Source organism: Mytilus trossulus, chromosome 4 (assembly GCF_036588685.1).
Source record: "Mytilus trossulus isolate FHL-02 chromosome 4, PNRI_Mtr1.1.1.hap1, whole genome shotgun sequence".
Classification (NCBI taxonomy): Eukaryota; Metazoa; Mollusca; class Bivalvia; order Mytilida; family Mytilidae; genus Mytilus; species Mytilus trossulus.
Genome location: NC_086376.1, coordinates 29,222,211 through 29,285,098, shown reverse-complemented (window position 1 = coordinate 29,285,098; position 62,888 = coordinate 29,222,211). Strand labels below are relative to the sequence as shown.

General features: G+C 33.3%; 5 protein-coding genes across 5 annotated transcripts; 2 read left to right on the top strand and 3 right to left on the bottom strand.

Annotated features, from left to right (window-relative positions):
• The first annotated feature begins 5,686 nt into the window (after positions 1-5,686).
• On the top strand, positions 5,687-7,936 carry LOC134715048 (E3 SUMO-protein ligase ZBED1-like). The gene has a single exon (XM_063576909.1). It carries the CDS (start codon positions 5,858-5,860, stop codon positions 7,796-7,798), a length of 1,941 nt encoding a protein of 646 aa, XP_063432979.1. The 5' UTR covers positions 5,687-5,857; the 3' UTR covers positions 7,799-7,936.
• A 1,952-nt stretch (positions 7,937-9,888) lies between these two features.
• Positions 9,889-12,801, bottom strand: LOC134715046 (complement C1q-like protein 3). Its single transcript, XM_063576907.1, has 2 exons — positions 11,467-12,801; positions 9,889-10,383 (listed from the first exon to the last, which is right to left on the bottom strand). Exons 1-2 carry the CDS (start codon positions 11,753-11,755, stop codon positions 9,974-9,976), a joined length of 699 nt encoding a protein of 232 aa, XP_063432977.1. The 5' UTR covers positions 11,756-12,801; the 3' UTR covers positions 9,889-9,973.
• Positions 12,802-12,928: 127 nt separating this feature from the next.
• LOC134715047 (complement C1q tumor necrosis factor-related protein 3-like) lies at positions 12,929-33,060 on the bottom strand. The gene is made up of 3 exons (XM_063576908.1): positions 32,918-33,060; positions 31,990-32,058; positions 12,929-13,569 (listed from the first exon to the last, which is right to left on the bottom strand). Exons 1-3 carry the CDS (start codon positions 32,985-32,987, stop codon positions 13,166-13,168), a joined length of 543 nt encoding a protein of 180 aa, XP_063432978.1. The 5' UTR covers positions 32,988-33,060; the 3' UTR covers positions 12,929-13,165.
• LOC134715045 (uncharacterized) lies at positions 23,163-29,614 on the top strand. Its single transcript, XM_063576906.1, has 4 exons — positions 23,163-23,826; positions 24,493-24,691; positions 26,444-26,560; positions 27,271-29,614. The coding sequence occupies exons 1-4, from the start codon at positions 23,170-23,172 to the stop codon at positions 28,062-28,064; spliced, it is 1,767 nt and encodes a 588-aa protein (XP_063432976.1). The 5' UTR covers positions 23,163-23,169; the 3' UTR covers positions 28,065-29,614.
• Positions 33,061-39,221: 6,161 nt separating the features above from the next.
• LOC134715044 (adipose-secreted signaling protein-like) lies at positions 39,222-56,883 on the bottom strand. The gene is made up of 4 exons (XM_063576905.1): positions 56,728-56,883; positions 47,291-47,533; positions 41,273-41,401; positions 39,222-40,045 (listed from the first exon to the last, which is right to left on the bottom strand). The coding sequence occupies exons 1-4, from the start codon at positions 56,753-56,755 to the stop codon at positions 39,945-39,947; spliced, it is 501 nt and encodes a 166-aa protein (XP_063432975.1). The 5' UTR covers positions 56,756-56,883; the 3' UTR covers positions 39,222-39,944.
• Between the last annotated feature and the right edge of the window lie 6,005 nt (positions 56,884-62,888).

The window sequence follows — 62,888 nt, the reverse complement described above, 5'->3', positions numbered from 1 at the left end:
CTCAGATTCTCATTGGGTGCCATTTTAGCCGATTTTCACCTGGGATGCAAAAATGATTGCTTGATAACATTGAATTTTGCTTTTTGTGGCTGTATTTTGATGTTGTCCCTACTTCATTAAGATATTTGAAGCACTATTTCTTATATTTGTACCCATAGCGGGCGGATCCAGGATTTTGGAAAGGAGGGGCCAATTTTTATAAGCCCGTCAAAATTTTGACGGGACGTATAATGGTATACACATGTCCAGTGTCCGTCCATTCGTCTGTCTGTCTGTCTGTCTGTCTGACAGACCACGACGTTTCGCGGAAATAATGGAAATGACGGTAACTGGTCGCATTTAAACGATTTATTTTTACATAGAAGTTTTGTTATAATGGCTGTATTTTGATGTTGTCCCTACTTCATTAAGATATTTGAAGCACTATTTCTTATATTTGTACCCATAGGGGGCGGATCCAGGATTTTGGAAAGGAGGGGCCAATTTTTATAAGCCCGTCAAATTTTGACGGGACGTATTATGGTATACAAATGTCCAGTGTCCGTCCATTCTTCTGTCTGTCTGTCTGTCTGTCTGTCTGTCTGTTCGTCCGTCCGTCCGTCCGTCCGTCCGTCCGTCTGTCTGTCTGTCTGTCTGTGTCTGTCTGTCTGTCTGTCTGTCTGTCTGTCTGTCTGTCTGTCTGTCTGTCTGTCTGTCCGTCTGTCCGTCTGTCCGTCTGTCCGTCCGTCCATCTGTCTGTCTGTCTGTCCGTCTGTCCGGCGTAAACATGTCGCACCATTACTTGAGAACGACTTATCCAAATTTCATAAAACTTTATATAGTTGTTTCTTATGATGGTCAAATGATCTGTATACTTTTTGGTGAAAATTAGATTTAAACTTTTTGATTTACGGCACTTTGTCACAAAACAGTGGTGTGTTTTTTTCACATGTCGCACTGTATCTCAAAAACGATTCTTGATTATGGCTTAAAACTTTAAACACTTCTTAGTTATATTATTCTTAATATCTGTTTACTTTTTGGTGATGATTCAAAACTTCAATTTTTGAGTTATTGAGTATTTTGTAAAAAAGGGGGAGTTTTTTTTTACATGTCGCGCCATATCTCAAAATTGATTTATGATTATTGCTACAAACTTTACACGTGTCTTTGTTATATTAATCTTAAGATCTGTATACTTTTTGATGATGATTCAAAATTTCATTTTTGAGTGATTGAGTATTTTGTAAAAAAGGGGGAGGTTTTTTTTACATGTTGTGTCGTATCTCTATAACAATTTATGATTATTGCTTAAAACTTTACACACTTCTTTGTTATATTGATCTAAAGATCTGTATACTTTTTGGTGATGATTCAAAATTTCATTTTTGAGTTATTGAGTATTTTGTTAAACAGGGGAGTTTTTTTTTACATGTCGCACCGTATCTCAAAAACAATTTATGATTATTGCTTAAAACTTTACACACTTTTTTGTTATATTAATCTAAAGATCTGTATACTTTTTGGTTTTGATTCAAAATTTTATTTTAGTGATATTTAGTTTTTTGTAAAAAAAAACCAGGGTGGGGGTTTCCCGCCATGTCTCAAAAACTATATATGGTTATTGCTTAAAACTTTCTCAGAAACTATTTATGATTATTGCATATAACTTCCACATAAGACGTCGGGCGTATCATGCGCTCATGGCGCAGCTGTTTATTTAAAAATAGCCGAGCGGCTAAAAAAAACATAAAATAAGAACACAATATACACTTTTTAAACGGTTTCTGCCGTGGAGCATGTATATTCTGGAGTTGCTGTAAAGTGTAAGGGTTGGACATTTGCAATTCTGTATTCTCCCTATTTAAGAGTGTCTATCATAAAATCGGATAGTATGGATCCAAAGCTATGTACTAATAATTTGATGTGAGGCTTGACAGTAAAAAATAGACTTGAAAAATTCTCGCCAGGTTGTTGTAAGTTAAGGTATCATAACTCACAGATTTCTTGTTGTAAACAAGATATACGCCGGGCTTTTCGATAAAATTTACTATACAACCGACACGAGTTAAAAAAAAAGACATACAAGCAACGTTTATTCAAATGTTTGGTTGAAATGTTTGCCCCAACAAAACTAAGGGAAGTTAGGGGTTCCAAATCAACCAAAGGCTACCAATGAGTCTGAAATGACAACGAATTTATGAATGACGGTCCACAAATAGAGACATAGAGGCCACACCCAGCAGGCAGGTTGCAGTCTGGTATTGAATAAAAGTATTCAATATATCAGTTCGGCGAAACAGACATTCCGGTCAGACATACAAACACCGGCCACAAAAAAATACGCCCGTTTATTCATCATGTTCTATTTAATAGCAAAAAAAGTGAACATGATTATTGTTTTCAACCCAGATAATGCCAGATTTTTGTTCAAGGCAAAAATCAGTCATTTTTAGCTCACCTGGCCCGAAGGGCCAAGTGAGCTTTTCTCATCACTTGGCGTCCGTCGTCTGTCGTCGTCCGTCGTCGTCCGTCGTCGTCGTCCTGCGTTAACTTTTACAAAAATCTTCTCCTCTGAAACTACTGGGCCAAATTTAACCAAACTTGGCCACAATCATCATTGAGGTATCTAGTTTAAAAATTGTGTCCGGTGACCCTGCCAACCAACCAAGATGGCCGCCATGGCTAAAAATAGAACATAGGGGTAAAATGCAGTTTTTGGCTTATAATTCAAAAACCAAAGCATTTAGAGCAAATCTGACATAGGGTGAAATTGTTTATCAGGTTAAGATCTATCTGCTCTAACATTTTCAGATGAATCTGACATTCCGTTGTTAGGTTGCTGCCCCTGAATCGGTAATTTTAAGGAAATTTTGCTGTTTTTGGTTATTTTCTTGAATATTATTATAGATAGAGAAAAACTGTAAACAGCAATAATGTTCAGCAAAGTAAGATCTACAAATAAGTCAACATGACCAAAATGGTCAGTTGACCACTGTAGGAGTTATTGCCCTTTATAGTCAATTTTTAACCATTTTTCGTAAATCTTAGTTATCTTTTAGAAAAATCTTCTCCTCTGAAACTACTGGGCCAAATTAATTGAAACTTGGCCACAATCATCTTTAGGGTATCTAGTATAAAAATTGTGTCCGGTAACTCGGCCAACCAACCAAATTGGCGGCCATGGCTAAAAATAGAACATGGGGAAAAATGCAGTTTTTGGCTTATAACCCAAAAAACAAAGCATTAAGAGCAAATCTGACAGAGGTAAAATTGTTGATCAGGTCAAGATCTATCTGCCCTAGAATTTTCAGATGAATTGGATCATCGGTTGTTAGGTTGCTGCCCCTAAATTGGTAATTTTGAGGAAATTTTGCTGTTTTTTTTGTTATTATCTTGAATATTATTATAGATAGAGATAAACTGTAAACAGCAATAATGTACAGTAAAGTAAGAACTAAAAATAAGTCAACATGACCAAAATAGTCAAATGACCCCCTGAGGAGTTATTGCCCTTCATAGTCATTTTTTAACAATTTTCACAAAATTTGTAGATTTTTACTAACATTTTCCACAGAAACTACTGTTATAGATAGAGATAATTGTAAGCAGCAAAAATGTTTATTAAAGTAAGATCTTCAAAAACATCACCATCACCAAAACACAATTTTGTCATGAATTCATTTGTGTACAATGTTTAATATTAACATAGACCAAGGTGAGCGACACAGGCTCTTTAGAGCCTCTAGTTTTCCTCTCAAATCAGATGGTTCGTACCTTAGACTTTAAATCTCCCTAGAGCTTACACTGACTGGGATCATTATTCAGCTATGCTATTTTAAAATATGCTTGGTCGTGTTGGTTTAAACATGTTTTCGTAGGTAAATAATATTGCTGTGGAACATTTTTTTCATGAGAGTGTAATAGTCTATAGAATATTACTTTCTGTTTGTTGGAATAGTGAAATAGAATTCAATAGTTCTTGCTCAATCCTGTGTCACTTTGAAGGTGTCATGATTGTCATCCTCAGCCTAAGCAAAGTGTTACTGTAATTTGAATTTCAAAATGACTGAGCGACGTTTTTCGACGCACTGGCCAACTCCACCATAGCGAATCACGTGCAGTCCGTCTAACAATCAGTAAATTCCAGCGAAAAATATCTTTATAAGAGAAGAATTGTTGCATAAAAATTAAATACTAGAGTACAGGGAAGCAATGTTCACAAAGTTTAGTCTGATCAATCATTGCACACAAAAATCCAAGCAAAAAGGGGGCGTACGCCCTCTACGCCCCTCTGGATCTGCCACTTCCATAATATAAGGGGGAGGGGGAAGGAAGTTTTTACGGGACGACGGGATCGGGTCTTTTTAAGCTAGGGATTTCGGGATTGACACATTCGGGATCCGGGAATTCTTTTTTCGAATTTCAGGTATCGGGATTTAAAGTTATTTTAATTCGGGACATCGGGATTTCATGTTTTTAAGCCCGGGATTTTGGAATCAGGACCCCTCCGACCACCCCATCATCCATATAACATTCAGATTGAAAACATTAAAGATATACCTATTATATCCTTTATTCTAATTTCATTCACAACATAACATGATTTGAAACACTAATACGCTTTCTCTTTCGGAATAGAGGTTTTGATTATAAAATATATTAACTTATATTTTGGAATTCCCAAATTTTATTATTTGCAAGCTAGCACTTGTTACTTTTAAGACCCCCTTCATAAAGCAGATACTCAATAAATATTATTCTTGTCTTGACAATGAGTGGCAACAAGGCAAGAACAATCAATTGTACTTATTTCTAGGGAGGAGGATCCAGGTTGCGTAATCCTACATAATATATCCAATAAATCGCTACGGATAACTGGATGCGATTTTTTTCAAAACGATTTTATTCCTAAAAAAATATTCAGTAAAAGATTTTTATCATGCAAATAGGGGGACAAATGCATATGATTTGGCTTCAATAAAAATGAAAGTCTGTAATACTAAAGTATAAGTGTAGTATTATTATATAAATTCGTCTATTTAATGTGTTAATTGTTGGTGTTTTTTTAGGAAATTATACCGTGATTGATCATGATGGTTGTTTCAGACCGAGTATGATAGATCAGTATTATATATTTTGAATCCATGTGCAATTGTCTATACGATGGTTATAACTATTGATGTTCTAACAAAGATATCATCTATCATGACCAAAACCAGAGACATACAAAACTAAAGTTAATATTTGATCATATTTATAATTTTTATAACTTGCGCTCATAAATAAAGCGGATCAATAAACAATGATTGAATCGACAGCTTTCCGATTAGTACTTGATTTTGTTACAGAAAGTTATATTATCACCTTGATATCTTTATATATATATTAGGTATAATACAACGCCAGCCCCTACAGACATTTTGACAGAAGATCATTTGGAAAGTTGGTCCAAGAAATATAACAAAAAAGTCAATACACCTATCATGGACATGTAGTTTAACTTGAGTATTCACGTGCTAATCGATCATTGAAGAAAGACGCGCAGGTGTTTTTTTTACAAAACTTTTATACAACAAAAATAATTTTAAAATGTCAACTTGATTTAGAGCGATTATTATCATTTTGTAATCGGCTTTCTTCATACACACTTGTTGATAACATAAAGGTCATGTACACATGTGATAAATCAATGACACAATAAGCCTCAGGTAATCGTACACATATCGAACTGTGTGATTAAATGCCGATCTACATTCAGTGCAAAGCGTGTTTGTTGTGAGATAAGTCATATAGGCGAATCGATAAGGGTTTGTTTGTGCAGACGTGTATTTCCGATATATCGCCATCTGCGCATGTTCATTGCCATTTTCAAAGAATGATGTCGATGAAACAAGAACAAGAAGTCGATATTCTGACATTAGACCCACAAATATATAAGTTTCCTGGACGATCCAAAAGCTCAGTGTGGAATCATTTTGGATTTCAGAAAGGCAGTGACGGAGAATTAGATAAATCTCGAGCCGTATGTAAAATATGTCGCCAGGGGATCAGATACTCAGGTAATACAACGAACCTTCATTGTCATTTAACCAAACATCGCCGTGAAAATACTGGATTATTTGAAGATTTAGATGAAAGTTGGATACACGCTTCACCGGACTTTAAATTCAAGTATGTGGATTCCGTTGTTCAGTCTACTGTGGAGGATATTAAAGCTGCAGGTAATATTCAAACTACTTCTAGTACTACCGATGATAATAAATCAGGTCAGCGATCAAAACATCAACAACTAAATGATACCATTGTTAACTTTTTCATTGAACATTTATTGCCTCTTTCGGTGGTAGAAAGCACTTCATTTTATTCCATGATAGCAGTAGCAGATCCCATGTATGTGGTCCCAGATAAGGAATATTTATTTGGCAATTTAATTCATCAGTTTTACATTGAAACAAAGAAATCGATCGCCTCGGAAATATCAGGGAATGAAGTGATTACGGTAGCAGAAGTCTGGGAATCGATTACCGGTGAGAAGTTTGTCTCGATATCAGTTCAGCTCATTAACACGCAATGGCAAATGAAAACATTCCTTTTGAAAACAGTCTCATTGAACAGTGTCATTAATGAAGATGTTTTTCTGAGATTATTTAAGGCTACGTGCGAGGAATGGGAGATTAAAAGTTCCACAACATTACTAAATGATGGGTCAAATATAATACAGAAAGCTATTACATCGTTGCGTCTGGTCAACATGCCGAGTTGTACTACTGGACTCCTAACAGCTGGTGAAAATTTAATGAAAAACCAAACCGTGACCAAATCTGTCATCGAACATGTTATCTTAATAATAGGTCAAATTTTACAAGATAAATCTCCCGCTGATTTGTATGGGAAAATGTTCGAGATAATCAAAGATTATAAGGAAATTGAAGCAAAAACCTTCTCTTGGACAGCATTTAACTCCGTTATATCATGCATCCTCGAAAATAAACAATCGTTTAAGACAACAGATATGGACTCAAAATTGAACCTTACAGACGAAAGATGGCAAGAGATTTCTGACATGGAAGCCGTTTTGTCGCCGATACAGAAAGCATACAAGTTACTTAGTGACAATTCGAGCGTTATATCTTCGATGATCTTACCAATACTAAGAAAGTTAGAAATGGCACTTGCTTCAAATAAATTAGATTCAGAGTTCATAAAAGTTTTAAAGAAAGCAACATGGTCATCTGTTTCAACACCTTTTAATTCGACAGCTGTCAGAAAATTCCTCCTTATTAGCTCTTTGTTAGATCCCCGTTATAAGGACTTACAGTTTGTAGAAACAACCGAGAAGACACAGGCAAGAGAGCTACTCGGCACGGTAGCAACAGAAATGTATCGCGAACGAAATCGGACGAATGGTTCTTATGACGGCGAAATCATCGTTGTGGAAGAATCTGGGGATGTGATCCGGATCGAACCGATGGAAAAGAGGCAAAAGCTGGACCATCAGGAAAACCGGAATGGGACAGATGATTGGCTAGCTGATGTCGTCTGCAAAGACAATCCGGTGGATAAAGGCAGCGACAAAGAAGAGAAAGTTTTGGTTGAAATAGACCATTACATATCCACACAACAAGTCTCTACACCTCCCCTACAGTGGTGGTCAAGCAGAGAAAATTTATATCCGACGTTATCCCGCTTAGCCCGACGTTATCTCTGCATGAACAATTTCAGTGTAAGTGAAAACAACACGGTGAAAAATGCCAAATTGTCTCCAGAAACGGTCGATAAACTATTGTTTCTCCATCACAATTATTACGGCCGGTAATCATGTTTAAAGAAACTTCATTGCAGCAGTTGAATTTGACTCTCAGTACGCAATGTTTGGGTTCGGTTTATGAGTTTGAATTGTTATGTTGATTATGCATTTATTATTCACGTTATATAAAAAAAATCTTAAGAATCACACATTGTTGTTGTATTTTCTCCATGTAATGTGTGAAACATATTTATGTATGATGAGACCATTTCATGTCAAGAAAAAACATTTTCCGGTAATATGGGTTGCTCGGTCGAATAACTTTTAAGGACCAGGTGAGCTATTGCCATTATGTGGTGCATGTCTTTCGTCATCGTCCGTCATAAATTCTTTTCTCTAAAATTTCGGGAACCAATGGACTTATTTAAGTTATACTTGAACTGAAAATGGTCAGTCGACTCTTATAGTCATGACAGTAGCCATCGTCACTGAATAAATAAATATACTAATTTCATTGAAAAAACGGAATAATGTAGAAACGCAAAACTGGTAAAAAACGGTAAGCAGCACACAACTCAACATAACGGTAACCAAGATTGTCAAACGGATTCTCAAAGGAATTATTGCCTTTGAATTAGAAGTTTAGAAATATTTTTGTCGATTGGTATTTTTATCAAAACTATAATCATTGATAATAGATCGAGGCATCTACAAACAATCAACATGATTTTTTAAAAACTATAATAGATCGAGGCATCTACAAACAATCAACGCGATTTCTTTAAAAAAAAAACCTACATGTTTAAATAGACCGAGGCATCTACAAACAATCAACATGATTTCTTAAAAACTATAATTGATCGTGGCATCTACAAACAAGCAACATGATTTCTTAAAAAAAAAAAAAAAAATAGCCATCGGATCTAGGCATCTACAAACAATCAACATTATTTCTAAAAAAAAAACCTACATGTATAATAGTTCGAGGCATCTAGTACTACAATGATCTACAAACAACCGACATGTTTCTTACAAACAATAATACCGGTAGGTCTAGTCATCAACAAGCAATCAACATGATAAAAAATGTCAGTCGATTCCTATAGCTTGCAGTAAGTATTGACCTAGACCTTAAATTGTGATTTTACCCGTTTAGTACTAACGTTTCAAGTTCGACAATTTTGACTTATTTATTTGTATAGATCTTATCTTGTCAAATAATTTTGCTGCTTTCAATATCTATTTAAAAAAAAATGCCACGACCTTATAGTTGCCAGAATCGCTAGTACTTGTTACGTGTAAGTTTATACACCACGCAAACAATAATATTGAGATGTGGTATAGTTATCAATGTGAGAACTCTCCACAAGAGACCGAATGACACAGAGATTTACAACGGTAGGTCACCGTAAGGCCTTCAATAATGAGCAAAGCCCATCACGCAGTGATCTGTGAACTGCAATTCACAGTTGTATCCTGAAATTTGTCAAATAGTCCCGCTCAAATCAGTGCTAAGTACGTCTTGGACACACAAATAGGTAAGATGACATGTTTGATATTGTAGGTGCATGTCACTGTGACGTCCAAATTAGAACAGCTCCTGTACATTTTGTTTTTTCCTCCAGGCATTTGTATAGGTACCACTTGCGCTTCTTTAAAACAAACTGTATTGTTATACATCACTGACTTTATTACCAAACTCAGTAAAGACCCGTCTAAACTACATTTACTTGATAAACGAAAACACAGACCGTTTTCTTGCTGTTAAGCTTTAAACAGTCAAGAATTTTCTAATTGTGCCCTGAAAATATACGCAAGGAAACTTAAATTAAATACAGTCAGCAATATTTGTTCTTTGCTTGAGATATATACATGTATTCCAATTATACACAGGAAATTGTATTCAAGAATTCAAAACGATTTTTCTGTCCTTAGAAATATCCAAATCGAGAAAATGATATTATTTCTGTATTATGAAAACATTCTAAGGATACATTTCCGCAGTTTAATTACAAGCACTTGTCTCTGAAACAAAAAATATCCAAAAATTTAAAAAGGTTATTGGACTCACAAAGATAGGGCTGGCATAGATAATTTGCTTTCAGGAGAACTGAATTGTATACAAAAGATAAGAAAAAGTTTATATTTTAATAATTTATTTCTCCACAATAAGTTTACACCCTTTCTTCCATTGTATCGTAACTATACAGGATTAAATTTAGTTAATGTCTTGACTTAGCTTCTTTAGACAATCATGAATCCAGAAAATGCTGATCTACCGAATTCATCACTTTTTATTGCCCCTTGTCCCGGTGAAGTCAGATGAGTTCGAATGAAAACAGCTTCACCTTGGGTAGCAGAGGTGACAACATGTCCAGTAACTGTATTGTAGCCACAGTAAACGTATGTACTGCCAAGAATCCTCGTGTTGATAACTAATTCAGTTGTGTGTGCCTTATGACATGCGACTCTAGTAGACCAGGTAAACGAGTAGAGACCTGAACGAGGAACTGTGAAGATACCAGTAAAATTGTTATACGCATTTCCTACATTAGTCTTTACATTGTCGTATACGAGAAGATGGTGTCCTCCAGGTTCCGGTTCGTCACGTGACATAAACGCATAGAAAGCATACTGTCCATTTGATTGTCCATCTGCAACATATAAAAAAGGTAAATTGATATGAGTCATATGACTAATATTATCAAAGGTTAAAATGTGTTGAACTTTTAACGGAAAGCTAGAATATGAATATGAATTATTTCATGACACACCGAATTTCAAAGTTGCACCTAACCAGAAACCCCAAAGCAAAGAGCTTTCCCTGCTTCATCTTACTATTACTATATTTATTTATTTTCTTTGGAAATTCATAATTTTATTGTAACACATTTGAAGTTTTGCTATGATTTTACAAGATATAAGATAAATTTTTTTGGTATCAATCTATCAGTGGAAAAAAATAGCAAAGAGGGTCATTGATTACGCTGAATCAATAGTATGTTGGATGCATGCTAATTGATATATTAGTCTTAGTTGCATGCTTTACATTTTAGTATATTTTTGCGTTGCGCTAGCTGTCAGTACTCTCAAATCTGCACGTAGTGTTTTTTTCTTTTGGGGATGTATGTTTTTTCTTGTGTTATTCTGTCAAACCAATGTCCCAGGCTAGAGAGAAATATGGCTGGGCACCAGCAAACGTGTTTAACCCCACCATATTTTTTATGTTCCTATCATAAGTCCGAAGTCTGTTATTCAGTAGTTGTTGTTTGTTCCTGGTTATGTATCTAAGTCAGGCAGTTAGTTTTCTCGTTTGAATTATGTTAAGAGGTGTCATTTCGGAGTCTTTTAACGCCGACTTTGCGGTATGTGTTTTGCTCATTGTTGAAGGCTTAGCCTTACAAGTTACGGTAACCCATAGTTGTCAACTTCTTTAACATATGGTCTCTTGTGGAGGGTTGCTTCATTGGCAATCGTTTACCACATATTCCTATTTAAAATATTCACTATGATTTTGACAAAAAAAATGTTTCAAACATTAATTAAAGCGAAATATTGCATAACAAGAGTTTGCATTTGACGTCGTTTATACCCTGTTCTTGTTAAAATAGTAGCGTTTATTTGGTTTATATCGATCTTTATTCACTATTTTGTGGTTTTAGTGTTTCTGTGTGATTACATGTCATAAACTCCTACTTTCTTTTCTCTTATATCACTGACAGAGAATTCGAACTTACCTAACAAGAGTCTTCGTGCATCTTTCACATTTAACTGATTCCTAGCCCTTCTTTTAGTTAACAAGGGTGTGTTTTGGACCGACTGCAATTCACTGTTTTCTTTTTCAAGGTGTCTGACGGTATTTTCTAGGTCTCTAATGATATTTTCCAATGAAGTGGTCTTTTCGTTTTGAGAAGCTGCATATTGTTCTAGTTTCTGCAGCCTAGCCACTATCGTGTCTGAGTAAGTTGTATGTAATACCAGAGTAAGAAGAAGTAAACACTTAAAATAAAAATGTGAAGTGTCCATTTCTATACAATAGGTAGCTTTTGATAAGCAAGACTGTCTTAGTGCATTCAAGATAAAACACGTAATATTTGACAAATCTTATCTTGGACTCGAGAATGGAAAACATCCAAGCGTCATGCAAAATGTGATCGTCATCGACTTTTATTTAGATAGATCAGTCAAGAAAAATATAGAAGGAAACACAGCTACACTTCATTTCAGTACAATACCAAGTCTAGCTCAAGTATGTTTGGATGAAACAACTACAAACGTTACACTGTTGTTCGAAGTGTTGAATGTGGGCTTCCATCCGATTTTAAATTTTCTGGTCGGATGTTTCAGAGTACTAGTATTTGGACACTTAACTGTCATATTTTAAGGATATTTCTATATGCTTTAGGATATCCTATTAAGCGGCTTAATTTATAAACAATCGCTTTACTGAATTTTGATTATAATTATGAAAATAACACTAACTTGTGTTATGCGTCCGGAAGCACCTGTCTGGATCTAACTTCATCAAAAATGCTTGTATAAAACCGACTATGACTATTTGGTCTATTTTGATGATGTTTTCAGCAATATGCTAACTATATATATGTTGTACAGAATGTTTGCAACGCGTATACATAATGTCCGTCTTGCAGGATTCGGCTTGCCTTAATCTCATTTTCATGGTTCTATGTTTTTATGTTCTTTTGTGTAATTCACCAAAAACTTTCAGCAATATTTCAAATATACTAGTATTTGGTGTATGGAACGATTGTGATGTGTACTTGTCAGTCTGACAGGGTTAATCTGACCCAGATCTGATTTTCATGATTTATTAGTATGTAAAGCTTTCACGGTTATGTCTGGTGTTTTTTCTTCAGATACTGTAAGCAATAGGTCAGCTTATTTGGTTATGGAATGATTGCATGGTGTATATGTTGTCTGGAAATTGGCTTCAACTTTATGGTTCATTGATCAATTTTTAATTTTCGTAGTTGGGCATGTTTCTGGGATATCACAAGCAACCGGTATTTGGTGTAAGGTGTACATGTCTGTCAGTCGGGGTCTAAGACTATTAGACCTAGACCTCATTTACAATGATAATTGATAATTCTACTTTTATTTGATAATTATAGTTAAACTTTATATTACAAAATTTCAACATAAATTTAATCATGATAAGTAAATCAGGCGAGACAAATCAACGCATGCATTCGTTTATTTGAAATAATCGCGAGTTGTCAACTGAATAACACGACATGACGTTAATCTATCTAAAAGGGGGTCCATACTTCGAGGGTAAGTGCGTGAAAGACTATTATTTTATAATGACTAAAACAAATACACATTTGAGAAGTCATAAAAAAAAAATGCGTATAATTAATATATAATATGTAGGAAAAAAATATTCCGCTAATCGGCGAAATTTAGGGTAAAAAATTACGCAATCAAAAATCCGGAAAATGCAGACCGGCCTGAGTTATTACTCTTTATCGCCCCTTTACCTGGCGAAGAGTGGGTTCGCACAAACACAGCCTCGCCTTGTGAAGCATAAGTGACGACATGACCAGTCACTGTATTATAGCCACACCAGATGTAAGTACTCCCAAGAACTCTCGTATTGAGAACAAGCTCTGTTGTATGTGCCTTGGAACACTCGACTCGGGTGGACCAGGTAAAAGAGTAGATTCCATTACGAGGGACTGTAAATGTCCCAGTGATGTTGTTATATGCATTTCCAATATTTGTCTTGACAGTGTCGTAAATAAAATGACGATTCCCTCCAGGCTCTGGTAAGTCATGTGACAAATACGCATAAAATGCATAATGAGAACTACTGGCTCCTGAAAATATTCATTGATAATAATTTGTGACATTTGCAATAACAAGAGATTGGATTTAGGAATTCGATATTTTTTGTCATTGTATAGACTGAAAGACATCTTCGCTAGACAAGGGTTAGAGCGAAGATGACTGAAAAATGAAAATTTCAACATACTTAACACTACGGTTATTTTTTTACCTAGTTTTGACTGAATTTACAACTCTAATAAAATCCATTATTTTACTATCCTTGTTGAAGTAAGTCCTCATATCTCAGGAGGAAGAAACTGACTCACTTTTGTTATCATATGAATTACGATCATCGATATTTAGAGAGCTCTCTAAATGAAATATACTACAACTTAACAAAACTAACAATATTATTATATACAAGACAGTACAGATTGTGCTAGTGACCAAATGGGAAGGAGAGTTGTCTCATTGGCACTCACACCACATCTTCCTATATCTAAATCATGGGATATATATATGAGGCCATTAATTGTACATAGGGTTCGGGCGACCTAATACGATATATGATGGGGTCGGGAAATTGCCGATATGGTGTTAGAGCGACTTAATACGAGTTATATAGGTAAGCAATTTTAATACGGGGTTCGAACGATAAAATACGATATATATGGGGTCAGTAAATTGCATTTAGGGTTCGAGTGACCAAAATACGATATAAATGGGGTCAGTAAATTGCATATCTCGGGAGTTCGAGCGACCTAATACGATATAAATGGGGTCAGTAAATTTATAATGGAGTTTGAGCGACCTCATATACGGTATATATGGGGTCAGTAAATTGAATATGGATTCGAGCGACCTAACACGATGTTTATGGGGTCAGTAAATTGCATATGGGGTTCGAGCGACATAACACGATGTATATGGGCCGGGTAACTTTTAATTGAGTTTTGAGCGGCCTTATACAATGATTATGGGTATCAGTATATTCCATATGTTTTGTGAGAGCAAATCGTGACCCCATAAGCAATATTAATATTAACTGACTCCATATTATAGAATCACTGTTATAACAGCGTGGACATCCGCAATAGTTGATCATAGTTGTTGTTAACTTGTTTGTCATCTACTATCGATATTTTCGCTCATTCAGTGTCAGAGGTCTTCCAGGTGGGAGGTTAATAGAATAAAAGAGTAAAGTATATGCAAGTGTACGAGAAGAAAAAAAGAAAGTTTAAGGATTGAACATTTAAATCAACACAAACATTCACCTATAAAGCTGACCCATTCAATTGATAACCGGCGCTAAGAAATTGCCTTGTCCAAGCTGTTGTGTAAATGATTCTATCGTATTAGGTCGCTAGCGCATTGATATGTAACGAATTTACCTTACCGACTATCTTAGCATGTGGCATTAAGACTAGTAACCTATCAAAGTGATCAAGTTTTCAACACAAAAGGACCTACATTCATCTGTCTTTACAAAACGATCACCAGCAATAACAACTTGTAAACTGTAGAGGGTTTTTTTTTGCATTTATATCAATTGTTCAATATCAATTTCTTCATCTGTTGTTCGGACAAAACGTTTCAAATTTTGCTTCAACGCCGTATTGTTTTTATAAAGGGACATACCACCACCACTAACAGCTAGTGTACTAACCGCTCAAACCACCAATACAAGTGCTAGCCCAATTCGGAGGCTGCATGTGTGTTCGATCACTATCTGGTTCAAAACAAAGACTTATTCAAATTGGTATTTTTTTTTTTGATAAGCACACGACATTGAGGAGAATGAGCAAAAAGTCGACTCGGGGTCACAATGAGATGTCCGAACAATGTGACATATTAAATTTGTCTTCCTGTAAACCTTTTGAACTAGCAAATAAATAAATCAATGAGTCGTTATAATACATAAACAGTTTATTATGATACCACATTTGGTATGTTCTCGTCCCGAATGTGCACGCCATTCACCACTAGACTGTAAATAGCCAATTGTGCAACCACCCTACACACTAATCTTAATATTCAATGAATATAAAGCAGTACAGATTAAATTAATATACCGCACAGACGAAGAAATTCACGCTAGGTATAGTGTCTGGCTAGGATCGTGGTTTTTCGAGTGATTTGATAGGGTTTTTTTTCCCGAGTGAATCCACTTTTTTTCCGGCGAGTGAGTATGATCAAAAATGTAAACAGACTTCCTTCTGACAAGACCTGATATAGGAGCTTGAGTTTAATATACAAGGTTATATAAGGTATGTTAGTATTTGAGAACTAGAGGCTCTAAAGAGCCTGTGTCGCTCACCTTGGTCTATGTGAATATTTAACAAAGGACGCAGATTGATTCATGACAAAATTGTGTTTTGGTGATGGTGATGTGTTTGTACATCTTAATTTACTGAACATTCAAGCTGCTTACAATTATCTCTATCTATAATTAACTTGGCCCAGTAGTTTCAGAGGAGAAAATTTTGTAAAACATTACTAAGAATTACGAAAAATGGTTAAAAATTGACTATAAAGGGCAATAACTCCTAAACGGGTCAACTGACCATTTCGGTCATGTTGACTTATTTGTAAATCTTACTTTGCTGAACATTAATGCTGTTTACAGTTTATCTCAATCTATAATAATATTCAAGATAATAACCAAAAACAGTAAAATTTCCTTAAAATTACCGATTGAGGGGCAGCAACCCAACAATGGGTTGTCGGATTCATCTGAATATTTCAGGGCAGATAGATCTTTACCTGATGAACAATTTAACACCTGTCAGATTTGCTCTAAATGCTTTGGTTTTTGAGTTATAAGCCAAAAACTGCATTTTACCCCTATGTTCTATTCTTAGCCATGGCGGCCATCTTGGTTGGTTGTGCGGATCACCGGACACAATTTTTAAACTAGATACCCCAATGATGATTGTGGCCAAGTTTGGTTTAATTTGGCCCAGCAGTTTCAGAGGAGAAGATTTTTGTAAAACATAACTAAGATTTACGAAAAATGGTAAAAAATTGACTATAAAGGGCAATTACTCATAAACGGGTCAAATGACCATTTCGGTCATGTTGACTTATTTGTAAATCCTACTTTGCTGAACATTATTGCTGTTTACAGTTTATCTCTATCTATAATAATATTCAAGATAATAACCAAAAAACAGCAAAATTTCCTTAAAATTACTAATTCAGGGGCAGCAACCCAACAATGGGTTGTCAGATTCATCTGAAAATTTCAGGGCAGATAGATCTAGACCTGAATAACAATTTTACCCGTGTCAGATTTGCTCTAAATGCTTTGGTTTTTGAGTTATAAGACAAAAACTGCATTTTACCCCTATGTTCTATTTTTAGCCATGGCGGCCATCTTGGTTGGTTGGGCGGGTCACCGGACACAATTTTTAAACTAGATACCCCAATAAAGATTGTGGTCAAATTTGGTTTAATTTGGCCCATCAGTTTCAGAGGAGAAGATTTTTGTAAAAGTTAACGACGCCGGACGACGGACGACGACGGACGCCGGACGCCAAGTGATGAGAAATCACCCTGACATTGTTTTTCGTCAAAAAAGTTCAATTTAGCTTTATAATGCTTTCATTCCAAAATACAGAATATTGCTATTTTCATATACATACCAATGTAAATGTCGATGGAAATGCATGCATGGAATCCTAAGGGTATACTTAGATATACAGACACTTTACATAAATCATTACTATTGAAATAAATCCGTTTCTTCATGTCCGGGCTATTTTGAGAGCAGTCCGGGCTTTTTCGAGTGCGTCCTTATTTTATCGAGTGATCATACACATTTCCTATAACTAAAAACGTGATGTGTTGATGTATCAAACTAGAATAAATCATTTTTTAAAGTCAAGAATACCTTTTTTCGTTTTCATTTTTTTTGTAAAAAAAACAGGACAATTTCACAGTTGCTCTCGAAAAAACCCGGACAATAACAATTACTGATTTTTTTGGTTAAATACAAAGGAAATTGTGCATCTTTGTTGATCAAAACATGTATAATATTCAATATATAAGATGGGTAGTAATGTAAAATACTATTATAATTACAAAATAGCAGTTAATTGAAATTATCGCATATTTTATCACTCGAAAGAGCCCAAACTACACTCGAAAAAATGAACCTAATCAGTCGAAAAACCACGATCCTAGCCGGACACTTTACCTAGACCGTGAAATTGATGATGACCGGTTGGAATAAATTCATACGGCCTGAAACTAACACGTTGCTATTGTTCTTTTATATTAATGATATTGAAGTCTTGTTCACTCTGATGGGCATCGCTCTCAACCCATATGCGATTTACTGACCCCATACGAATGATATCCGCCGTATTAGGTCACTAGCACCTATGTAATTAATAACATTTACCATTTTAAAAGTATATGATTAGAATTTGTAAGGTATTGGTATTTAAATATCTTTAAAATGAGACCAATTGTCTCATTTACAAGACGAAAACTTTTTTTTACTGCAATGTTTTTCACTATCGTTTTTGTTATGTCTGTCTGATCGGGACTTTTCGACTGCGCATAATTTCACGCATGAATTACCATGCACACGAAAAATTACAAGTTTGTGTCGTAAAATCACTTCTTTTTATTTTACTATTTGTATTGATTGAAAGTTTTAGATTATCGTATTTATGTCACTAAAAAATTATTATCGTTATTTTTATTTTCGTTTTTTACAGAGTTATCAGTCTTGAACGAGTGTGGCAAAGCTTCCGGTTGCGAAAACGGAGGCAATGGTGAAAATTTTGTCAAAAAGAAAGCTGCTTTTTACAAATACCCGCTAGGGAATCTACTTAATTAAATTGTGTTTCTCTTTTGGGTATACTTTTAAGCTACTTTCTTGTCCGCCAACAGCGCACGTCCAACAAATCCACTGATTTAAGGTAAGTGAATGCAACAATGGTCGAGAAAAAATGTCTTCGTAAAACCACTTTAGCGACTATCCAATTAAAATATCATCGTCTGCTGATAGAAATGGCTTTATTCAAACTTCTGTTCATTCCGCTCTGAGAATGGGGCCATATAAACATGATTTAAGAATTAATAATGGAAAATTTTCTAAAACACACCAGGTTAACAGATATGATAAGCTAAAAAATGCAAGATGTCAAATAAAACTAAAAAACAAACCCGAATTAAAAGATTTAATTCAAGAGCATGCATATGCCAATCCTGGCTGTACAGATAAACCAGCACTTGAGCATGTTGAGACTTTGGTGGCAAATGATCCCAACAATTTTTCCCTTATTTCACTCCCTAATGATTTGGTCAGCCTAAGTCATTGTAGGTTTATTATTGAACTAGATTATTTAGTAGAGCAATTAGAACACTGTGAAACATGTTTAGAAAAGATGCACTTGTCAAACGCATTAGGGGTGAGACCAATGGGTGTTTCTGGAATGATGTACATTCAATGTACGCAGTGTGACACAGTCAACAAATTGAAACTTGGAAAGACACATCGACCCCCTGACAGTAAAAGAACTGGTGTTGGAATATTTAATGTCAACACGAAACTTGCAGCTGGTAAGAATAAAATATTTACATAAAAAAAAATATACATAAAATAAAATTGAGAATGGAAATGGGGAATGTGTCAAAGAGATAACAACACCACCATAGAACAGACAACAGCAGAAGGTCGCCAATAGGTCTTCAATGCAGCAAGAAATTCCCACACCTGGAGGCTTCATTCAGCTGGCCCTTAAATAAATACATATACTAGTTCATTGATAATGAATGCCATATACTAAACTCCAAATTATACATTAGAAATTAAAATTAAAAATAATACAAGACTAATAAATGCCAGCTGAGGCTCCTGACTTGGGACAGGCTAAAAAATGTGGCAGGGTTGAATATATTTATGAGATCTCAACCCTCTCCCTATCATGCCTTTACCTCTAGCCAAAGTACATGCTGTAGAAAAGTAAACACATAACATTACGCACATTAAAATTCAGCATGTTCAGTTGGAGAAAAGTCTTAGTCTGTTGTCAGAAGATGTACAAATGTACATTGTAAGAAAAGAAAATAAACAAAATGACAATTTAATATATAAATAACAACAGACAACTAGCAGTTAATTGACATGCCAGCTCCAGACTTCAATTACACTGAAATAAAAAAATTTGCATGTACTTTTAACAAGATTTATGCATACACACTATGCATATTTTATCACAGGCACTATAACCATGATAACCGTCTAGACATTCTGCTAATATACATGTACATGTAGCAATAAAATAAGGTTAATGTGAAGAGAATAGTGTCCATATATCATGTATATATAAACACATATGGATATTTTTTTTTTCTCCCCCTTATTTTACTTTTATTGACAGAAGTTCCTGTGCCTGTGACTTAATCATTGTTAATAGACAGTTCAGATAAAAAAAAAAAAATATGTTGTACATTTTTATTTGTAAATTGTACATGTTGTACATACATTAATCTTACTTTTGAAAATAAAAAATCTTGATGCGTTAAATTTTTTAAATTATTCTGACAAACACTTATATGTGTATTTGTCAATTGTGTCAGTGTCTTACATGTACACATAAATATGTTCATTCATAATGCATCAGGCCTAGGCTTCACACCTCATGTTTAGAAGTAGAGGGGCATTATGTTTTCTGGTCTGTTCGTCCGTCTGTCCCGCTTCAGGTTAAAGTTTTTGGTCAAGGTAGTTTTTGATGAAGTTGAAGTCCAATCAACTTGAAACTTAGTACACATGTTCCTTATGATACGATCTTTCTAATTTTAAAGCCAAATTAAACTTTTGACCCCAATTTCACGGTCCACTGAACATAGAAAATGAAAGTGCATGTTTCAGGTTAAAGTTTTTGGTCAAGGTAGTTTTTGATGAAGTTGAAGTCCAATCAACTTGAAACTTAGTACACATGTTCCCTATGATATCATCTTTCTAATTTTAATGCCTAATTATATTTTTTATCCAATTTCACGGTCCATTGAACATGGAAAATGATAGTGCGAGTGGGGCATCCGTGTACTTTGGACACTTTCTTGTTTTAAAGTAAATTTTGCAACTGATCATTTCTGTACAAGAGTAATTTTTAACAGATCTTACAAATTCACAATATGTTTAAAACATTTTCACCCAGGCCTGTGACTTATTGGAACTTAACAATCATACTATTCTGTTAATAGTACATGTACAATGTATTCAGTTAATCTATAATATTAGAACAGTTTTTGAAAGACATACATGATTTTCCTTTTTTTAAATTCCAGGATACTTTATGAGTTCATTATACTGTTACATGTTCTTTCTCCTTTTGTTAAAAACATATTTGATCTGTAGGGATGATTCATTCAGGAATTGGAGAAACACAACTAAATAACTTGCTGTCTACTATAAACCTGCACTGTATTGACCACAAAAGCCTAAAGAGAAGGGAAAATGAAATTGGACATTTTATAGAAAAAAATTCCAAAACATCAGAAAACAATTTTCTGATAGAAGAGGCAATTGGATCATTGGTTATTGGTGAACCCAGTGCTGCAGGTTTGGTTAACTAATACTTGTTCACTAGTTTATATCTTTATATAGGGGCCAGTTGAAGCACGTCTCTGGGTACGGGAGTTCTAGCATAATTGAATACCAATTTTTGCTGTGACCTTCTCTGGTTTTGTTGTCGCTTTGCCACATACCCCATTTCGGTTATCAATCATATGTGTTTATATATTTAAAGATTGCAACTGCAAAACTCTTATCTGCTTCAATAATAATGATTGGGTAAATGTTCAAAGGCTTACACTTTTTTGTTTAAAGCAAATTCTTACACTCAATTACTATTGTGACTGTTTTCTAATCGTTCAACATCAATAGATCCAAGATGTGGTATGGGTGCCTATGAGACAACACTCCATCCAAGTCATAATTTGTAAAAATAACCATTATCATAGGTCAAAGTAAAGTTTTCAAAGTGGAAACTTGGCTCACATTGTGAGAGAACAGCATTCTATAAAAGGCCAAACAAATTTAACTTGAAAAATCTCCAATTTATCCTGAAATACAGAAAGGTTATGAAAATTATACCAGAAAAACTTAAGGAGCTATTATGTTCTCACTCCTTGGTCAATCCATCTTCGCTAGCCAAGGGTTACGATCCACTCCCGCTCTCTTCTTGAAGATGTGGTCAATCTGTCAGTCCAGTGAATAATTAATTTTTTTATATAACCATGACAAGTTACACTTACAATGTATAAAGTTTTAATTTTTACATGGTTGGATATTTTGTTTGCAGGGACGTTATTTTAATTAGAAAATTCACAAAATAATAGTATTTTGCACTATTGTCATTATTAAAATATAGATACTGCATGGTATATATTATTATGTATGAAACTTCAATATTGGTAGAAATCGCAGACTCAACAAATTCATTTTCTAGTATATATACATGTACATTGTATATTAAGTTGAAACAAATTGTACATATGCCAATAAAATTATGACTCTACTTATTAAATGCACTTCAAGTAAAACTTTTTCCAACTTTTTATTATGAAGGAGATGCTGATCTTGAAGAGAATATTTTAGATAATGGGATTAGTGTTTCCACTGACACATGTTGGCAGAAGAAAGGATCTGGGAGATCATACAATAGTCTGTCTGGTAACCTAAAAAGTAGTTTAATAAAATAATGCATATTCTGCTAGTATGACAGTAAACAAGTTCTTGCTTACATCTTTGTTAACATCTGTTAATACAACACCAGTGCAATTGCTGGAATATCGACCTCTATGCTAACCATTTATATTATGTTGATAGTCCTAAATAGAAAGCGTTTCTACAACTATTATGTAAACTTAACATAATCCCAGAAAAATGAGGTGAAGCTCATATAATCCAATGAGATATACTTATACACCTTACAATTATTCAATATACTAAATATCATTGACCCAAATATACTGCCAATAGTTTTTTAACATTGACCAATGAACCACAAAAATGAGGTCAAGGTCAGATGAGCCATGCTTTGCAGACGTGTACAGCTTACAATCCTCCCATTCAACAAATACAGTTGACCTATTGACAAAGTTTTCATTTAAGCCTTTAGAAATTATTTTTCATAATAAGAGAGATATTAACATTTAAAAACAAAATTCTCTAAACCATGAAAACAAGGTCAAGGGCAATTGGCATGTGACAGACAGTAACTTTGTAACATAAGGCATCTATATACTAAGTATAAATTATCTATATCATCCTCCTTCTAAAATATTATGCTTTTTAGTAGTTTGCTAATATTACTGTCTAGTCCACTTCTCCTGATCACCATTCCTATATTGACCTTTTTGCGACAAAAGTTGCAGGCTAGACAAATACATCAGTATTTCAAAGATCATAACTCATGAACCGTTGAAAATATGGATTTCTGTATTAAATAAATATTGTATGTTTGAATTTTTCTTAAGGTGTTGCAACCCTCATTGGTAAAAACACCAAAAAAATTCTTCATCATGCACAGAGGGTTTCCAGTTGTCGTATATGTCAATCAGCCAAAAAGAAAGGGGATTTTGCAAGAGTGCATGTATGCAAACAAAATTGGAGTGGCTCCGCCAAAGCTATGGAAGCAGATATGGTAGCTCAAATGGTGAAGGATTTGGTTGTGGTTGAGAAAATAAATGTGTCAGAAATTGCAGGAGACGATGACTCCACAGGTTTTGAAAAAATAAAAAAGCAGATGCCACATTTAGAAATAGAAAAAACTAGTGACAGAAATCACATTAAGAAAAATGTGAATAGTAAATTATATGAATTAAAAAATTCTAAAATGCACAAAGAGTTTACACAGAAGGTACTTGACTCAATCCAGAAAAACTTTTCATATATGATTGATCAAAATCAAGGCTCAGAAGACGGTATTAAAAATGGACTTAAAGCAATTACAGAACACATGTTTGGGAACCATACCTTTTGTAATGTGAGTTGGTGTGGTGGTTTAACAAAAGGGGATGCATACAAACACTTAAACCTTCCATATGGAAAAGATTTAACATCAAAACAACTAAAAGCAGACTTGGAAAAAATCTTTCAGAACAAACTTCTGACAAAAGCCAATCAACTTTCAAAACTATCCAGCTCACAAGCTAATGAGAGCTTTAACAACACAGTGGCATCCAAAGCTCCTAAAAGGTTACATTATTCTGGCTCTGCCAGTTTAGGATATAGAGTTTGCTCTGCAGTGCTACAGAAGAACGAAGGCTATGAATATATGTCTAAGGTATGATGTTATTAGTTAACTTATTGGGTTATGATAACGAAATAAGTTAACTAATAATATGCTATGAGTATTGGTGACTTATACATTGTATCTAGAAATATAATATTCTTTGAGAAAAATATAAACCAAAATTTATGTTACTATCCTCTTATTAGGCCACACCAAGTTGATTTCTATGTCCCCGTCATTCATGTCATAGCAAAGGGGACATTATATTTTACCCTTGTCCGTCTGTACCTCTGTCTGTCTGTTCATCTCATTCTTGCCTACTTAGGTTCTGTTCTCTATCTTTATTTTGCCTCAAAACTTAATGTTATGAAACTTATTCATAATATCACAAAAGACAGATTGGGTTTGAATTTTAGCTTCATCACTTAACAATGCTTATTATGACAACAAAATACAGATCAAGTTTGAATTTTTGAGGTGTCCTCTAACTGTTATTGCCCCTTCTCAAATGGAAATATTGCAGAATTTTAGTTTCTGTATATATACATCTGTTATCACGGTTGTAACAAGAATAGAAAATAGAAAATAATACCATAAAAAAGCACTGAGCACTTTTGAAACAATTAGACAAATTTACTTTATTTGCAGAGAAATTGCAAAAATCCCCAAAATACACTAAAACACACATGTATTTAGATTTTTTTTTTGTTCTGATAGGTAAATGAAGCAGCTGGCTTGTCTCCAGGTAATGAAACACTGAAAAGAGCAGGTAAATTAAACATTAGGAGAGACAGGAAATCAATTAAATCAAAATCAAAGGAGTGGAAGACCAACAGAATTAAACTCAAACAAAAGAGATTAGCCAAAAATGTTTCCAAAGAACTTAGAGAAGGAAAAACATATGAAACTGAATTGGGTAATATTATTATTTTTTATATATAGTATGCTTTAATCTGAATTTTTTGTATGTGATTAGAAATAAGATGACAGTGAATATGTAAAGCAAAATATTGTCCTATGAAATATTGTACCACAAGACAATATTTTATAACTATGTATCATGAAATATTGTCCTCTGCTATGGAAAAATGTCCAGAGAAGGACAAATTTTCATAGTGAAATTTTGTCTGTATATAGACAATATTTCACAGATGAATACTATGAAATTTTGTCTTGTTAAAAGGAGGTTATATTTTGGTTTTATTTTGTGAGTATTGAGACAATATTTCATAGACAGATTGTCATGGAATTTTGTCTCATGAAGGGAGGTATCAACATATATTCATGTTAGAGAAGGTAATAGGTATATAGGAATTTTTGAGTATATATTTACAAAATAAGTGATAGTCAGTACATTACTTATATTTGTACAGTATATTGTAATACAATTAAACATACAATGGAGAGTTGTCTCATTGGCACTCATACCACATCTTCCTATATCTATTTGAAACTCACTTTTAGTAATAATATATATTCCTAACTATACAAAATCATTTTACTTATAAATCTAAAAATGTGCATGTTGCATGATTGTGTTCTATTTCTAATTGTGTAATAATTCATTAAAAAAGATTTCAAAGCCAGTATTGATCAGTATTTCATAGTGAGGTATTGTCGTGAACAGAATTTCATAGTGACTAAGTGAGGTATTGTCGTGAACAGAATTTCATAGTGAAATATTGGCCAGCAGGAGGTGACAAAATTTCATGGACAAGGACAATATTTCATAATAGAATATAGTCAGGGACAATATTTCATTATGAAATACTGTCAGTGGACAATATTTCATATGAAATTTTTTCTGACAGACAATTTTCATGGTGGACAATATTTTAAGTTACAAATACGCTGAGATGTCTTATCAATTGAATTTAAGTGATTCAAAAATTTGTTTCAACATTTGACTACTGTAGGATTTCAAAAACTGTCCTGACAGCCAAAATATATTCATGTCCAACTATTTGTACATGTATATATAAAGCCACCTGACGAGTACCCTTGGCAGGGACGAAACAGTTTGTTATTATCAAATTTAAAATTGATTGTTTTAAAAAAGTGTTAACCAACTATTATGAAATGAACATACAAAAAACAGAAACTTATTCAAACTAAATCTTTAACTGATAAATGCTGATAGAGATAGATTAGATGAAAAGGGGGGGGGGGGGGGGGGGGGGGTAGAAGTCATAATCAAATTCAATAGATTTTTTTGATAATTTGTAAAAATGTAGTATATATCATGTTTTTTCCTAAAATATAAAAAAGTGGGTCACCAGTTATTTTTACAATTAAAAGTTGTACAAATTTGACCCATTTAGTAGAACTGCATCATGGAGTTTGAAGATTAGATATGAGAAGATCACTCCTTGCTCTAATGATATGCTTTATGATAAGAAAAAGAAAAATTGGGTAACAGACCCATTTTTCTTCCTATATATATTTCTATTATATAATAGGATAGGGTAATACCAACATTACAACATATGAGATAATTCATCTAACTAAAAAAAAATACTTTATTTGAGTTATCTTTCCTTATGTGGCCAAATTTTGAAAAACACATATATATCAGATTATTTGCTCTTCCATATACCCCTATATGTATTTTTAATGAATTAAAACCTGAAAACTTTTACATGTATTGAATTTTGACTATACATTGTAGCAATAAGTCTTGATAATGATGTAGAAGAAGAAATACCAGAGCCATTGAATATCAGAATAGAAGGTGACATGAAATCATCCCCTCTAGTTGTCTTTGATCTAGAAACTACAGGTCTTAGTATGTACTGTATACAGTTTGTTTGTCTCTATTTATTTTAGTAAACATAACAACATAATGTTTTATTGTCTGCATTTTCAAAATAGCTTAATTCATATACTTAAAAATGATACCTCACTTTCAGTAATTTAGAAGTAAGCCAATATCTTTTTCTCTGTTGCTGTACATTGTAATGGTTATGATTACTACAGGTAGCTATATATTTTGTGCTTACATGTATGTACAAACAACATGACAAAAAAAAATTCAAAGTTAGGAAACAGAACATAATGATTTGTAATTGTCATATGTCCTGTAAATGTTTTATGCCAAAGTCATGGTTATGATAAAATTGAACCTGCTTTGTTGAAAATTAACGCACCAACCATTGTATTACAGATGGCCATTGTCTGGGACTTCCAAACCTAAAAAAAGTTGTTATTCAAATAAATATTAAATTTATGTTTTAATTCTGAAAAATTCCAAAAAAAACAAGCAAAATATGTGTGTTTTTAAACAAAATCTGTTTTACTGGATGGGTGAAAAAATAATTTTGATTTTCTGAGATTCTATTCCTTACATCAGAAAAAAAAGCATAGATTATACAGGATACTTTTGTTGAGTTAGTTCAGTAAACGTTTTATAGTATCAAAAACAATAGATGCTTGCTTTATTGTACATGTTATCAATTTAAATGTACACTTAAAACTTTGTCATTTCTAATTTAACAGGCAGAACATCAGATATTGTGCAGATTGCTGCATACTCAGAAGAAAAGAAATTCGACACTTATGTCATGCCTAACAAACCCATATCTCCTGAAGCAGCTGCAATTACAGGGATAACTGTTGTTGGAAACCAAATGCTTTACAACAAAGAAAGAGTGATGCACAAAAGCCAATTTCAAGCTCTGAATGACTTTATAATTTATTTGTCAACTTTTTCAAAAAAGCCAATTCTTGTTGGTCATAACATTAAACGGTTTGACTGTCATGTGCTTTACAATAGTTTGAAATCCCATATGTTGTGGAATGAATTTTGTTCCTATGTACACTGTTTTGTTGATTCCTTAGATTTATTTAAACATGTCAAGCCTGGTCTCAAATCTTACAGTCAAACCAATCTTGTTCATGAACTTTTGGGTGAAACTTATGAGGCACACAATGCAATAGATGATACCGCCATTCTCAACAAATTGATTTCAACAAAGTGTGATTTTGATTTATATGTACAAACATTATCATTTTCATGTCTTTATCCATATTTTTGCTTTTTATATCAATGTAATTTGAAAACATTTTCAACTGTTATTAAAAAAAAAGTCATGTCAAAAGCTATGGCTTTAAAAGCAGCCAAGTCAAACCTAAAACTTTGTCATTTAAGAACTGCTACAAATAGAAAGGGGTTAGCTGGACTGAAAGCATTGTTGTCTGAGACGACAGAACAGGGTTCTGTGAGAGTAACAAGTTCCAATAAAATCATCAACAGAATTTTTGAATTCTTGTCTGAGAACAAGCAGGGTTAAGGGCATGCAATACAATATACCTTCATAGCTAAAGGTGGCTGGGGAATGGGTCTTAATTAAAATTAAAAAGCTCTTTTGTTAAATTGTCTGAAAATAAAATAAAAGTGTGGGTCACTGGACTTTTTTCATACTTCAGATTGTTCATAATTGTCAGATTTTGTTAAGATAGTGCCTGGAAAATCTGGAGAAGATAGCTCTCATAACAAATAAGAAAAATGAAAAGAAATTGGTCACTAAACTTGTTTTCTTGATATTTATGAGAATAAGAAAATTCACAACACTTTTTATAATAAACTTCTGTATCTTCTCAAAATTTAGTACTGGAATTTTAAATAAGTTTATTTGCAAAGTTGAACATTAATAAAACAAAAATATTGTGTGTGGTTTTTTTTTTAGAAAATACAGCCATAAATATAATACATGTAAAACTAATAATTTTCTAATTAATGATCTTGACCGATTGTTACATTCTATTTCAAAATCTAAGATAGAGGAAGACACCCCAGCCACTTTAATCTTAGACTGCATGTACAAACATTGAAAAATTTGCACAAGAATTACAAATTGAAAGAGATATTTGTTTTGAAAGTGTTCCTCAGTTTTGAATGCATATGGGTTTGGCCAGTTTTTTTTCCAAAATTAGTGCTGAATTTTGTAATTAAAAATAGATTTTTTATATATTATAAATCCTAACACAAAACTGTTAATCTTTTTTTAGATAATGTATTATCTGCCCTTGACACACTTATGTATGTGCTAAAGGTTATATCTAGTTTTGTATATAGTGTAGTTTGACTTGATTTATACATACTTTTCAAATGAAAGTAAAAAATCAAAACTCAAAATGAAAGAGTTACAATGTAAATATTCTCACGAATTTGCTTTATAAACATAAAAAAAACATTTATGTGTAAGCCTCTGATGATAGAATCATATTACTTATTTTGTTTATTGGTTCTTGTGGTAGAAGTTTAGAAAACTTAAATTTATTATATATGTAAACCTCTGAATTTTTAATAGCTTCAATATAGTACAGTTTAGTAATTTTTTGGTCTGTTTCTTGTCTTTTTCATTTTTGCAATTGTTTCTTTCAGAAGTAAATTAATTAGAAGCCTGTGACCAAATCTCACCCAACCATCCCCACGAACATAAAAGAGAATCCCAGATAAAAATGCCACCTGTAAATGTTACTATTTTGTAATGCAATATTTTTCTTTATATGTTTTTATTTTGGTGAAATGATGCAAATGTTACTATAATTTGTAGAAAATGATGTTATAGATTGAAGGCTGGCTTTATTTGAATTTGAAAGGTCATAAAACAAAATATTCTTGCAAAATGTTAGGAAAATGTTAAAGACCTGTAGTGCAGCAACTGCTTGTTTGGTGATAGTTTGAAAATTAAGTTATCCTTTTACAAAATGGAAATATTTGACCGAAAGTAGATGAATGAAATATAAAACTTATGCTTTCAAAATCCAACATGTTTTGTATGTATAACTGTTTGTGATATAATACTGAAACAAGTGGTTAATCAATAAATACCTTGAATCAAATATGTAACAAAATTTTGAGAGTGTCATATCTCATTTAGAAAGCCTTCAGGCTTATCAAATGTACAATATCAAAAGAGGATTTGTATCAAAATTGTTTAAAATGTTCTATGGATGATCCATTACTTGTTTTCCTATGATCTTACATGAGTTTAATATAAATTCTTTAAAACTCTGGTGTGTATAAAAAAGAAGATATGCTATGATTGCCAATGAGACAACTCTACACAACAGACCAAAACAAAGGCTAATCAAGGTAGGCCTTTTTGTGGATTATATGGGAATCACTGAAGCACGACTAAAGCGGCCCCCTTAGGCAAGTCAGTGGGCTCCAATTATGAAAAATTCTGGATCAGCCACTGCAAAATGACCCAGATATTAACAACTATAGGTCACTGTACGACCTTCAACAATGAGCATAGCCCATACTGCATAGTTAGCTATAAAAAACCCAGAAATGACAATGTAAAACAATATTCAAACAAGAAAACTAACGACCTTTTTCATGTATAAGAAATGAACGAAAAACAAATATATAACACAACCACTGAATTACAGGATCCTGACTGGTATGTTTACAAGTCAACCAAAGATACACCATTCAGAAAACTTTCTTAGTTTTACCTTCAACACTTAACGTGTTCTAAAAACCTTTGTCCAAATCAACCAAAGATATGGATATTATAAATGTTTAGTTTCAACACACAACAACACAACACCATTTAGAAAACTTGGTATGAAAAGATGTGGATATTATTATATGTTTACCTTCAACACACAACAAAAAAAAACCATTTCCAAAGTGTGGTATGAATTCAGGTCAATCAAAGAGATGGAAGTTATAATTTAATACCTTCAACAATAGACAAATATAACAGTTACACCATTTAGAAAACATGATACATATGAACAAAGTAATACCTTGCATTCAAAGATCAGATTGATTGATTGTTGGTATTGTAACGCCACCTTTGGGCTATTTCATTGCGGCAAGCTTTTCTCAAAGGAGAAAGCCGGAGTACCCAGAAAAAAGCACCAGACTGATTTTTAAAACTGACAATCCTGGTCAATTTAGGTTTGAGTTGATTGCACTTGGATGAACAAGGTTTAAACCCACAACTTCAGTGTTGACTGGCTAGTAATAACACACAGTAGAAGATCTTTTTAGATCACTTTGCCACCAAGGCCCATCAGGTTTTAGATGGGGCTGGTGCTATCAGTTTAAATATATTAAAGTATCGGCACTAGTTTAAATGTGGAGCAAAACAAAATAACTCGTTCTAAGAAGGGCACCTATAAACATGATTAATATAAGGCCATAATAAATAATAGGTTTGTTTGCCCAAACGCTACCTACCCAGAAAAAAGCTGCCTACTCAAATTCTTTTATTGTCCTGATTTGAAGAAGGTTTTTTTTTAATCAAATAGGCATGAAAAAAAAGGGGGGGTTCCAACCTCCGGAACCACCCCTCCTCTGGATCAGCGCCTGGGATTCAATGTTGAATGTTAATGGATTTTATATAAGTTTTCAACTGATTTCAGTCTATTTTGTTTGATGCAGAAGCGGATCCACAAATTTTCATAAGTGGGACCCACTGACTACCTAAGAGGGGGCCTGGTCCGGTCATGCTACATAGATTCCCTATATAATCAACCAAATTTTTCACAGAAAAGGGGGCCTGGTCCCTCTTCTGAACCTGCCACTGTGATGTACGCTTTCAGCACACAATTTATATACTACTAGTATATTTTTACCTATTTGGTTATTTCAGGTGCCTTTTAGGGCCTCTTATATTTTATCATTTGTAAAAATAACAATTTCATGTTTAAACTATACTTGATTACCATGGTAACCAATACGCAATGGCAGCCATTTTTAAAAGAAAAAGTTGTCTCTTACTATGTGATATGATATGTTTAATAGATATCATATTATTTCTCACTATGGGTATCTGTAAAAGGCTCAAAATGAAATTTTACCCAATTTCACCATTTTCCCGCCAAATTTTTTGGTTTAAAGACCAAATATTTTTTTTTCCATGTCCGTGACCTATATTTTTTATTTGCTAATTCTTTTAAGCTATATTTTAGCTTTATGTATTACAGATTTGGAAAAAATGTCATAGAACGTTTTTTTGATATTTCGATAAAAATATGTCAACACCTCTATTTTCCCTATCATTTCATTGAAAAATGGTCCCTTTTACATGCCTTATTAAAAGTAAAATTCTGGGCTTAAATGGTCCGTGACCCCCTATTTTTTTTCTACCAATTTGATTCACTTTCTGTAAAGAATAAAATAACAAAAAATACGGCACTTCTGATAGAAACTTCGAATAGTCCCGAGCCAATAAGTTAGATATGAATAATTACCAGTGTCACATGACCTATGCATCACCAACAATGCACGAAGAACATCCTCTTGGATCGATACCAGCTTTCCTATTTATTGAAAATGAAATGAATTATATTCAGTTGATATCAGAATTTCTTTTTAATTTAAAGTCTATGATATACGATGAACAAGTAGACAGGGCCTCGAAATGGTCTATTCATCCATGTATCATAACCATCAAATAAACCAAGAACTACACAATTTATGAAATGGAAGATGACAATACCCTAATTCAATGAGAGAAAAATATTAATATAAGAAAGCAAGTCCATTTTCTCGGGAGTAGCTTTTCTGACTGACTGATGATAAAGATGAAAATAATCTTGTTTTAACACCCCCCCTCCTTTTCCCACCGCCAAAAATAACCAAACTCAACAGAACCGATAAGCATTTCATTTTCCCCGATTTTGACACTGACCTTCCGATATGTATGGCCATCGATGATCAAAGAATTGACTCCTCGGCTTGTTTCAGTGTGCAATATGTACATCGTTTTACAATAAAATCATACATATTAAGTAACCACCGTTTTATATAACCAAATTTTACAAATATACCCTCAAGTAGATATAAGAAGATAAGTATGAAGTATAGTAATAGTCCTATAATATGACTTTGGAGTTTTTTTACTGCCAATCTTGAAACCCTAATAGCAAAAAAAAATAATATGATAAATGATATATGAACCCCCAAAGAGGTATAGTACATGAACAAATATTTACTCACCTGTCTTAAACTGTAAATGCAATTTAAGAGCAAATATAGAATCGGCGCAAATGAAAAATGAAATTTTAAAAATAGGCGCAAAATATCATACGCCCAACAGAATACCCCCTTCCCCCCTAAAATACATAAACAAAGTATATACTCTACTGGAGTAAATAAATGCAATAAAGACTGACTTACCGTAAGTCACAGGAAAATTTGCACATGCAAAAACTAGTGTAACAAATACTGCACAGTGTAAAATATTCATTGTGACCTAATGCGACTACTTTAAGAAAGAAAACTAAATTTTATGTAAATCATGGTAGGCTGTAAACTTGTACTTCCTGAATGAATATGTATAATAATGTGCGTAGCTTGTTAACTATTTGCCAATTCAATTTCCGATAATACATCAATGTTTCACCACAGCTTAAACTGGCCCTTAATAATTATGATAATTGTCAGACAGACATATTCAACTTACAATCATTCCATACAACAAATATAGTTGAGCTATTGCTATTATTATAAGAAAAACAGACCAAAAACAAAAAAAATAAAATGAAGCAATGAACCGTTAAAAGGAGGTCAAGGTCAAATAAAACATGCCAGACTGACACTGAACTATTAAAATTAGGTCAAGGTCAGAGTACACCGGCAAGATGGAAATGTACTTATAATCATTCCATACACCAAATAGAGAAGACCTATTACTTATAGTACCTGAGATATGGACTTAACTACGAAAACTAACAGGCATGAGGACCTTGCAAGGTACGCACATACCAAATAAAGTTGGCGTATTTCTCATAAGAGAGGAATTAAGCATTTCAGTACTAAAAATGTTAACTTTTTTCATGTAGTCACTAAATCATGGAAATGAGGTGAAGGACAATGGACATATGACAGACGAAAACCTCACAACAAGGCATCTATATACAAAGTACGAATGATCCATGCAGGTATTCTACCTTCTGAAATATCACGCTTTTAATAAGTAAGCCAACGCTGCCGCCGCCGGATTACTATCCTTATGTCGAGCTTTCTGCGACAGAAGTTGCAATCGGCTATACAAATAATCTAGGCATATCAAAATAAAACTGGATTTTGTGGTTGGTGTTAGTTTTGGGCGTTATTTTTTTTGTTGCAAAATCATTCTTGAACAAGCAGCTCCTTTCTTTTAATTTATCTTGTTAAAAGTGGTGTTCGTCGGACAAAGTGGCATAACTCTGAACTTAATAAAGGAATGGTTGTGATGTTGACACATACTATTCAGTGCTGTTTTAGGCAGCCGTTAAACCATGTAAATAGAGTCAAGAACAAATGACATATTTTAGAATTCATCTCCAGAACACATGATATTATTTGTATGACAAGAAATAATTAGCAAGGTCTTCTACCTTTGGAAATAAAATGATTTATACAATAAATGGATACATTTAAATAAGAGCATTGCTCTTGTTTCCTAGTACCATTTTTCTATTACTTGTTTATTTTATATTTATTTATTTTTGAAATTATACATAACAAATTCTTTAAAACACCGGGTAAGCATTCCTATATCATATTTCTCAATTCTGAACTCGCCGAGATATTTTAAACAAAAATAAACATCATGCATTCGAAGAGTATTTACATCTTACCGGTTAAAAATCAATTGAACTAGGAAAAATGCTAACTTGATCTATAACTTGTCATGGTGTAGACTATATAACAATTATCAAATCAGAATGTTAAAGCATGACGAAGTGTGGAAAACTTAATTTCAAGTCAAGATTTTGGAGGCCAAGGACCACAACTCTGCTCAAAACCTTCAGACCGGAACACAATTTAATTTTGGTCTGTAACTATAGTCATGATAAAAACAATATACTGATTATCAAGTCAATATCTTCAAGTATGATGAAAAAAAGTGTGGAAAACTGATTGTTTAAGTGAACTTTTCTAAGTCCAAGGACCGTAACTGTGCACAAAATCACCAGACCGGAACAAAAATCATACGTGATCTGTAACTTGTCATGACCAAATATTATTTTTTTAAATATCTTTAAGCATAAACAAAAAAAAAGCATAGAAAACGGATTTGACAGACTAACAGATGAACTGACAGACGGACAGAGTGCAAACCTAAAGTCCCCTTCAATTTTCAGTTTGTGCACTCCATCAAAATATTGATGACTATACAAAATATTGATGACTATGTGCCGTTCATTCGTGGGTAAAATTTTCAAATATATATTTACATAAAAAGAAAAAATAATAATAACTTGTTTTTGATTTCCCCTGTTCATACAAAATAAAACTATTTACAAGGCGTTACACTTTCATGGTGTAGTATTGGTTGAGAACAGATTTAGGGATCTGTTCTCTGAAGCTTCAACTATGGTGCAGTGAACAGCAGTAACTGGTAAAAGGTTCCATTGCATGATTGTCTTTGGATAGAATGACAATTTATATGAGTCTTTTTTGCCTGTATGTGCCTAAATGAGTGACTGTGAGTGTATTGTCTTGTTCGACTGTCTGATGGTATGTACAAGTTTGTACGGTATATTGCTACTTGGTGGTGTATAATTTTGAAGAAAAATATAAGTCTTGTTCTTACACTTCTAAGTTTAAGCGTTTTCCAGTTGAGATGGTTAAGCATGTTTGTCACAGAGCTGGTGTTATGGTATAGATTGCATGTATACCTGGCTGCTCGTCTTTGGACCATTTCTATTTGTGATTTTTGTGATTTTGTATGTGGGTCACAGATGCAGCTACCATACTCTTAGCTTTAGTCTCACATGTGAGATATGTGCCTTTTCTTTAACGGTCATTATTTTGAGCTGACTTTAAGGTTTCTTTTAATAAAATTAACCTGAAAGTCTTGCATTGAAAGAATGCACGAGTTTTATTGGTTACACGCCATTATTCCGACAGCCCATTAGTCCGACAGCCCATTGGTCCGACAACCCATCAGTCCGACAACCCAATAGTCCGACAACCCATTGCTCCGACAGCCCAATACTCCGACACTTCTCAAATCAAGTATCACTGAGGGTATCAGGGTAAAATTAAATTTGTCTGTCTGTGTTATTACGTTTAGATATGTAATAACATATTTTAAGAAATAACTCCGTATTATGGCGTATAAACATAGGGCTAAGGTTGTTCAAATACTGTCTATATACTCAATTCGAAATATGAATATAGAGTATAAAAGAAAAGAATATTTCATTTTCCAAAAAGCATATAAATCAAGAATAACCATTGATGGTACGAGCTACTGATGATACCCCCGCCCAAACATTTCGGTAGACAGGAAGTTTTTGAGTTGTGAATCCGAAAAGCCATCACACAGTATAACTGAACTATATAAACATTGACACCAAATTTTAGAAATCATTGAATTGTAGTTCCTGAGAAAATGTGACGAAAATTTTCAATTTGGCTGTCATGTAATGAGTAATGAGTAATGAATTTGAAAACGCATCACACGATATAGCCGACTTCAATAAACCTTTCAGAAATCCTTGTAATGTAGTTCATGAAAAAGACGCAACGAAAATATTTATGGGACTGACGGACGAACTGACGGATGGACAGACAATGGTAAAACAGTTTAACCCCACTTTTTTCGAAGCGGCGGTCTAATCAGAGGCGGATTTAGGGGGGGGGGGGGGGGCGGGCCCCCTCTTTTTGGGAAAAAAATTGGTTGCTTATATAGGGCTTACGTGACTGAAGTGGGCCCCCTCTTAGGTCAGTCAGTGGGCCCCCACTTATGAAAATTCCTGGATCCGCCACTGCTAATGATTGGGTCAACATTAAGACATTACAATACTAATATGATATAATTATCTTTATAGCACTATAAGCCTCAGACACAATTGGAGCAGACACAAATAACAGTCAGTATCAAGACATGTACTATACATAATTCAAAAGAACTAATAGTAAAGCTTTCCTGTGTTAACATCGAAAAATTATCATATTCATCTAACTTGTTAAAGTTCTTACGTGCTAGAAATATGGTGAAAGAGTTTCTCCCTCAAATTATTATGAAGTGAGCATTTGATTGAAAAATGACGCTCATCCTCAACATTATCAGCAATAAGATTTTTTGATTATCTAGCATTTTCAATTCTTAATGTAATGGAAGAACACCGATTCTGAATTAACATATGAACTATCTTTCTTAAAATAAATGTTATCTAAATATTTTTTCTTCTTGAAAACAATCTTAAAATGAAAAATAAGTGTCAAGTTTCTAACAAAACACATAATGTACTAAGTTTTTTTTAAATAAGACAATTTGACAAAAACACAAGCGGGACAAGAATGTCACACACTGTCTTAGATTTTTTACTAGTTTGTTATTGGTTTTATACTGCACTCGTTCTATTTGAGCAGTCAAAATGCATTGACTGTATATTTCTATGACATCAACAGTCACTGAACCGATACATGCACTTTTCTTGATGAATATTTAGGTAGAAGTTACCGAAATATGCCTGTCCGTAATATTTGTTTTTCGTAATAAGTTTTGTTGTAAATCATCATTCTTGCATCTCCACCAACCATGATAAAATTCTAGATTTTAATTAAGCTCAGGACATTAAATCGGTATCCCTACAAATATATAAAGTTTCATCTCTCAGACTATGTCTGTTCGATTGCTATTGGGAGTGCTGTGTACTGTCTCCGTATTTCGTGGATTCACATTCCCGAAAATGATACCGTATTCATTATTGGAATTTCTCATCTTTTCTGTGCACATATTAAGTCCTATTTGTCATCTTATTTTTTAGGATCTGGGTATGTATTTGTCTCCGATTTTCTCATTTTGACAGACGCCACACAAGTCCCTTATTTCTGTGACAAAATCAATTTAAATAAAACTCATATGAGTGACGCAAGGGGTAGAAAGTGTTGCGACCAAAGAGGATGGGAACTGTTATACAACTCCGATATATTGATTTATGTAGTTTAAAGTGGGGAAACCTCACTCCCCTAGTACGCGAAAAGGGGGAACCGAAGATCTGCTGAAACAAGGTAGATCAAGACACACATGCAAAAATAAAAGCGTCCTAGAACAGCACAGACTGATATTGGACACACAAACAACGAAATATAAAGATGAATATAGTACCTAGACACGTAAAACGAAAGTGGGACGAGGGTAAAGACTGAGCAGTTGCTGTAAGCATGCATATCAACTCCAATATACCGGGACATATATCCCGCATGGAAAGAATAATTGTAATCAAAACGGACAACCACAAATATCATAGAGAACGGAGTTGGTCTTTTTAGAAAAAAAATACCCATACACATAAGAAAAACGCAAAAATGTGTCGGAATAACGGGCTGTCGGAGTAATGAGTTGTCGGAATAGTGGGTTGTCGGAGTAATGGGCTGTCGGAATAATGGTTGTCGGACTGATGGGACGTCACCGTTTTATTAACCAGATTTTTGTGACAAAAATATCGGTTATTGATTTGGGGATGTACGGCGGGCGGGCGGCAGCCAAATGGTGTCCGTGCACTAACTCGTGAACCGTTCAACCAAAGCTCGTAAAATTTTAATATGTTTTTACTGACAACAAAATTGAGGTCAATTTCAATAATGACGATTTTTACATTTACTGTTGAGGAGTTATGGTTCTTGAAAGATTGAAAAATGGCGTTTCCAGTAATATCCGTGCATTTACTCATGAACTGTTCAACCAAAGCTTTTAAACATTTAATATGTTGTTACTGATGACAAAATTGATGTTAAGTTCAATAATGACGATTTTTTATTTTACTGTTAAGGAGTTATGGTTCTTGACAGATTGAAAAAATGGTGTGTCCAGTCGTGTCCGTGTATTTACTCATAAACCGTTCAACCAAAGCTTTTCAAATTTATATATGTTGTCACTGATGCCAAAATTTAGGTCAAATTCACTAATGACGATTTTGACTTTTTCTGTTCAGGAGTTATGGTTCTTGAAAGATTGAAAAAATGGTGTGTCCAGTCGTGTCCGTGTATTTACTCATAAACCGTTCAACCAAAGCTTTTCAAATTTAAATATGTTGTTACTGATGACAAAATTGAGGTCAAGTTCAATAATGTTCAGGAGTTATGGTTCTACAAAAATTGAAAAATTCTGTTTCCAGTCATGTTGTTGCATTTACTCATGAACCATTCAACCAAAGCTTTTCAAATTGTAATATGTTGTTACTGATGACAAAAATTGGAAATTGAGGTCAAATTTGATATTGACGATTTTCCCTTTCACCGTTCATCAGTTATGGTCCATGTGGTATTGAAAATACCAGGACACAAATAAATGTCAATAAATCCGGTTTGCTGTCGCTCTGGCAGCCTCTTGGTTAAGTCTGTTTTTTAAAACGGCTTCACATATTGAGCTGATTTTTAGTATGTGTATCGAAGAGTAACAAATTGTGATGTAATAGAAAGATACAGGAGGTGTAGTCTGTTTGGGTTGTCAATTGTGTGTCTTGAATCAAGAACACGAGAAGACTTATATATATCTAATATGTTAAACATACTTTTGATTAAAATATCATTTGATGATACAACATACACAATATTACAACATATATTCCTTTAACGTTTAAACGTTTGGTAAAACAACCAACAGTATTCCTCATCCATTAGTAAAGGTCAATACAACATTATTTTATTACAAGAAAAAAACTTAAATTCGTCTAGTTATTTGAAATTTAAAAAAAAATATATAAAAGTTTTCGCGGAAACCCGTGTCCTACTTTCGATAGCTGCTGTCGGTGTAAAAGTGTAATGACGACTTTTCATTAAAATAATGTTTTCTAAAAAAAAAAAATTCTTCAGATGCTTTTTCTTGATCTCGAATATAAGATATAGTGTCTCATTGGCACGCATACCAAATCTTCTTATATCTATAAAGTTTTAGTTTCATAAACATCAAAAAGGTTTACAAATGTATCATGTCAAAAGAAATAAATCCTAACCAGTCAGACTGTCAGTAAATGTGAACAGGATTAAATTAATCCATGAGTAAAATATGAAGAAAAAAAATATAGATAAAGAAAAACAAATTTTGCTCTGGTTGAAAAAAAAAAGCTTTGACCAGAATTAATAAAATCCTTTGAAGGTTTGACAAATTAATTGATGTCTAAAAAAAGGCAGAAAAATCCTAAATGATTACGGAACGTAGACCGCTATGTCTCGCTTCATCAACAAAACCTGTTATACACAAAAATTAAAAGCCTTGCCAGTCACTCATAGCGTCAGAATCATATTCCGGGTCCACTTTAAAACATTTGATGCCATTCTTTAAAGCTGGTGTTCCCTTACCTCTTCCTACAAATATATAAATGCAAATTCGGCAATTATTCTTATAACAACATTATAAATGATTGCAGTAATTTTAATTTCTATTGTCAACAAAAATAGATTATCATCATTCATCTTTTTTGTAATTTGACTGGCGCAAAGAAATCAACATGTTTCAAGATTGTTTACCTCCAGTGGCTGATGTTTCACTTGTATTCAGGACACTGGACTAAATAGTTAAATTATTTATGTCAATTGAACATCGATCTTTAAAATATATTTTTTCTGCTTCTATGACGAAACTGTGATTGATTAAATGTAGGTTACCTAACGTCCAGTGATAAATATTTCATGCATGTTCAGGATAAGACATTGAAGCATTTGTTGACCATGTCCTCTTTGTCACGTATTTGTCATGCTCTCTTTAAAATTACTTTTTAGCATCTTATATATGTATGAAATATTTGCAATTGAACGTATACGTTGAAATAATTTTTAAATCCTTTATTATAAAGTCAACCAACATTAATTTACAATTTTCCTTTGACAAGTTTAGCAATGAACAAAATAGACAAAACGACCTTGCGTATCGCCATAAATCTCCATTAAAGTTATACAGCGCTTTCTTATTCTCAGAAGACAATGATTTAGTTCAATCTCGTTTCTCTCGAGAAACACCACCATCTTCTTGTCAACTCAATGTCATCACATACATCGACATTAGCCGTTATCTCTATAATCCCTTATTACAAAGCTATAATTCATCATGACAATATTACCTCGAGGTTATTCATTCAATATTTATACACGGAGCACCCACATCTATTGGAATGATAATGTTAACTTCGATACCAATATATTTTTCAATCATGATGTCTTCATGAAGAAATAAAAATTCAACTGCAATGTATACTAGTATTTCATTTCACAAAAGAAAATAATAAAGATAAAATTAATGAAGGCGAAGTATCCATTTGCATTTAATGGCAATATGTCATAATGTTTTATAAAGGAAAGATAAAACATTAATTTTATATTGCGTTTATCTTATGGTAACAAAAAGACGACACACCGATAGTAAGCAAAGGTCATGTTGAATATATTCTTATACATTCTGCCATCAGCAACAAACGAAAAAATTGTTTCTTTACTAAGATTATATAAAAACATATTAATATACTAGTAGCTATTTTTTTTACGTCAAGCGTTGCAAAACTATAAATGAATAATATATATACTGTCTGGTCTACATACCTAGCACCCTAGCGTGTAAAATCAATTTCACAGTCTTTTCTGGTTCACTACAACTTTTGAGGAATAGTATCTCCTTTAATAGCTTTTCTTTATGAGCATAAAAATGTAGCATGAGCGAGTGACCATTTCCTGAAACATAATAACTGTTACATTTTTACTTCAAAAAACCTACACATTATATTTTAGATCTTGCTTGAGTGTAAATAAACTTTTTGTTCAGATTTTTAATACCAATCGGCCGCCGGTATACATATCTAAATATAACGAGAGGCTCTCAAGATCCTGTGTCGCTCACCTGACTCTACTTAGTTTGTTTTTTTTAAATTATATGAAAAAAGATAAAAATCATAACAGATACTTAAATAATGATTGAGGCAAAATTTGGTTTTATATTGCATTGAATTTTGTGGTTCTCTAAAAGAAGACTTTTGTATGCATTTCCCATACTAGGGTCCTTTGATAAACTAAGTCCCCCGCTAGCATCCATCTTGGATGATGGATCGGCTACAAAGTAACAACACTTGGTCAGCACCTCAAAGGAACATTCATGCTATGTTTGGTTTCATTCCATTCATTGATTCTCTATAAGAAGACGTTTGTATGTATTTCCCATAGAGGCATATGTGAAACTAAGTCCCCCGATGGCGGCCATCTTGGATGATGGATCGGCCACAAATAAACACCACTTGGTCAGCACCTCTTAAGGAACATTCATGCTATGTTTGGTTTCGTTCCTCTTTGACATTTGTATGTATTTCCCATAAGGTCCCATGTTAAAACTAAGTCCCAGTTGGTGACCATCTTGGATGATGGATCGGCTACAAAGTAACAACACTTGGTCAGCACCTCATAAGGAACATTCATGCTATGTTTGTTTTCATTCCATTCAGTGGTTCTCTAAAAGAAGACATTTGTATGCATTTCCCATACTAGGGTCCTTTGATAAACTAAGTCCCCCGCTAGCATCCATCTTGGATGATGGATCGGCTACAAAGTAACAACACTTGGTCAGCACCTCAAAGGAACATTCATGCTATGTTTGGTTTCATTCCATTCATTGATTCTCTATAAGAAGACGTTTGTATGTATTTCCCATAGAGGCATATGTGAAACTAAGTCCCCCGATGGCGGCCATCTTGGATGATGGATCGGCCACAAAGAAACACCACTTGGTCAGCACCTCTTAAGGAACATTCATGCTACGTTTGGTTTCGTTCCTCTTTGACATTTGTATGTATTTCCCATAGGGTCCCATGTTAAAACTAAGTCCCAGTTGGTGACCATCTTGGATGATGGATCGGCTACAAAGTAACAACACTTGGTCAGCACCTCATAAGGAACATTCATGCTATGTTTGTTTTCATTCCATTCAGTGGTTCTCTAAAAGAAGACATTTGTATGTATTTCCTGTAGGGTGCTGTGTTAAACTAAGTCCCCAGCTGGCCGCCATCTTGGATGATGGATCGGCTACAAAGTAACAACACTTGGTCAGCACCTCAAAAGGAACATTCATGCCATGTTTGGTTCCATTCCATTCAGTGGTTCATTAGAAGTTACAAATGTAAAGAGTTAACGACGACGGACGCCAAGTGATCAGAACAGCTCCCTTGGCCCGAAGGCAAAGTGAGCTAAAAAATATGTATGGGGTTTTAAATAATATATTAACAAATATAAAAGATACTAGTAGATAGAAATTTAAATAAGCAACAATGATCAGAAAGACATGATCGCCAAATTAATCCTATAGGCGAATTCTTCAATTGACTCTGTATTGGAGTTATTTTTCTTTATTAATGACTACTTACAATTTGTTAGTCTTTTTGTCTGTTTCTTTACTTGCATTACTTTATTTTGCTAAACAATATTCTTTCTATTTACATAACAATGTTTGTGAGGCCATGTTAGATTATAGAACAATCTATTTTTTTTAGCGACAAACCGAAAACAATTTTTTTCTTTTCAATTTTAACATTAAATATAGTGGCAGCTGAGGGTAAAACAAATCTTTTTTTTTCTCAGGGTCCTAAACAAATTATTTTTTTCACCACAAACTGAAAACAAACTTTTTTTCCAAAAAAAAACCCATAGCCCCCCCCCCCCCCCCCGAAAATCAAATGGTTGCTGCCTAAGTACATTCTACATCACACGTGGTACCGTCTTGTGTTACTTGTGTAAACAAATTCGAGGAAGGGGGACGGGGTTGTGGTTAATTCAGTTATATAACAACTGAAAAAAAAATAATGTGAAACAGATGTTCCATGGCAATCAACAACTCGTGATAGAATTCGATTTTTTTTTCGAATGTTGAATTTCACTTCACCCCTTCACTGTGCTTAAACGGCCGTGGGTAACTTAAGTTACCCACAGCCCAAGATGGAGCCGCCTGGCTTCGGTTAGGAAGTTTGCTCCTATATAATTACAATACCATGAAAACAAAAGAAATGTTCAGTAATTAAAAAGTTATATAAATCTTTTAGGGAAACTCTGCAATGTAAAACGTGGTTAGTTACTACAAAATAAACGAGTTCAGCGCGATTTGCCGAAACACTTATGATGTCCGTAACTTCAAAACAACTTGTCCGTAACTTTTTTCCTTATACCAATAGGGATGTCCGTAACTTTAGCTTGATGTCAGTAACTTTCAAAGAGGTCAATTCTTAGCAGAAATACAGATGAATCAGTCCAAACCTCTAAAGAAGATATGTATGATTTGATACCCGATCTTATTGAACCCCTGAGGTCAATGAAACTGTTAGAAGATTTAAAATCTACCTTTATTACTATAATCAACTGACACATGTTGAATAATATAGACTTCCATCTACTCCTAGATATTGGCATTTTTTTTCTCACAATCAACAACACATCACACTAGATATAGTAGAGACCATACCTTTTTGGCTAACAATTCAGAATTATTTAAAGGAAAGAATATCAAATTCCGCCAAGGACTCATCAGTGAACAATCTATAAAGCTAGAAGAATGTTAGATAAATTTCGCCGTACCGTCAGATCCCGTGTTATCCCGGGAATATTTTTTTCAAATTAAACGGAAAATCCGTGACACTCTGGTTTACTTTTTCTCTTGTTTAGTTTGAAGCATATCGCTATTGTATAAATCTATGTAATAATTAAGGGGTTTGATAGTGTTTATTGTCCTTTAACTGTTGAAATTGTTAATCTTACAATTTTGAAAAAAAGTTACCCACATCCGAAAATAAAGTTACGGACAGTCTGATTATTTTTAACTTGTAAGTTACGGACATCTTATACATTTTTTAAAAGGTGGCCTTGCGCTAAAGTGAAGTCAAAATTAACGAATTTGAAGTGATGGTAGGTGATTTCTTTATTCAAAAATCCTATCAATATTTACATAGATCATGAAAAACGTTGCAAAAAGTATATTTCGTATCAACTGTCATCTCAACGAGTTTAGAGTCCGCCATCTTGGGCTGTGGGTAACTTAAGTTACCCACGGCCGTTTAAGCACAGTACCCTTGGAACTCTTGGTGTCATAGTCTCTTTGTAAGTAAAAACTTTTATCAAGGAAAACATGATAGGAAATGGAAGTTCTGGAATATCATACCACCTTTGATATATTTACTAGTCATGATTCATACACAGACAGGTGCTGCTTTTTAATCTCCTTTATAATTTTATAATTCTCATTGCCATTTCGCTTTTTCCTCTTTGGAATGCTGGGTTTTTTTTTTCTGTTTCAACAGTTTTGTATTTCATCTTCATTTTCGCACAAACAAGATAGAATTACTGTCAATTTTTCCAGTTGTGTGCAAAAGAGACAACAGTTCAATTTTTCTGTAAAAAAAGTACAGAAAACATGCTGCAAATGAATATTCCAACTCAAAAATGAAAAACAAAACTCTATCAATGCCGTTTGTTATTTTTTGTTCTGGAAACTAGAGAGGATATTCCCAAACTGCTGATTATGAATCCTTCATTTCATTCCCATATGATCTTAATGAATGCAAGTTATCATTGAGTTACTGTTATGATATTTCTGTCTTTTCAATTTGTTTTAAAATGAAATTGTAAATGTTCTGTTTGCTGTATTGACCGATTTTTGTTTAATAATCCTAATACCCAACGGTGAACAATCAGATTAGATACAGATTGTCATGTAATTGGTTTCCTTTATTTTGTTTTTTCATAATATAACGAAAACAACTGAGTTCACGAAATTGTTTGGTTTCAAATGGAATTAATAATCTTAATAGAAGCTACTGAATATATACTAAACGTTGCTTAATCCCTCTTCACTTGGACTCGTATCTCATTGTATATATTGGCATTAACTTGACTCGATCAGCTCTTAACATTAAATCAATGCTCCAGAATATTTTAATGTTAGCAGAGTATTTTTTTCTCTTTTGGGAGTACTATAAAGATGATATTAATGTTGACGGGAAATACAAATTAGAAAGATTAACAAAAATTGACACACTTAAAGTGTCTCACATTCAGTGTAATGAAAAGTTCAAAGAACATCATATCATGTTGTTCTAATCTGTAATATGGCTACAATTACTTTTTACCTACCATCTTCTGTTGGTGTAATCTGTTTGGTGGTTTCAATTACATTTTACCTACCATCTTATGGTGAGTGGTTTCAATTACATTTTAGCTACCACTTTCTGTTGGGTGGTACCACCATTGTATACTACCTTTCTGTGTGTGTAATCTGGTGGGTGGTTTTAATTACATTTTAACTACTAGTACCACATTCTGTTGGTGTAATCTATTTGATGGTTTCAATTACAATTTACCAACTATTTTCTATTGGTGTAATATGTCGGATGGTTCTGTGTGTATTATCTGGTGGGTGGTTTCAATTACATTTGTTAAAATACCACCTTATGTTGGTGTACATTGTCGGATGGTTTCTGTTGGGGTTGTACGTTGTATAATCACATGGACATTTTATCTACAAGTTTCTGTTGGAATTGTCTGTTGTATAGTCACATGGACATTTTACCTACCAGTTTCTGTTGGGGTTGTATGATGTATAGTCACATGGACATTTTACTTACCAGTTTCTGATGGTGTTGTCTGTTGTAAAGTCACGTGGACATTTTATCTACCAGTTTCTGTTGGGGTTGTCTGTTGTTTAGTCACATGGACATTTTACCTACCAGTTTCTGTTGGGGTTGTATGATGTATAGACACATGGACATTTTACCTACCAGTTTCTGTTGGGGTTGTCTGTTGTATAGTCACATGGACATTTTACCTACAAGTTTCTGTTGGGGTTGTACGTTGTATAGTCAGATGGTAATTTTATCTACCAGTTTCTGTTGGGGTTGTCTGTTGTTTAGTCACATGGACATTTTACCTACCAGTTTCTGTTGGGGTTGTCTGTTTTTTAGTCACATGGACATTTCACCTACCAGTTTCTGTTGGGGTTGTCTGTTGTATAGTCACATGGACATTTTACCTACCAGCTTTTGTTGGGGTTGTATGATGTATAGTCACATGGACATTTTACTTACCAGTTTCTGATGGTGTTGTCTTATGTATAGTCACATGGACATTTCGTCTACCAGTTTCTGTTGGTGTTGTCTGTTGTATAGTCACATGGACATTTTACCTACCAGTTTCTGTTGGGGTTGTCTGTTGTATAGTCACATGGACATTTTACCTACAAGTTTCTGTTGGGGTTGTACGTTGTATAGTCACATGGACATTTTACCTACCAGTTTCTGTTGGGGTTGTCTGTTGTATAGTCACATGGACATTTTACCTACCAGTTTCTGTTGGGGTTGTCTGTTGTATAGTCACATGGACATTTCACCTACCAGTTTCTGTTGGTGTTGTCTGTTGTATAGTCACATGGACATTTTACCTACCAGTTTCTGTTGGTGTTATCTATTGTATGGCTACACCGACATTTTACCTACCATCTTCTTTTGGTGCAATCTATTGGGTAGTAACATGCCATTTTACCTATACCAGTTTCTGTTGGTGTTGTCTGTTGTATAGTCACATGGACATTTTACCTACCAGTATCTGTTGGTGTTGTCTGTTGTATAGTCACATGGACATTTTGTAATGGATTCGTTTCAACATTTTCTCCTAACTTATCCTGAACACAGAAGGACACTTCATAGTAATGATGGACTTTTAGAAAACCTAAATGTATGTCTATTGTATCGTCGTTTATATTTTTCACTTGTATTTCCATGTTATGTGATTCCACTTGTTCTGGAGCGAAGTGGACATGTCCTTCGTGGCCACCATCAGTTGCTATAATTAAAATTTACAACTATATCAGTTTTTAATAAGATGTTTCAAATATATAAGTTTAGACTTCACACGTCTATCAGCATATTCACTAAAAGTTTTATTGCCTTTCAGACAAATAAAAAATAAAAACAGTCAAAATAAGAAGCAGATCTAACTGCATCTGTTGTATATTTGACATCTACAGTTAAATAGAATACATGTATATGCGTTTAACATAGTCAGCTTACATTAAACTATTAAGTGAGAGACGACACCATCTTTATGATGACACGTGGAGTTAAAAAACGTGCAAGCTTCTTATAATTTTACATATGAAGCTCCTGTATGATGTCAACCTCATGTGAAACGTGTAAAATATTGACAAGAGAAGCACAGTTGGTTCCCATGAGAATGCCGATGTTTGTTAAAAAAAAAGAGGAGACATGTGCTCCATCTATATAGCTAACTACATGGTTGCCTATATGGGAAGTAAACTTGATAATCCACACTCAGCAATTCAAAATCAGTGTTTTATTCTCCTTTAGATTTCTTACATGTATATAAATAAAAGATATATATGTATAGATTGAGAAGATTTAGATGGTTAGGCCACAACATCGCACACCTAAAACAGCTTTATATTGGACACCACCAGGAAAAAGGAAACCAGGAAGGCCTAGAATCACCTGGTTAGAAAATTTCTTGCGTAAAGTTCTGATCTTATTATCTTAACTTTGTTATCATGCAATGTAATAGAACTATAATGGTACTTTGTTAATCCCTTTGCCTACATCAAACAGAAATAAACTACATGTAAAAGGTCCGAGTGATCTATTGTTTGCTACTACAATGTACACTCTCCTATATAGACTCGTCCGCCCAGCAGGGTACACAACGGTGGGTCAATTGTAATCCTAAAACCTAGCTCTCGTACCTTCTTTTAAGTTCATCAAAGTTGCAATCGCGACGCATCATTAGTTTACACTTGTAAATCACATATATACTATATACTCTAGTATAAAAAAAATGGTATAGAAATCAAATTTAATTTCAGTAAATGAATTATGGATTCTAATATGTCGGTATCGAAATTACATTTGGTGTAGTAATGCAGTTTTGCTTCTCGCGGTACATTTTTATAACTAGTTACACGGTGGTAGGTCTCTAAGCGTCTTGAGAATGTCCGTTTGTTGTGTTTAATCTCAGTAACTGTTATACTCATCGAGTTGCATTATTACACCGATTTATCTAATGGTAGTTTAATAAGAATCAAATGACTCTACACCAAGTCATATGATATTGCCAGCACATAAATCGGAAAATTAAAAGTATAGATCAAAGTCATCTTAAAAAATACACTGTTTTTGTGAGGTGATTCTCCTTTAAATACATCTGTACATCTTGATGTTCATTTACTTGTTGTAGAGCATTTTTCCAATTTTACATTAGTTTCTACAAGGATTTGTATAGTTAGATCTAACTATACAAAATAATCCTTGGTTTCTATTAGTGAAAGCAGTTACGCTCCTATACAAATAAGGAATTTGTAATCAGACAATTTTCCAACAAACATTGACAAAGTCTAAATGACATGGATGTAATTTGCACTCTGATTTTCATGTTGGTAACTCAGTATCTCAGTAATAAAAAACGTTATGTTAGAAGAGCCTTATATATATATATATCTTGCTATATACTATATGTCTTGCTCAGTATTGAAGACCGTGACGTGTTGTCAACGTCATGTCAAGTTGGTCCCTGGTGAAGAGTTTTCTCGTTGGCTGAATAAAGTTGAGTTTTCTATTAAACTGAATAAAGTTTGCTTTATTCCCCTCTATACATTATTTACGACCATTCGGTACTTTACAACTCATCGCTCACATTTGATAAAAGCCGAGACATATTCGAACATCGAGATTAAGCTGCACACTAAAAAATTACTGTATTAAGGTCAAGTACTATTTGATAACTGACAGACGACTGAAACAAAAGCTTGAAAACTTATTATGGATAACCATTATTTAGACTGGCTAAATTAAGCAAGTCTAAATAATGTATATCCATAATAAGTTTTCAAGCTTTTGTTTTCAGTAATGTACATGTTCATTCCTGTTATTTTTTTGACAGCTTTCAGTAAACGTAATTAGTTTGTGAGGAGATTATTTGAGAATTATACACTGAGGGGAAATAAAAAAGAAAAAGAAATGTAGCAAGTATTACTTTTACTAGCTATCATATCTATGGTTTACATTACTATCGTGATGTTATGTAATAAAGACGATTGAAAAAGAACCGATATGATCGTTTACGAACAGTTTCTGGAGAGGTTTGATTAATTTGATTATGGTGTGTTTTGTGATGATAAATAAGCACTATTCAGAAAAGATAAAGACAGTTCCCGAAACATAACCATGTATAATTTTCGTGTTTTCAAGAGTTTAAATAATGATAACGAATTACTTCAATGAAAATTATCATTTGTATTTCTCGTCTTACAGATGTATATATATAGAGAGAAAGTTGTCACTGGTTCAGACGTACTTGTAAATATTTTAATTATTTCTGTGAATGTATCTTGCATTAATTTGTAGGATCCTTTACAATAGATATCATAATTCAGCTGATCTGTAACAGTACCATCTTCATGCCTTATATATCATGTACTGTATAATATTACGACGCTAGATTAAAACGGACGAGGAAAGGTAACACCCGGCCACAGAAAACTTTATTTTTGTGAAGCCAAGGCGGTCGAATGGTCTAGCATGTCGGATACAGTGCGGTTGGTGTCACGATATCTCAGTAGCATAAGTTCGAATCCCGCCGAGGGAGAAAAAACAGATCTAACAATGTATGGCTGATGTTTAGACGAGTTGGAAAACGTCTGAATAAATATAATCCATCTCACGTTGACATCTTCCGCCAAAGCTTTAAGGCATTCGTAATAGCTAACACAGCTGTATAAATAGTTACATTTCGCTGTCACTTACCTTTATATAAAGAACTGTAAGCTTGAAATTATATATTTGTATACAAAATGTATATTTTAATTATAACAAAATCGCAAGGGATTCCGAACCCCGAGTCTCGTCGGTGATTGCTGCTGTAAGTGTAAAAGTGTTATGTTGACTTAAAAAGTGAGTCCATGTATACGTAAAATACAAAATTTAAAAAAAATGTATAGATGCTATTTCATCGTCTTGAAGATTCGTTTCTGTCATACTTTCCTAACAATTCATCATCGGATGGTTTACTAATTTATCATGTCAAAAAAAGTGTAATCCCAGACTGTCTGTAATTGTAAACTGTAAAAAAAAAACCGAAGTCCATCTCATGATATCAGAAAAATACTGAAAATGAAACATGTATTATCAAAAAGTTTGCTTCAGACATAATCATAAAAAAAAAGACTTCTGCCCAAGTTTCATACAATTTTATGACTATTTGACAACGGAATAGATGTGTAACGAACCGTTCAAAATCAGACTATATCTACTAGTTTAAATCTAATTTGAATAAAATCTAATAAACTGTTTTTCTATAAATTTAATGAAGGCTAATCCTGACAAATTCCAGGCTATAGCCATTGGGAAAAACAAATAAACATAATTTGATATTTAATTTAAATGGAAACAAAATTTCTTGTGAAGAAAATATTAAACTTCTTGGAATAACTATAGATTTGACTTAAATTTTAACAATCATACATCTGAAATATGTAAAAAGGCATCACGACAATTAAATATTCTAAAACGTATGGGTAAATATTTAAACAGGCTAGGTAGGTTAACAGCATACTACTCTTTCATACTTTCGAATTTTAACTATTGTCCAGTAATTTGGCACTACTGAAGTGAAAAAAAATCTTTTAAAATGGAAAAAATTCAAGAAAGCGCTCAGATTCATTTATGTAGATTATGATATTCCTTACGAAAAATTGCTAGAAAATCTAAATTACCATCTTTAAAGATAAGAAGAATAGAAACAATTGCAAAAGAAACATTTAAAATAATTCACAAAAAAGTCCGAGCTACCTTCATGATTTGATTGATATAAAAATTAACAAGTATGATTTAAGATCACAGGAAATAGCAGTACTCCCAAGAGTTCGAACTACTAATTATGGCTTAAAACCGTTTCGTTATAATGCTGCACAAATCTGGAATGAGCTACCGAACCATTGTCGAGTGGAAACATCTTTTGAACAATTCAAAAAATTGGTACAAACATACTAGGATCCAAGTAACAGCTCATGCCAGTGCAGTGCATGCATATAATGTTTATGCCTGTTTTATTTTACTTTTATTTTCTGTGTGACTATATGATTTTTGCAATTTTATTATTAACTTGTGCTATGTTAAGGGAAATTCCGCGATTTTTCACTTATCATCTTATTATGTTCATCTGAACATAAAAAACACATTTGCAAAGTTTTAAATTTATATTCCTTCTAATAACGGAGAAAATCAAGTATTTGTACCTTTTTTGGTTGAATTCTCGAGTGGGTCGTGACGTATTAGCCCGATTTATTGAATTCTGGGAAAAAAATAAAATCTGTTTAACTCTTATAGCTTATCGACAATATACGTAATTAAAAGCGCACAGCTGACGAATGGCCGTAGTTATTAACCACAATATAAGAATGAACGAAAATGAATATGCATATACCGTTTTGTATTGATTGAATTAAACTCCTATAAAAGTATCTCTAGTAAATGTTTTTGAATAAATTTAATTAATTATTGTTGAGATTTTTTTCATAAAATATTTATTGAACATTTTTACTGATATTGAACTGAAAATATTTCAGTTCTATTTACCGTTATTGTTTTGATAATCATTTCAATGCAACTAATGTGTGAGCAGAGTGTGTATATTATTTTGTAAAGGTCACTGTATATTTCTCGGCTTGAGGTCAATTCGTTTACCTAGTAGCTATTTAGCCGCAGGTGTGAGTTCAAGCGTACACAGGTATAAATGTTGTTATTTGGAAAGGATAAACAGAAAGGATTAGAAAGAGTATGCTGTCACGATGTTAATACACTAATATACCATTGTACATCTGTTTGATATCATTGACTTTACCGGAATTTCTTAATTTGTATTCAAATCTGGCTGTGTTTAAATGCTAATAAAACCATTGCAATTTTAAAGTTTTTAATTGACAAAAAAATACTACATACAACATGCATGCTTTTTTTTAGTTTCTTTTTAACATTTTATTCTTACATAATTAAATTCATTTGACAATCATTTACACGAACTTTTTGTGAAAGAATACCAATTATCTAAGCTAAGGCATTATTTCTTGATTTTTTTAAGGATTTTTTTGAAAATTCTATGATAATATTTGTGCAATGTTGAACATGATAGCCGTCATTAATGATAATCCAAATAAGTAATACAGTAGTTGTAATAAAAGTTATATTTTAGTCATGCATAACTGATATTGACGAATTTAGAATAGTTCGTCCATACATTGTTGTTCTTGAAACAATAATTATTAGTATACATGTAAGTTTCCTGACGTATAAGAGCCATTGAGGATGAGCTCCAGAGAAAGCAGACTGGTAGCGTTTCGTTCGTTTGTTTGTTGGGAAAGGAGAGGAAATGCAATCGCTTGTACAGATAAACGACAGAATTACCATACAAGCATTTATAGTCAACACAATCAGAAACAGTTCCCATCATTAGACGGGTAATATGAAGGCTTCCAAGAATGAACAAGTGACATGTCTCTGAACAGTTAGAAAACGGACTATCGACATCGACCGCTTGTTCTTGATATTTGAAACTGTATGCATATATATACGTATACGTTTATGATATAGTGATGAGTTCTTGCGTCTGACAAAAACTAAATTCCTTCATGGTTATATCTTGCCATACGTTTATATTGGTTTGTAAGGTGATTACTCAAAATCGTTATTTAAAAATCCTGTTTGTGAGATGTAGATGCATTTCAATACAGAAATTTCGTCTCAGATATATTTCACAAGTGTATAACACGGAGAAGCTCTGAAGGTCCATTACTCCCATTTTGTTTGGGTGTGAACCATCGATGTTTACAGCAATATCAAAGAATAAGATGATGATAGTAGAAAGAACTATGGGCGTCATGTGGCAAATATTACATGCATATCGGACAATGAGTTGTCAATCTGTATGAAAAGATTTCCAATGAACCATATTATTGAGAGAAATGTTCACATGCTATTATACTCTCGTTCTAGTATTACAGGGTTCCTGTGACGTTCACCTTAGACACACATCTTTTTAATGATGTTTAAAAAAAAAGACAGAACCAATTTAATGTCATATTTCCCTATTTTTTTAAATATAACTAAAAGTATTTTATCTGACAAGAATACCCATATTTAGCGGACAAGTAATTTATTCTTTTTTCTGTTATTGAATACCAAGAAAGAAAATAAATCCCGAAACTAATTTGAAACTTTGATACTCAAAAGTTTCCCAGCAAAATATTCACATCCCCTGGGGATAATAAGGGTTCGTCCAGTGGCATATATAACAATTGTGATGACGAATTCCTTCCTTTGTTCGAGAACAATCTTATTGAAATATAAATCTGTGATTTTACTAGGTCCACAGCTTCAATGAACCAAAGCAAAAGTTATACATCGACCTGTATTTAAATCAAATTGGTTCTCTTCTTCTTCTGGTATACAATAGTCTATCGACATTCGATGATTACATACATATTTTGTCACCAGTAACAACATATTGAAATTTGGAAAGCTTTGGTAGAACAGTTCATGCGTAAATGCACGGACACGACTGGAAACGCCATTTTTCAATATTTCAAGAACCATAACTCCTGAACGGTAAAAGTCAAAATCGCCATTATTGAACTTGACCTTCATTTAGTTGTCAGTAACAACATATTAAAAATTTTTAAAAGCTTTGGTTGAACGGTTCATGAGTTAATGCACGGACAACATTTGATTGCCGCCCGCCCGCCCGCCGAGCATCCCCAAATCAATAACCGACATTTTTGTTACAAAAATCCGGTTAAAAATACTGAACCTAAATATTGTCGCCGCCGACGCCGACTCACACTCCGACGGAATCATAGATCGATATGTTTTGCTTAAGCCTTTGTGACATAAATGTCACAGGCTCGACAAAAATCACGTAAATTATTGTACAAATTCGCTTACGGTAATTTTCATACCCATAAATAATTAATATTGATATGTTGGACTAAAGTAAAGGTGATAATTAGTATCGTCAGTTGTCTGTATTGTCATTAATTTATTGCTTCAAACTGACCGTAATTATCCTGTATCATGAAACATCACACTGGACGTTAAACAACAATCGACCAGTCACAGTAAACTGTATAAACATCGAAACTCAACAATGTAAATAGATATAATAAGATGTGGTATATGAGTGACAATGAGACAACTCTCCATCCAAATCACAATGTTTCATAGTAAACCATTATAGATCAAAGTACAGGTTTCAACACGGAACCTTGGCTCAGCAAGCTATAAAGGGCCCCAAAATAACTTGTGTAAAACCATTCAAACGAGAAAACCAACGGTCGTTTATATTAATGTGTAATTTTACATTTCTGAATCATAACACCAGAGAAAGTTGGTTTGAAACTTTCGCAGATTTCGTTCCATAAGGAATCACAATTTTCCTCTTTTAAATCAGCTGGTTCAAAGTAAAAATTCATAACGGGAAAGTCCGTAATCAAATGGCAAAATTAAAAGCTCAAACACACCAAACGAATGGATAACAACTGTCATATTCCTTACTTGATACAGGCAAACTGCCCAAATATATATATACGAAAATTGTGTATACAAAGTCCTTAAATACAGACACAAACCTAGCCAACAGCCAGAGATTATTCTTGGTTTCTCCTATACACATTTTGTATAAGACTAAATCGTTCTTAAAGTTGACTATTCCTTTTCACTTTTGAAAACTATTGAAACTAAAAGACTAGATAAGACTTGGTAATTCCTGTGATAAATAATGGCTGAGATTGTTTCATTTTTTATAGCTTTTGGATAAGTAAAAAAAGTAGTTAAATCTACCGAGATTAATGAAAGCAATTTACTTCCTTATAGCAGGGTCCTTACAAGGGCATATCAATTAATACACACTAATCAAATAAATGTGTAGTGTAATGATCTGTCAAGTCCTCACTAAGATTGTATTTTTCACCATCTTTAAATAAGTCATCATAGAGTTATGGTTATCTATGCACCCTTGGCATAGAGAAGCTATAATCATATATATCGCAGAAGGCTAAGATTTACATTTAGTTAATATGAAGTTGTGACCAGGGAATGAATATGGTGGTTACAGTTTTTTTCCATCACCTGACAAGGACATTGTGTAAAGCTCCTCACAACTAAAATTTCAACATTTTAATATATGTAAAACAGATAGTATACAGAAGCATGCGACTTGTAGTAAATTGTAAAAATGGTCTTCTTTAAAGCATAACTGGGACCAGTTTTATCCCATTATACATCTTCCTATATGTACACGATGTAAGCCTTACTATATTCGAGCTGCTATATATTCAGTCATATACCTCATATACCTGATATACTCGTATCTGGGACATAACATACATGACATAAATTAACTAGAGTAGTATAAGTCATATTTACATAAAAAGTATTTTTATACAGTTGAACTTATTTAGTTTCATAATTGGTTTACATTGAGCAAGTGTCTTCTTATATTATATAAATAGCTGAAGCTAGTTGTCCGGCTTTGATCGTTTTTATGTTGCTAAATAAAATAACAAATCATGACTTTTTAAATTTGCATATAATTTGACATACGGTTATATCGCTGATGGTCAAGTCGGCTGCAATGTGAATTGACCTACCAACATATACTACTACATGTATGATTATGAATGATACCATAATAACTGACCAGCAGTACTATTTTATGTGTATGCTGGCCGTTGCCTGATGCACATGCTTGGCATATTATCTGGATATAGTAATAATATCAACACTAATTCTGAAACATTTCAATACCTCGTTGTCATATCCTTTTCATTGAGTATTATATAAATCAATAAGAGACAGTAACCCAACAGCATAAAAAACAAAAGATCTGTAATAGTATTTTTTTATACTTATATAGTCCATAACTTGATGATTTAGATGATAAAAGTGACTTCAACAATAATAAAGATCACAAGTACTTACTGTTGGAATTCTCCGATATCGTTTCCATTCTCTAACGTTGTCAGATCGATGAATAACCTGAGTGTATACCCCAAGCATGCAAGATCACTTTGTTCTGAACGTAGCAAAATGGTATCGTTAGTACAACAAACGGGAGGTAACTCTTCTTTCTAAAATATTTTAAAATTAAGCTAGACGATCCCGTGCAAACTCCGTTCTCGTCAAAACTATTTAAAAGTCACGTTGTTCGAAAAGAAATGAAAATTATTAAAAAAAATAAAATATCAAAAACGTTTAGAATAAAAAAAAATGAAATTAAAAATCACCAACAGACAATAATAAAAGTACATATAAATATTACACATGTTACACACGGAAATAAAAAAAAAAACTGCGATATGCGGCATGGGCGCAAATATTAACCGTAGTCCACTATCGCAAAACCTCGACCGATTATAGACCATTACAATGCTGTACATCTAGATTTGTTGTGGCGACCGGATTGAATGTCATTGAATATAAACATACTTTGTCGGGATACTATATTGGATTGGAGTGCCGGATGGACTGATTGGTCAGTGATATCATATCTTAACTTTACGCCGCATTATTTTATAAAGCTTTAACAAGGAAATGTATGCGTTAGCTATACATGTATCTATATTAGTTGTTTCCTTAAGATACACACGCACTTCCTCACTACAAAAAAAGTCAATTAATAAGATTTATAATATCAATCTTTTTTTTAAAGTATTATAGTCGAGTTCATTTGTTACTTGATTATAGGATAAATTAAGGTTATACTAGTATTTGCTATGGAACGCCGTAACTGCCTTATGTGTACTTGTTTCTAGATACGCTTATACTTTTCAATATATGCACATAGTTTTTCTATATATGCACATACTTTTTCTATATATGCAAATACTTTTTCTATATATGCACATACTTTTTCTCTATATGCACATAGTTTACTTTATATGCACATACTTTTTCTATATATGCACATAGTTTTACTATATATGCACATACTTTTTCTCTATATGCACATAGTTTACTTTATATGCACATAGTTTTTCTATATATGCACATAGTTTACTTTATATGCACATAAATTCATTTAAGGTGGTCCCTAACACTACAGGGAGATAACTCTGTAAAATCAGCTAAATGTTTAAATTACGTTGTTTTGTAAATGGAACATTAAGCTTCTCAATGATTAAAATCAGTGTTTGTCAAACTGCTATGTATCCAACCAATTTTTTCTGAGGAATTGATTTTTCAAAGGTTCAAAGCAAGGATTTGTATAGTTAGAACTATACAAATCCTTGGTCAAAGTAAATACTTTTAAAAAAAAAATTAAAAAAAAAAAATTAAACAAAGCAAATTAATTTAAGTGAAGGTGTTGGGTACCACCTTAAAGACAGAGGATTAATGACATGAATGATACATGTATATGTGGTTGTTAACTCTTCGCTGTACAACACAATAATAATACACATTTTTTTCTTGTTTATTGGCTTATTAAAAATACACACAATTATATTTTGCTCACACCTTGACATTTTCATTCACTTAACAAACATTTAACAATTAGCTCAAAAATCACCCTAATTCATAAATAAACAATATGTTTTAACTAAAAAAAAAAGTCATTGTCTTCAATGCATATAAAAGACAACATTATATAAATATCAAACACTTTTGACTAGTCTATGGAATTTAAATGTATGGCCAAATCTAGCAAGAACAACAATATTATTTATCAAATCCTTTAAGTACTGGGAATTTCATTTTGAAGATTTATGATTGAGGGAAAAGTATATTTTTGTGAATATTTGAATTCTTGATTTTGCCAAAGTCTGTGTTCAAGCTTTTTGAAAATTTGTAATTACTGGATCACATTGGACTGGTGACGGATCCAGGGGGTGTAATTAAAATAATAAAGTCTTGATTAACCATAAATCAAGCTCCATAAAGGGCCTGGTCCCCTAAATCTGTCCCTGAACTTTGAGTGATAAAAAAACCCAACAAATTATTAAGGGATTAATCAAAAGTTTATTGGAAATATGAGTATTTATAGATCTAGTAGTTAAATGAAATAATAATGCTAACATGTTATGCCCTTGCACACATTTAAAGATTCTATATCAAAATAAAATAAATAAATTTGAAAATTCCCAAAGAAATTTTTCTAATTAAGTGTCTGTCTTTGTTCATGTTGTTAGAATCAAGCAATTATGAAGAATTTCAAAACATAGCAGAATCAAAGAGCTGAAAGCTCTGAGGAAAAATGACGCCACTGTCTCTAATATTGGGATATTTTTTATGCAAGTCTTGATTTTCACATACCGTAATTAATTTAACAATGCAACATGTCTTGTAAGCATATAATTGATATTCTTATATATGTGTGTGTGTGAAGTGACTGTTTTTTAAGACAAATGAATAGGTCAAGACTACCTGAATTGTACAAATAAATACCGTAGAAAGGCTTGTATATTTCTCACTGGTACATAGTCCCTTCTCTCAGAAAATTTTAATTAATTTTAAATAATCTTTTTGTTACTGTTATCACAGGTCTAATGAAACTCAGGTAATTTTAAAAAAAATATAGTCAAACCGGTGTCCTATAGCCATTCTTCCCCCATGCCAAAATTTCCGGGGGGGGGGGGGGGGGGAGAAATACTGGATCGATCCAATATTTCCGCCCGGAAAAATTGGCATGATCCCACTTTTCCCCCTCAGCGTTATAAGGGGAAAACTAGGATCAGGCCAATTTTTCCACCGTGAGTAGCATGATAAGCTAAATTTTCCGCGACGTCGCGATAAGATTTTTTAAATGATAGCAACTTTTTTCGCAGTTTATAGTTACTAAAGCTTCATCGTGTGAAAATACATTTTATATGTATTTATTTGTGTTTTTCTATGTTGTGATGTTATACTATTGTTTCAGAAAAAAGGGAGAAGGTTTGGTACCATTAAAACGTTTAACCCCGCTGCAAATGTTTGCACCTGTCCTAATTCAGGAATCTTATGTACAGTAGTTGTCGTTTGTTAATGTAATGTATACGTGTTTCTCGTTTCTCGTTTTTTTTTATAAAACTTAGACAGTTGGTTTTCCCGTTTGAATGGTTTTACACTAGTAATTTTGGGGCCCTTTATAGCTTATAGCGGTGTGAGCCAAGGCTCCGTGTTGAAGGTCTATTATGGTTTACTTTTATAAATTGTTATTTGGATGGAGAGTTGTCTCATTGTCACTCATATCACATCTTCCTATATTTATATACATGTTATATATACACATGGAAAAAAGTATTGCAACACTTTGCTTTTTTAAAACTTGAAAACCTTTTTTTTTTAATGAAATATAATAAAATATTTGTATAATATTATTGAAACATAGTTTATGATATCATTGGCATTGAAACGAACAAAAAATTATTGAAAAAAAAATAATTATATAACCACAGTTTAAATATCAAAATGAGGTGTTTTTTGTACAAAAAAATGCATTTACAACTTTTACTGTAGTCGAACTTTACAATGTCAGACATTTCAAAATTAATCTTTAGATGACAGTTCACATCATGGTTGATCGTTATACGCTTAAGAATTAGTACTTTGTGCGCAGCCTCCATTCAAACGGATAACCGCATCTAGACGTCTTCTGATCCCTGCCATAAATCAACTAATTTGTTGCTAAGGTAGCCGCAACCATTTCTGATAAAGGGCATTGTTTATTTCCTGATGTGTTTGAACTGGGGTGTCCTTTCGCGCACTTTCCGCTCAATAGTGTCCCATATATGCTCGATATGGTTCAAATCCGGGCTACGATCTGGCGAAGGAAGATGAACCGAATTCCATTGGAACAATGGATCTTCCTCCACGATGCTTATTTCCAACTTTGGCGAACTCTGCACTCCATTGGAAACGGAAAACTGTGTGTCTGTTCGTAAACAAAGGTCTTCGAAATGGTATTATCGCACAATAACCAGAAGCGATGAGTCGATTTCAATTTGGTGTTGCAATACTTTTTTCCATGTGTATATTTTTTCACACGAAGCACATTCTGATCACATCCATTCTCTTTCGTGGACCCTTGGTATCATTGACCAAATAAATACAATTACTTTAACCACTTCTGGTCAGTCAGTAGTTTTTTCCTTGCATGCGGACATATAGACAGTGAGTTAAAAATGTAAAAAAGACTAGGGGGCACATAGAAAGACTGTTTAACAGAAAGACAGAATTGTTCACTCATAGACAGACTGATAAACCTGTAGACAGATTTGTGTTAATGTAAATGAACAACAAATTTGTATATTTATAAATAAATCTAATTCTAACACTGTTCGGTTTAATTTCCAGACTCTATATATACATAGTGAAATCTATGATGGGGGGAAGATTGGCATGGGGGAAAAGTTACTATATGTATACGTATTGTCAACTTTCCGCAGGGGAAGAATCACAATGATCCAAAATTTCCCCGGGGGAAAGATTGGCTCATGCCAGTCTTTCCCCCGGGGGAAAAACTGGCATGGGGGAAGAATGACTATATAACACCGGCACCTGGTTAAATTGGCACCTGGTCAAATCGACACCCTATATAGTCAATTTGTCACCCATGTTAAATATATATTTTTAACAGTATTTTAAGCAAAAAGAGTAAAAAAAAGAAAGGGGTTGCCAGATTTGTTTTTAGTATTTAAGCAAAAAGAGTTAAGTACCTAAGGAAAGGATTGTCTGAAAATATTTACTTTCACATTTTTGGGGGTTCATGTACGTTTTGTATATATTTATTTTTCTCCACTAAATGTGTATGTTCCAGACCGTATGAGTATTTGGACCGTACGCGTGCGGTCTGGACCGTGTGCGTACTTTTTCAAAATAATCTGATTAATATCATTAAGAAGTTGCTTAAGTTTATAAGTTACAAATGCATGTAAAGTTCATTTACAGCTCAACATAACTAAACTCTCAAATTAATATGTAAAAGTTCCAATAGTAATTGGAATAAAAACGTATTTTTTTAACTAATACAAAAATTCAGGCTTATTAAATAATCAATCAGGAAATAGTAAAGTATATTGAATACAAGTATATCCTTGAAGAACTATCAAGAAAATAAGGGAAAAGTATACACACGGAGAACGATGTGTATACATAGTAAACTATGCGCATATATAGAAAAACTATGTGCATATAGAGAAGAACTATGTGCATATAAAGTAAACTATGTGCATATAGAGAACAAGTATGTGCGTATAGAGAAAAAGTATGTGCATATATAGTAAAACTATGTGCATATATAGAAAAACTATGTGCATATAAAGTAAACTATGTGCATATAAAGTAAACCATGTGCATATAGAGAAAAAGTATGTGCATATATAGAAAAACTATGTGCATATATTGAAAAGTATAAGCGTATCTAAAAACAAGTACACATAAGGCAGCTACGGCGTTCCATAATTTGCTTAAGTGACTGTGTTTTGATATAAACTTGTAATATTATGTCTGTACATGTATATAACGCTAAAAAGATAAAAAATAAAAAAAAAATACCGCAGGATATTTCAACCCATATTTTTAAAGGTGTGCTGAACCGACGAGGTTGGGCGCAGAAACTGTCTTAATTGTACCCTAATCGTACATGCCAGTGAAAATAACAACCAGTAATTAAGTAGTGAAAACAATATTTTATTGTGAAAATAATTTCATAAAAATTACAATACGGACAGTTTAAGGTGGCACCTAACACTTTAACTAAAATTAATTTGGCTTGTTTAATTTTCTTAAAATTTTGACAAAGTATTTACTTTGACCGTTTGACAAAAATATAAAAATTTCAAAAATTTTGAACCAACCGTTTAATCAGAAAAATTACACTGGTTATATAGCAGTTTGACCAACACTTATTTTGATAATTGAGAAGCTAAATATTCCCTTCTGAACACAACGTCATTAAAACGCTCCAGAGTTATCTCCCTGTAGTGCTAGGTACCACCTTAATTATGATTGGAAAACAAGTGAATTTTTACTTTTGACAAATAAAAGGTTTTGTTAGCTTTCAGGTAAATGTCAACATTTTTGTGCTTTGAAATTGAATGATGCATGTTGGTTTGGTCTGGTATACTGTCCAATATTTATGTTTCGGAGGAACTTAATGGTATTGA

Bases quoted from the DNA above. Each gene is read 5' to 3' on its own strand.
- LOC134715048 (XM_063576909.1), top strand. From the start codon at position 5,858: ATGATGTCGATGAAACAAGAACAAGAAGTCGATATTCTGACATTAGAC.
- LOC134715046 (XM_063576907.1), bottom strand. From the start codon at position 11,755: ATGGACACTTCACATTTTTATTTTAAGTGTTTACTTCTTCTTACTCTG. The intron at 10,384-11,466 runs GTAAGTTCGAAT...TATATGTTGCAG, and splicing joins TGCACGAAGACTCTTGTTAG to ATGGACAATCAAATGGACAG.
- LOC134715045 (XM_063576906.1), top strand. From the start codon at position 23,170: ATGGAAGCAGATATGGTAGCTCAAATGGTGAAGGATTTGGTTGTGGTT. The intron at 23,827-24,492 runs GTATGATGTTAT...TTGTTCTGATAG, and splicing joins GCTATGAATATATGTCTAAG to GTAAATGAAGCAGCTGGCTT. The intron at 24,692-26,443 runs GTAATATTATTA...TATACATTGTAG, and splicing joins AACATATGAAACTGAATTGG to CAATAAGTCTTGATAATGAT.
- LOC134715047 (XM_063576908.1), bottom strand. From the start codon at position 32,987: ATGAATATTTTACACTGTGCAGTATTTGTTACACTAGTTTTTGCATGT. The intron at 32,059-32,917 runs GTAAGTCAGTCT...TTCAATAAATAG, and splicing joins AAATTTTCCTGTGACTTACG to GAAAGCTGGTATCGATCCAA. The intron at 13,570-31,989 runs GTAATTATTCAT...GAATATTTTCAG, and splicing joins GCATAGGTCATGTGACACTG to GAGCCAGTAGTTCTCATTAT.
- LOC134715044 (XM_063576905.1), bottom strand. From the start codon at position 56,755: ATGGAAACGATATCGGAGAATTCCAACA. The intron at 47,534-56,727 runs GTAAGTACTTGT...TTTTAATTATAG, and splicing joins GATATCGGAGAATTCCAACA to CAACTGATGGTGGCCACGAA. The intron at 40,046-41,272 runs GTATGTAGACCA...ATATATTTGTAG, and splicing joins TTTACACGCTAGGGTGCTAG to GAAGAGGTAAGGGAACACCA.